This window comes from Mus caroli, unplaced genomic scaffold, assembly GCF_978045245.1.
Source record: "Mus caroli unplaced genomic scaffold, Mus_caroli_1 scaffold_16, whole genome shotgun sequence".
Lineage (NCBI taxonomy): Eukaryota > Metazoa > Chordata > Mammalia > Rodentia > Muridae > Mus > Mus caroli.
Window position 1 is genome coordinate 43623838 of NW_028227271.1, and position 72089 is coordinate 43695926.

The following is a 72089-nucleotide window of genomic DNA, read 5'->3' on the forward strand; positions in this document are numbered from 1 at the left end:
CCAGTGTGTATCTCTCCATCAAAGCACATAGCCCACCCAGCCCCAGTGTGTGTGTCATTTCTTCTTCAATCTCTGCCATCCCAATCAGGTCAATTCCAAAGCTGTGCTGGTCACAGCAACTATGTCAAAAAATAAATCTGTCAAGCCTCTATCAAATAATATTTTTCTGGCAGATGGTAATTAACACAGAAACCCTCAACTGGTCAAGATGCAGAAAACATTTGTCATCCATAAAACAGCCCTGTTCTCAAGGTTCAGGAAACTTTTCCGAGGAGAGAATGGACACATTGTAAAAAGCACAGGCAGTGGGTGAGGTCAAGGAAACAATGTTTGGGGGTATAGTGGGACAGTGATGCATTCGAATTCCCAGTAGTTGAGACAGCATATATAAGACCCACACAAGCTTACACCAGACAATATTCCAGTATGAAGAAGGAAGGCAAGCATGAAGTTCTGCTCTTAGATAAGGAGCTCTTAGAAGCTGATTGCTTCTGGGAGAGGGAGAGTAGGTTTTCTTTAATGTTGAGGCCCTTGGTTCATTTCTTCTTCTTGGATATGTAGAAAAGACTGAGATGTATCCAAGAGTGTGGGGAAGCACAATTTTTACATCGTGGGTCTAAAAACAAAACAGGATACCAAGTTGGGTGTGGCGGATTGGGGAGGAGTTAGGAGAGGTTGAGAAATTGATCTAAATACATTCCATGAAATGTTCAAAGAACTGAAAAAACAAGACAAGACAAAACAAAACAATAAACAATGAAAGAGAAAAAAATGCAAAACCAAGCCAAATAATACAAACTGTGTAAAAAGACTTGAACAAGTGCTCAAACCCATTAACAAAGGTTGTGCAAGCACACACACCCACAGAGTCATATCTTTCCCAAAGTTAATTTTGAAAGGGGCAGGCGGCAGTGGATGCCTAAGAAGCAAAAACGGGATGAATTTACAAGGGGGCTCCTGAATGTGCCAGGCACTTCCTGTTACTCTCATGAGTGAGTTTATTAGTTAAGGCCACATTTTAGGAAGGCAGACACTGAGGTTCTAAGGCTGGGGAGTTTCCTTCTTAAAACAATCACCTGGCAGGGAAAAGCCATAGCTGAATCTCTAGGTCAGCATTTCTTTTCCTCCAGGTGGACATATGTGCCTGCAGGTTTCATGCACCTGTTTGTGTTTAGACTGCTAGGACACTGGTTTCCCTGAATTGTCTGTACTTTGTGCTCTTCAGCTAAGAAATGATTTTCTCCCTATTTTTCCTTCAGATACACCCCCTCCTCACTCTTGAGAATATTGTCTGTCAGACCATGTGGCCTTTCTCACCTGTTTCTTTCTTCTTTCGCCAGTGCAGATGATAAAGTGATCAACATTTTATATCTGACTCAGGTCAGTATTTCTCCTGCCCTAGTTCAGGTAGGACACATGCTTTCTTCCCACATCTGCAATGTGGGAATAGTATTCCTGTTTCATTTGCCACCCTCATCTCCTTCTCTTTTTCCCCACTTGCTCTTTCCTCCTTCCTCCCCCACACTCCAGGCTGAGTCTCCTTTCTCCAGGATCAGCTCAAGGAGAAAACTGAGAAATTAAAATCTAAAAATGGCTTTACATGATGGATGCTGTCAGATGCTGCATCTGCTATCTCCACATGGCAGGCACCCAAATGCTGCCCTGCCACTCGTAGTGGCAGTGGCGGGTTCTTTGGGAGGCAACCCTAGGTCTGTTGCCTTGTTTGAGTATCTCAAGTTCCAGCGTAGGGGGAACTACTCACAGCTGTGACTTCTTATGGCAGAAAGATAGGGAGTAAATGAAACAAAGGAAGAAACATTTGGGACAAAATGCAGGAGAAGCAGGCTCAAATGCCAGAGGATCCTTCTCTATATAGTCACACAGGAGCTATTAGTTTCCAGCAACAAATCTGGAACCGTGTATGACATGCCAACTTGAGAAGCTCGGGAGAGAAGATCAGGGTTTCTCTTGGGGCTGATGTATGTAGGCAGCTGCATTCTGGTGTTTACCAAAACTCCAGATTCCAAAATGGAATGTGGCTATCCAATATTATGTGTGTTGTTATTCACATATAACAGTTATATGTTATTTGTACATAAATAATATATACAGAGAAGTAATTATAATAAATAATTTAGACAAGACGTTACATTGTAACCAGTTCCATTCCAAGGTAGTCGCTAAGGGTAGTCCACGGACAGTCTTGGAGAGCAGCATTTCAGAGCGTAACAACCTCTACTGTGCAATGGAAGCCCCACCAATTCAAGACCACTCTCATGTTGCACTTTAAGACTTTGACTAAATATACATAACAGGTCTAACTCCCAGTGAATGCTTCTGGCCATACATCTTGGAATTCTTAGCCCAGCCAGGCAGGCTGGGGTGTCTACCTTCTGTGGACATCTTCTGTTTTTGATCTTTCATCCATGGTCACAGATGTTCCTAAAGATTCTGTTGTATACGTTAGTTCTATGAGAAGTTCCAGCAGTGTTCTGGTACCAGACAGAACACTAATTCAACACATTTGGAGCTATCTCATCATAGCTCCTGAGGATTTTCCTCCAAACTGTGGTCACTTCATCATCCTGGGGGCCACTAAGTTCATTTTTTGGCTTGTAGAAGAAGAACAATACTCTGCTATGTTCTCTAGGAAACCAGTAATGTTCTAGAAAGAAACCATGGACAAATCCCCAGGCTGTTCCTATACATGCCTGGAGGCAAGGCATGGACTTTGGCCACCTTTTAGCAAGGGCCTTGTTGACATATCTATCTATTATTTCCTCAATTTTCCATACTTGCTCTTCATTGGTTGGAATTTTGGGCTTCTGACAAAATTCTGAGCCATAAACATATTTTGATATAGTTTGCCTTGAGAGATTCGTGTGACAGAATCTTTAAAAAAAATAAATATTTTTGGTTGATTTCAGCCCTGAGTTTGAGTGTTTCCTGCCTTCTCCTCTTGGGTGAGTTTGCTTCTTTTTGCTCTAGAGTTTCAGGGATACTGTTAAGTTGCTAGTATAGGCTTTCCAGTTTCTTTATGAAGGCACTTAGTACTATGAATTTACTTCTTTAAACTGCTTTCCTTGTTTTCTATAACTTTAGGTATGTTGTGCCTTGATTTTCATTGGGTTCTAGAAAGTCTTTAGTTTCTTTCTTTAATTCTTTCCTGACCAAGTTATCATTGAGTAAGTAGAGAGCTGTTCAGTTTCCATGAGTCTGTGGGCTTTCTGTTATTTTTGTTGTTATTGAAGTTCAGCCATAGTCCATGGTGATCTGATCAAATGCCAGGGATTATTTCAATATTCTACTGAGGCTTGTTTTGTGTCTGATTATATGGTCAATTTTAGATAAGCTTCCATGAAGTGCTGACCAAAAGCATATTCTTTTGTTTTGGGGGTGAAATGTTCTGTAGATATATTAAATCCATTTGGTTCATAACTTCTGTCAGTTTCACTGTGTGTCTGTTTAGTTTCTGTTTCTTTTTCTTAAAAGATTATTTTAATATGAGTACACTGTAGCTGTCTTCAGACATACCAGAAGAGGGCATCCAATCCCATTACTGTATGGTTGCTGAGAATTGAACTCAGGACCTGTCTAAGAGTAGTCAGTGCTCTTAACCACCGAGCCATCTCTCTAGCTCCTAGTTTCTGTTTCAATGACCTGTCAGTTGGTGAGAGTGAGGTGTTGAAGTCTCCCACTATTACTTTATGAGGTTTAATAGGTGTTTTGAGCTTAAGTAAAGTTTCTTTTATGAATATGAGTGCCCTTGCATTTGGAGCATAGATGTTTAGAATTGAGATTTCATCTTGGTGGACTTTTGCTTTAATGAGTATGAAGTGTTCTTCCCCATCTCTTTTGACTACTTTTGGCTGAAAGTCTATTTTATTGGTTATTAGAATGACTACTCCAGCTTGTTTCTTGGAACCATTTGCATGGAAAACTTTTTTCCAGGCCTTCACACTGAGGTAGTAACTGTCTTTGTTGCTAAGGTGTGTTTCTTGTATGCAGCAAAACGAAGGATCCTGTTTACATATCCAGTCTGTTAGCCTGTGTCTTTGTATTGGGGAATTGAGTCCATTGATGTTGAGAGATATCAGGGATCAATGATTGTTAGTTACTGTTATTTTGTGGTTGGAAGTGGTATTATGTGTGTATGTGATTCGCCTCTTTTGGGTTTGTTATAAAACAATGAATTTCTTGTGTTTTCTTGGGTGTAGTTACCCTCCTGGTGTTGAAGTTTTCTGTCTAGTATCTTCTGTAGGGCTGGCTTAGTAGAAAGATATTGTTTAAATTTTGTTTTATTATGGAATATCTCCTTATGGTGATTGAAAATTTTGCTGGGTATAGTAGTCCAGGCTAGCAACTCTGATCTCTTGGGGTCTTCATGGCATCTTTCCAGGATCTCCTGATTTTTAGATTTTTTTTTCTTATTTTCCCTTCCCAATTCTCTCTCAAATATCTCTCATATACAATCTTCCCTAGCACATTCTCTCTCTCAAAATCTTGGCTTTTAAAAAATTATTATTGTTAGACAAACATATATGCATGTTCATACACACACACACGTAAATACATAAATATGGCTTGCTATGAACTTAGTGCTACTTGTATGTATATAATTTCAGGGCTGAGTACCTGAAACCAGATAACCAATTAAAAGGTTCTTCCTGAAGGAAGACTATTTCTCCTGCTCCCAGCATTCATTAGTTGCCTTTAATTCTATGTCTTTAGATAGACCTTGAGGACTCCTCCCCTTCCATGTAGCATGCCTGTTGGTATTGTACTTCTTCACGTGATTTAAGGCAGGAATATTGTAGAACTGTGTAAAAAGCTACACAGATGTAGCTTTCCTGCCATTTCTGGAACTCAGCGCAGCCTTGGTCCTCTGGCTTTTAAAATTATTCTATCTCCTTTTCTGTAATGTTTCTTGGGCCTTAGGTGTAGAAGTTGTATTGTAGATGGGATTGTATTGTAGATCATACCACATGATGATTTGTTCTCTGCTTTTGACCAGTTATGGTCTTCTGTAATGGTTTCTGTCTATTGAAAAGAGAGGATTTTCTTTTTTATGAGCAATAAGAGCTACATTTATCTGAGAATATAAAGATAAGTGTTTAGAATGTCGTAAGGGATTGTGCCACTTGAATAAAGTGGAAGTAATAGATTCTTCTCTAAGAGCAATGACTTCTCTAGCTCTGAGTAGTTATCTAGGTTTTTAGTACCAAACCAGATTTCTTTGCCATTGAGTGGGCATTAAGAGAGTTCTTGGTTACTGACACTATATGCCAATACTGTGTCGTTATGGTTTACTGTGCCATGACCATCATGGCATTGCAGTAGGGTAGGACTACTGCTTACTTCCTCCCATCAATGACACTTGTGGTAAATAAAAGTTAGTCTCCAGAGAGCAGACTTCCATGTCATATTCAAATCCTGTCCTATAGGGCTCATGTCCAAAATATATGGTGTCTCCAGCAATAGGGTTTATCTTCAATCTCTGGGAGATAACAAAGGGAAAATCAAGACTCTATATGTTGGTTTGGGGTACTCTTGAGCTCTCCTGACAAATACCTAGAAAGGGGCTTTATCATGCTTGGTATTTTGTTAGTTTATAGCTTTTTGGAGAGCCATTGATAGCCCAAGTGGTACAACTTCATCTAAACTATATGCAGACAGAAACTTACATGTATTATATGTAATTTCAGGTAAATAAATAAATAAATAAATAGAGTCTGGCATGGCCTTTTCAGACATCATTAATTTTATTTTAACTCCTAATGTCTTCTGTATTGATCTTACTTCCTTGTCTCCAACTAAATTGTACCCTGCAAGTTTTACCCATATGCCCCTTCAAATCACTTGTATCCTGCTTGTTCTTTCTCTCTATTACTTCTGCCCTGTACTTTCCTGATTTTTGTGCTTATTTCAGGTTACATATCTGAAAAATAGACACACACACACACACACATTTTAGATTACAGAATCCAAAATGAGAAGGAACATTTAATGTTTATCTTTTTGCATTTGGATGACTTCTTTCAACATAATACTTGCTAGTTCCATCTACTTACCTATAAATTTCATTATTCTTTACAGCTGAATAGTATTCCATAGTGACACCTGTGCTAGGAACAGAACTCTTGACAGCTTTAGTTGTGTGGGGGTGGTTTTGTTTTTTGTTTGTTTGGTTTTTTGGTTTTGTTTTGGTTTTGGTTTTGGTTTTGGTTTTCGAGACAGTTTCTCTGTGTAGTCCTGGCTGTCCTGGAACTCACTTCATAGACCAGGCTGGCCTCGAACTCAGAAATCCGCCTGCCTCTGCCTCCCAAGTGTTGGGATTAAAGGCGTGTGCCACTACCGCCTGGCTAGTTTCGAACTTTTAAAAGTTTAGCTAACTTTCCAGTCCTAATATGAGAAAATCTTGGTCCACAGTGTGTCAATAACAAGGCACATTTCTAAAGACTTACTTCTTTCTCAGTTTACTCCATAGGCCTTCTGTAGCTCCTACCTGTATTCTATTTTTTTCAACCTCCAGAGATTTGTTTCTATCAATATTGGATCTTGCTATTTATTTGGTTTACAGCTTCTGTCCATTCCTCTCTGTGTTCCCCAGGTTACCTCACAAAAATCTATAGAGCCTTGTTTCACCTGTTCTCTCAGTTCTATTTCTGGCCATTGCTGGCTTATCTCTCAAGCTCTTGCTTTATTCTGGACCTGTTTTCCTTTTGCCTACAAAGCAGTGTTCTATTTGCCTTTCAGATTTGCCCTTGGTATAGATTGACTTCCTTTATTTCTATGTTTTCATAATACAGTGTACTTCCTGGTGAGCTCACCTCTAGCTTTGCAGTTTTGGTAGAAAATAAGCTTTTGTTATTTTAGTGTTTTGTTAGTAAAAAGAGATTGTATTACCAAGTTCACTGTATGTTTAGAAGGATGTTGTGTAAAATAAAATTACAGAGCATGGAAAATATGCCTAGTATCACTTACACTCTATTCTCTACACATTTGATGTGATAAATACCAACTTTTTATTTTCCAAATCTGTTCCCATTTTCAAGACATAAGAACCTATGAGCACAACCAACTTTTCTTAGCTACTTGTGTATACTGACTAGAAAGTGAATAGAGAACATGCTCGCTAAAAGCTACTGATAGAATATTGTCAGAGGATTCACATGAGGTCTTAAATTTTCCTTAGAACAGAAGGGAAAGGAATGGAAATAGTCATGGAACAAGACAAGATAATTGCTGATACTGATATTTGTGTTCAGTGGAGGAATGTGATTTCATTAGATCATTCTGTTTTGTATACACATTTAAAATGTTGTCTAATTGAAAAAGTTAACTAGCCAAAAGAAGAAAAATGCTACTAAAAATTGTGAGTTGACTATTCCTCATTTCTTTGATTCCTTTTTTTTTTTGTACTTCATTTTTTTTTTAAGAATTCATCTTTGTCTTCTAATTGTTTAGAAAGAGGAAAAACAAGAATAGGAAATCTGAATTGTGGTTTCCTGCCTCTGAAACCTAATTCTCTCTTCCTAGAGCCTGAAGTCACCCTGCAAGATATGCACAGAAATGGACCTCCTTCACACCACCACTGCCTAGCTTATTTGAAATGAAATGACTATCATTTGTGACTCACTTATAAACTTCTGTTAGGAACTTATAGGTTTGCCCATTTTTCCTCTTTCTTTTCTCATTTGCTCAGTCTCTTAGACAGCTTGGAGCACACCAGTATGAGAATTGATGAGATCATTTCAAAAGCCACCCATTTCCTGATTTGCATTTCTTTGATAGCTGCTAAAGATTTGGCCTCTGGAAGGGTCAATGCAACAAGACAGTGATCTGTCCCTAGTGCTGGCAGCAGGTTGATGTGTCTGGCTATAAGAGACATCAGGTACTTAGTGCTGTCCATCACAAACATGAAAGAACCACCAAACATGTCCAAATAAAGCTCCATCATGTCAAATTTCTCTGCTTCTGTGTAAGTCAGATCATTTCCCATTCAACCAGAAAACAGCAATGAATTATTGTGCACTTAGTAAATGGAAGTATTCACTGGGGATGAGGGGTTGACTGAGTCCATGCTAATGACCTTGTACTGCTTAAGTTCATGCATCATCCTCTCAACAGCTATCTGACAGGAATATGTAATCCCTAAATTGCAGAGAGAGGTGGGAGCTCAGCTAGTATAACATTTATTCTTCTCTTTTAAGTCGATGTTGTGTGACGAGACCAGGTGTGATTTCAGGGCTTGAGTGCTTTCTCTGGATTCTACTGGTGGCATAGATTTCTACAGTTACTGAAGGAAACAAGGACTCTGTCCAGCACAATGGGGAAGGTGGGCAGAAGTTCTAGATCTTTGGTGCAGGAAGGTGGGTATTTCATGTCCACTATCTGAACCCAAACATAAAGGCTGTATTGTTATTTTCACAGTGCCTTCACTCCCATGAGTTCTAGGCACTGTGTTCAGAATGTCATACACTGTAACACTTGCTACTCACAAACCTTGAGAACTGGATGGCACCACAGCCCCTAATTTATCCACAAGGAAACAAACAGAGAGTAAGAGACTTGTAAAAGGTGACATAGTGTCTGGCCAGTGTGCTTGGCCCTGCACATACCTGCAATCTCCAGATGCAACTGCAATAGATTTTACTTCTGCATTATCACTCAGCTGTCTTTTTCTTCCTTTCCTCCCATAGGGAGGAGAATCTGAGTGCATGTAAGGAGTGGGCAATGTCCAGGGTCAATAGATAGAACACAGATTTGCTCCCCAAATGCCTCAACCTATGGACATGTCAAAGCCTTTTGAGGGGTGAGGCTTAGAAACTGACAAGCCATTCCCTCCTGGAACTTTTAATTGAGAGTGTACAGAAAATGTCAACCATAGCTTCCTCCCCTAGGATGACTGCTCCCCTATAAAGAGCCCCTTAATCATCTCTTTCCTTCTTCAGCTTATACAATAACCCACATCTTAATAAACCCACATCTAACAAACCCAATTCAGATGTATAAAATAAATGCTCTGAGTTTCATGGCTCTTTCTACATTTGATATGTATCCATCAGCACACACGTCCTGGTCCATCATAACTTTCTGTGTGTATATCTATCTTTTCTTTATTCCCTGTTAATCCAATTAGGGCACTTCATAAGTCATGTAGACCAGGGCATCTCTGTTTTCACTTTTTTTCTTTCTTCCCTTCTTTCCATTCATTCTGAACCAGGCAAGCACTAGAAATATGAACTTTAGGAAGGATGTGGCAAAGTTTTTACCTACTGAGTGTTCTGGCCTAGGAGAAAGATGCTTCATGGGAAGCTGCTGTGAAACAAGGACCTGTGTGACCTGGGCACAGAGGGGAGAGGTAACCATATCACACCTTCTGATTGCACAGGTATGAGCACACACTTGTCCTGAGGCTGGGTAAACGACACAGTAGGTTAAGTGCTTGCTATGCAAACATGAGGACCCCACTTCCGACTCCCAGTGTTCATTTAAAATCTGGGTGTGGCATCATGCATTTGTAACCCCAGTGGTAGGAGGAAAGGGAGGAAGAAAACAAAAATCTTGGTAGGAGGTTAGTGGCCACCCAGCCTAGTTAAGACTGTGACCTCTGGGTTTAGTGAAAATCACTGTCTTCTGAGAGGTGGAGACTAACAGAGACACCAAATATGGTCCTTGATATGCACATATATACACATATATAAAGAGGGGAGGGGAGGGAGAAAATGGATCAATAGGGACATAGGTAGATAGGTACATAGATGGTAGACAATAGAATAGATATATTGGTAATAGGTAGATAAAAAGATTAATGATGATTGATGATAGATGATATAGATTGACAATCAATAGATGATAGAGAGATGATAGAGAGATGGATAGATAGATGGTAGGCAAATGTAGATAGATAATATAGATATAAGATAGAATATATAGGTATGTGATAGATGATAGATACATAGATGATAATTGTATAGATAGATAGATAGATAGATAGATAGATAGATAGATAGATAGATAGATAGAGATAGAGATAGACAGACAAATAGATGACATATAGAGAACAGCTCTATACTCATTTTTTCCAGATCAGATCAAATAAATGTTTGACCTTCTAAAAGATGCTTGTTCTGAGATCACCCTGGGTGGTTTAGCTGAGACACACACCTATCTTTTTTATTTTCTTTCTTCTCAGTCACCTTTCTTTTTTCTTCCTGGAATGGCTTTAGGAAAAAAATTTCAGGATTCATACCTGAAACTTCAGCCAAACCTGTTAGAAGGAAAATTCAGAGTCTCTGAGCCACCTTGTTCCTACACCTACACCTACACTTACACTCTTCTTAGCTAGGGACATTATTTCCTTCATAAGGAGATCCCTGTGTTTCTTTGGCGTCGTAGCTGCAAACCCCAGAATGCCAGAGACAAGGCTAGCCTTTTCTGTACCTCTGTAAGGAATGTCACTGCCAGCCTCTGGGAATTGTTCTTTTGGGGACAGTATTGCTGCCAATGGAGGCTTCCGTCCCTGTTCTGATGATGACTTTAGATTCCCTTTGTTTTGAAACTGGGCCATTTCCTGTGCCTTTTTCTGCCTTTCTTTAATTCCTATATTTGAATGCAGGAAGCAGTCTCCTTGATCCTTAACAAGTAATCAGTTCCTAGAGAGAAGAAAGTTACTGTCTCTAGGCTTTCTCAACCTGTCCTTTGTTCAGAAGGGAATCTACTGCTTTTATCTTGAGAACAGACTGCAGTTGATGGAGGTTCTGATGTGACTGCTACCCAGATAACCCAGGAACAACGGACCCAACCTTCTTAAAAGTCCCAGAGCGGTGTTCCTACTCCTGGCCCCACCAGTGAACTTGGAGAATGGGTTATGCACTGCTGCCAGAATTTGCTGAGCAACCCTTGAAACCACTCCACTGAATGGCCATCGGCCTGCAGAGCAGCCCCTGCTCTAACAGTCTAGCTTTCAGATAAAAGTATATTTTCTGAGCCATCTCTGACTTAAAGTGGCAGTAAAGGAATAGTTTCACGCAACAGAATTGGCTGGGTGTGGACTTTTATTGATTCTCATAAGCTTGATAAGAGGAGCTCCTCACATTCTAAGGGATTTGCACAGTAGAGGGCTCTAGCTCCTTTTCTAAGTCCCCGTGGGACCTTCACTCCATCTCTGGACTCTGTCTTTACAGGCTTTGCCATGGCTTTGCCCTGGCTTGGCAGCTACTCTCTTCTATTGACCCTTAGCCCTTCCTCCAAGAAATTAAGTCTCCTTTCAGTTCTCCAGATATTTCTGTGACCTTGATTCATGGAGGAATAGTAAGCTGCTCCCTTCCCTTAGATGTCCCTTTTCTTACAGAGATAGCAATGAAATTTTGCTTTCCCATTTTCTTCAGGGTTTGAAAGATGGCTGAGCAGTGGTGGACATGGGTTCTGTTCCCAAGACCCAGGTTTGGCCTCCGGTTCCATGTTAGGCACAACTACCTGTAACTCCAGTTCTAGGAGATGTGATGCCTTTCCTAGTCTCTTCATGTAGGTGATGAACCCATACATACACCCAGGCACACATATGTACTTATAAAATAATGAGTGAATCTTTAAAAGGAGTTTCTTCATTTGGTTTATAGAAAGCTGAGCCTATCAGGAACCTGAGTCAGGTTGCAACCCTCCTCATTCATTCACAAAGGTCCTGTGTGGGATGTCAGATTACTTTTTAAACATGTTACCAGCTCTGTCATCTCTCTGCATAGCTCCAATTTCTTGGCTCCTACAGAAACTTCCTGGCATGTCCCATGCTACCTAAGAGGGAAGAAAGAACATCCCCAAATCAATACTGATATGTGAATTGAGATGAGGAGAACCAGAGACACAGCATCTTTAGATAATGTTCTAATTGGTGTTTCAGCTTGTAGCTTTTTGATGTTTGTGTTACTGGAAATACTGCTGTCTTGTTGACTTTTTGAACTTTTCATTAAACAACAAACATCCTGGCAGAGTTCTACTGGCAAGAGTATACTTCATTATTAATTTTTCTTCTATGGTTCTGAGTGAGTGGGAAGACACCTTCTATGGACCAGTGTCACACAGGCAGTGTCACCCAGGAAGACAGTACATGCTTCTTAGTTGAGGGCCATGCAGTGTAGCTGTACAAGTATTCCTCTGAACATGGAACCCTGCCCAGTGCTTAGCAGATAGATGTTCATGAAGTATAGTCCTGGTGGATTTGTATGTGAGTATCTTACAGTTAATTAATTTTCACTAAGTTCTTAAGGACCTGAAAAATATTAGAACTCAACACTTATAAGATCTTTGGCTATCTTACTTATAAAGCTGGTTGGGATCCTTCTTAGTGAAATCAACTAGCTAATGAGTTATTTAATAAATCAACAAGTGCTTCTCTTGCCTCTGTGGACTGAAAGAAGACCCTGAAAGTGAAGTAGTTTTGTGATACAGTCACACACTTGACCTTTGTAACCAGACATATATTTATGTCATGCTCATTATTGGTGAGACAATGGCTGCAATATAGGACCTACACACATTCATAATCCAGCCTTTCAAGTTTGAGGGCAGCAACCTAAGCAATATAGCTTTAGAATGGACCCCCATGATAGGAACTCTTACAATTGAATAAAACTTGGCTGGAAATGTCTGACAAGTCGAGTAAATTGTAGGTGGTTACTGTGTTAGAAGAATGAGTGAAGAAATGATGAAATCCTTTCGCTCTATCTTTGAAAAAATGGCAAATGCTAGTTGCACAGAATAATGGGTTTCATTCTGACACTTTCATGCATGCATGTAACAATGCACTTTTTCTCCCTCACACACATGGAGACTTTGAAATACTGTGTCCCAGAAAGGACACGGAGAGGAACTGGAGCCTCTGTGAACAGACTCTTTAATCACACTTGACATTCAGCAGTGGTTCACAAGCAGCCTGAGGTTTCATTCCACAAACTCCACCAATTTTATTCCTTTATTTTTGAAGCCCAGTTTGGGAAGTCAGGATTATAATATGACAAGACAGGGAGTGGAAAGGGAACCTTTCATTCACTGTAAGATTTTTTTTTCAAAGTAAAATGTAAAATGTTCTCAAGTTGCTTCTGCAGGTCAGAATAATGTGTGCAGGAGCTGTAAGAGCTTATAGGAGAAGGTCAGGAGCCACAGAGAAGGTGGGAACGATAGCTGCATCGAAAGCAAGCCATAGAAACGGATCAGTGAGCAGGACTGAGCACAGGACTAGAAAACAAACTCCAAGACATTGGACAGTTAGAAGAGGAAGAGAGGGAGGAAGAGGAGTCCCATCCTGCACATGACAGGAACTTGTTCAGAAGATGAACAATATGTGTTAAAAGACCACCCCCTGGGAACACAGCTTCTGCTCCAGTCCAATCACGCAGGACCTGAGACTGCTCTGGTTGGGGAGAGAGAAATCCGGCCTACATAGGGCCACAAGCCTCTTCCGGTCAGAAAAGCACCGGGGCAGCTGGGGCGCAGGGTCGGCTGACACTCGCCAGCTACCCACAACACCCGCCACAGGATCTTAAGACTTCTGGTGAGTGGAGCACAGCTTCTGCTCCAATCCAATTGCACGCGGGACCAGAGACTGCATTAGTTAGGGAAGCAGAAAACCGGCCTGAGTAGGACCACAGGCCTCTTCCGGCTGGACCAGCACCAGGGTACCATCAGCTACCCACGACCCCCGCCGCAGGATTTTGAGACTGCAGGTGAGTGGAACACAGCTTCTGCTTCAATCTTTAAACAGTGACAACGATAACAACTAACCCCAGAGATTACCAGATGGCGAAAGGTAAACTTAATAATCTTACTAACAGAAACCAAGACCACTCACCATCATCAGAATCCAGCACCCCCACTTCGCCCAGTCCAGGGCACCCCAACACACCGGAAAAGCTAGACACGGATCTAAAAGCATATCTCCTGATGATGGTAGAGGACTTCAACAAGGACTTTAATAACACACTTAAAGAAATACAGGAGAACACTGCTAAACAGGTAGAAGACATTAAAGAGGAAGCACAAAAATCCCTTAAAGAATTGCAGGAGAACACTGCTAAAGAGTTACAAATCCTTAAAGAAAAACAGGATAACATAATCAAACAGGTAGAAGTCCTTACAGAAAAACAGGAAAACACATCCAAACAGATGATGGAAATGAACAAAACCATAATAGACCTAAAAAGGATGGTAGACACAATAAAGAAAACCCAAAATGAGGCAACACTGGAGATAGAAACCCTAGGAAAGAAATCTGGAACCATAGATACCAGCATCAGCAACAGAATACAAGAGATGGAAGAGAGAATCTCAGGTGCAGAAGATTCCATAGAGAACATCGGCACAACAATCAAGGAAAATGTAAAATGCAAAAAGATCCTAACTCAAAACATCCAGGAAATACAGGACACAATGAGAAGACCAAACCTACGGATAATAGGAGTGGATGAGAATGAAGATTTTCAACTCAAAGGACCAGCAAACATCTTCAACAAAATTATAGAAGAAAACTTCCCAAATCTAAAGAAAGAGATGCCCATGAACATACAAGAAGCCTACAGAACTCCAAATAGACTGGACCAGAAAAGAAATACCTCCCGACACATAATAATCAGAACAACAAATGCTCTAAATAAAGATAGAATACTAAAAGCAGTAAGAGAAAAAGGCCAAGTAACATATAAAGGCAAGCCTATCAGAATTACACCAGATTTTTCACCAGAGACTATGAAAGCCAGAAGATCCTGGACGGATGTTATACAGACACTAAAAGAACACAAATTCCAGCCCAGGCTACTATACCCAGCCAAACTCTCAATTAACATAGATGGAGAAACCAAAGTATCCCACGACAAAACCAAATTCACACATTATCTCTCCACGAATCCAGCCCTTCAAAGGATAATAACAGAAAAAAACCAATACAAGGACAGGAACCACGCCCTAGAAACAACAAGAAGGTAATCCCTCAACAAACCTAAAAGAAGACAGCCACAAGAACAAAATGCCAACTTTAACAACAAAAATAACAGGAAACAACAATTACTTTTCCTTAATATCTCTTAATATCAATGGACTCAACTCCCTGATAAAAAGACATAGACTAACAAACTGGCTACACAAACAAGACCCAACATTTTGCTGCTTACAGGAAACTCATCTCAGAGAAAAGGATAGACACTACCTCAGAATGAAAGGCTGGAAAACAATTTTCCAAGCAAATGGCATGAAGAAACAAGCTGGAGTAGCCATTCTAATATCTGATAAGATTGACTTCCAACCCAAAGTCATTAAAAAAGACAGGGAGGGACACTTCATACTCATCAAAGGTAAAATCCTCCAAGAGGAACTATCAATCCTGAATATCTATGCTCCAAATACAAAGGCAGCCACATTCATTAAAGAAACTTTAGTAAATCTCAAAGCACACATTGCACCTCATACAATAATAGTGGGAGACTTCAACACACTACTTTCACCAATGGACAGATCATGGAAAGAGAAACTAAACAGGGACACAGAGAAACTAAGAGAAATTATGAATCAAATGGATCTGGCAGATATCTACAGAACATTCTATCCTAAAACAAAAGGATATACCTTCTTCTCAGCACCTCATGGTACCTTCTCCAAAATTGACCACATAATTGGTCACAAAACAGGCCTCAACAGATACAAAAATATTGAAATTGTCCCATGCATCCTATCAGATCACCATGGACTAAGGCTGATCTTCAATAACAAAATAAATAATAGAAAGCCAACCTTCACGTGGAAACTGAACAACACTCTTCTCAATGATACCTTGGTCAAGGAAGGAATAAAGAAAGAAATTAAGGACTTTTTAGAGTTCAATGAAAATGAAGCCACAACATACCCAAACTTATGGGATGCAATGAAAGCATTTCTAAGAGGAAAACTCATAGCTCTGAGTGCCTCCAAAAGGAAACTAGAGAGAGCACACATTAGCAGCTTGACAACACACCTAAAAGCACTAGAACAAAAGGAAGCAAATTCACCCAAGAGGAGTAGATGGCAGGAAATAATCAAACTCAGGGGTGAAATCAACCAAGTGGAAACAAGAAAAACTACTCAAAGAATCAACCAATCAAGGAGCTGGTTCTTTGAGAAAATCAACAAGATAGATAAACCCTTAGCCAGACTCACTAGAGGGCACAGGGAAAGCATCCTAATTAACAAAATCAGAAATGAAAAAGGAGACATAACAACAGATCCTGAAGACATCCAAAACACCATCAGATCCTTCTACCAAAAGCTATACTCAACAAAACTGGAGAACCTGGAAGAAATGGAGAAGTTCCAAGACAGATACCAGGTACCAAAGTTGAATCAAGATCATGTCAATGATCTAAACAGCCCTATATCCCCCAAAGAAATAGAAGCAGTCATTAATAGTCTCCCAACTAAAAAAAGCCCAGGACCAGATGGGTTTAGTGCAGAGTTCTATCAGACCTTCAAAGAAGATCTAATCCCAGTTCTTCACAAACTATTCCACAAAATAGAAACAGAAGGTACTCTACCCAACTCATTCTATGAAGCCACAATTACTCTGATACCTAAACCACAAAAAGACCCAACAAAGATAGAAAACTTCAGACCAATATCCCTTATGAATATTGATGCAAAAATCCTCAATAAAGTTCTTGCTAACCAAATCCAAGAACACATCAAAACAATCATCCATCCTGACCAAGTAGGTTTCATCCCAGGGATGCAGGGATGGTTCAATATACGGAAATCCATCAACGTAACCCAGTATATAAACAAACTCAAAGACAAAAACCACATGGTCATCTCGTTAGATGCGGAAAAAGCATTGACAAGATCCAACACCCATTCATGATAAAAGTCTTGGAAAGATCAGGAATTCAAGGCCCATACCTAAACATGATAAAAGCAATCTACAGCAAACCAGTAGCCAACATCAACGTAAATGGTGAGAAGCTTGAAGCAATCCCTCTAAAATCAGGGACTAGACAAGGCTGTCCACTTTCTCCATACCTATTCAACATTGTACTTGAAGTCCTAGCCAGAGCAATTCGACAACAAAAGGAGATCAAAGGGATACAAATTGGAAAAGATGAAGTCAAAATATCACTTTTTGCAGATGATATGATAGTATATATAAGTGACCCTAAAAATTCCACCAGAGAACTCCTAAGCCTGATAAACAGCTTCAGTGAAGTAGCTGGATATAAAATTAACTCAAACAAATCAATGGCCTTTCTCTACACAAAGAATAAACAGGCTGAGAAAGAAATTAGGGAAACAACACCCTTCTCAATAGTCACAAATAATATAAAATATCTTGGAGTGACTCTAACTAAGGAAGTGAAAGATCTGCATAATAAAAACTTCAAGTCTCTGAAGAAAGAAATTATAGAAGATCTCAGAAGATTGAAAGATCTCCCATGCTCATGGATTGGCAGGATGAACATTGTAAAAATGGCTATCTTGCCAAAAGCAATCAACAGATTCAATGCAATCCCCATCAAAATTCCAAATCAATTCTTCAACGAATTAGAAAGTGCAATCTGGAAATTCATCTGGAATAACAAAAAACCTAGGATAGCAAAAACTCTTCTCAAGGATAAAAGAACCTCTGGTGGAATCACCATGCCGGACCTAAAGCTCTACTACAGAGCAATTGTGATAAAAACTGCATGGTACTGGTATAGTGACAGACAAATAGACCAATGGAATAGAATTGAAGACCCAGAAATGAACCCACACACCTATGGTCACTTGATCTTCGACAAGGGAGCTAAAAACATCCAGTGGAAGAAAGACAGCATTTTCAACAAATGGTGCTGGCACAACTGGTTGTTAACATGTAGAAGAATGCGAATCGATCCATTCCTATCTCCTTGTACTAAGGTCAAGTCTAAGTGGATCAAGGAACTTCACATAAAACCAGAGACACTGAAACTTATAGAGGAGAAAGTGGGGAAAAGCCTTGAAGATATGGGCACAGGGGAAAAATTCCTGAATAGAACAGTAATGGCTTGTGCTGTAAGATCGAAAATTGACAAGTGGGACCTCATGAAACTACAAAGCTTCTGCAAGGCTAAAGACACCATCAATAAGACAAAAAAAACACCAACAGATTGGGAAAGGATCTTCACCTATCCTAAATCAGATAAGCGACAAATATCCAATATATATAAAGAACTCAAGAAGGTGGACTCCAGAAAGTCAAATAACCCCATTAAAAAATGGGGCTCAGAACTGAACAAAGAATTCTCACCTGAGGAATACCGAATGGCAGAGAAACACCTGAAAAAATGTTCAACATCCTTAATCATCAGGGAAATGCAAATCAAAACAACCCTGAGATTCCACCTCACACCAGTCAGAATGGCTAAGATCAAAAATTCAGGTGACAGCAGATGCTGGCGAGGATGTGGAGAAAGAGGAACACTCCTCCATTGTTGGTGGGATTGCAAGCTTGTACAACCACTCTGGAAATCAGTCTGGCGGTTCCTCAGAAAATTGGACATAGTACTACCGGAGGATCCAGCAATACCTCTCCTGGGCATATATCCAGAAGATGTCCCAACCGGTAAAAAGGACACATGCTCCACTATGTTCATAGCAGCCCTATTTATAATAGCCAGAAGTTGGAAAGAACCCAGATGTCCCTCAACAGAGGAATGGATACAGAAATTATGGTACATTTACACAATGGAGTACTACTCAGCTATTAAAAAGAATGAATTTATGAAATTCCTAGCCAAATGGATGGACCTGGAGGGCATCATCTTGAGTGAAATAACACAATCACAAAAGAACTCACACAATATGTATTCACTGATAAGTGGATATTAGCCCAAAACTTAGGATACCCAAGATATGAGATACAATTTGCTAAACGCATGAAACTCAAGAAGAATGAAGACCAAAGTGTGGACACTGTGCACCTTCTTAGAATTGGGAACAAAACACCCAGGGAAGGAGTTACAGAGACAAAGTTCGTAGCTGTGATGAAAGGATGGACCATTTAGAGACTGCTGTATCCAGGGATCCATCCCATAATCAGCTTCTAAACGCTGACACCATTGCATACACTAGCAAGATTTTGCTGAAAGGACCCAAATATAGCTGTCTCTTGTGAGACGATGCCGGGGCCTAGCAAACACAGGAGTGGATGTTCACAGTCAGCTATTGGATGTATCACAGGGCTCCCAATGGAGAAGCTAGAGAAAGTACCCAAGGAGCTAAAGGGATCTGCAACCCTATTGTTGGAACAACATGATGTACTAACCAGAACCCCGGAGCTCTTGTCTCTAGCTGCATATGTATCGAAAGATGGCCTAGTCGGCCATCAATGGAAAGAGAGGCCCATTGGACTTGCAAACTTTATATGCCCCAATATAGGGGAATGCCAGGGCCAAAAGAATGGGAATGGGTGGGTAGGGAAGTGGGGGGCGCTATGGGGGACTTTTGGGATAGCATTGGAAATGTAATTGAGGAAAATATGTAATAAAAATATTAAAAATCAAAAAAAAAGACCACCCCCTGCTGTTGGCATCACCTCTATAAGTATCCTTGCCTCTGGTGAACCCTGACCCAGTCAATGTCCCTTAACTCCTGTAGGTAAGTAGCAAATCAAAGGAATGTGTGCTCTGCTCCAAGTTCTATTGCATGCTATTTTATTACAGAAATACAGTGCTGTGTGTAACACCTAAATTTCTCAACAAGAATTTGTTTTCTTACAGGCATGTAAGGAAAATAAAACAATAATTGGGTATTTCTAATTTTGGTAGTATATTTTATTTACCATGATATGTCTCTGATGTTACTATTACAATTTGTCATTAAGACTTGGGATATAATGTTTTCTTACTAGGTTATGAAATACCATGTGGATTGTTCACTAATAGCACATTCAACTTAGATCAGCCTCGTGACAAGTATTTCTGAATCACATGTAGTGAGTGGCTACTGTGTCACTGGGACTCTGTTCATGCCCTACACTTCCTTGACACTTGATTTCTTCTTATATTAGCTGAGAGTCAGATCTAGAGGATCTCTCTATTACCTTTACTGAATTCTGGAGTAATCAGGGTGTTTATGGAAGAGAAGATCTTACCACAAACAGAGAAGAGAAAAAATGTACCCAGGTCCATCAAATGTAGCTGGTGGGTTTGGATGCTACATATCTTATGCTTTGGTGACTTTAACCTCAGCCAAGAACTCACACTCTCAGCATGATTGAAGATGTTGGTAGAAATGGGACCAACAAAAAGGAGTGTGCCTATACTAATTTAGGCACCAAAAAGTTTTGTGCTAAAATTCTTTTCAGAGTTTTGAGATTGGTTGCTAGACAGCTACTCCTGTGCTGTCCTGTCTAATAATGCACACCAAAAAGTGTCCACTGCACTCCTTGATCCCAGTTACTTCTGGATTTCTCACTGGTGTGGAACTCAGTTCACTAGACTCCCTGCTTCGTAGACTGGCTCTGCCTGCCACCATGTTGCTGATGCTGCTGTCCCTATCCAGTCCTCTGCACAGAATCCAGAACCGTGACTGGGAGTGTGGAAACTCCTTTAGCCTGTGCCACTGTATAGGAATCCTTGCTCCTTTCTGCGTAGACTTGCTTTAAATTTTTAAAGCCATATTAATTACTTTTGTGAACTATGACCGCAATGTCAGAGAGAGGAATTGGTTATTTGGATTCCAGGTTTCAAAGAATTCATTCCATTATGGTGGAGAGGTGATGACAGAGCAACTGACATCATGGAGAAGAAATAGGAAGAAAGATGCAAGAAGAAAGAAGAAGACTGGATCAGGAGTAGTCTTCATAGGCATACCCCAGAAGACATACTTGCTCATCTCAACTCCACTACTTACATAGTCTACAACTTTCCCAAATAGTACAAGTCCTTTACACATGACTCTGTAAGAGATTTAAAATAAAAAATTTCCACCATGGAGACCTGATTTCCAATCCCTAAAATACTAATCCCAGTGATCTTATATTGAGATAGGAGACAAAGACAGGAGAATCTAGAAGCAAGATGATTAGCTGGCCTGAATACACAGCAATGAGCAAGAGAGCTGTCTCAAAAAAGATAGAAAATGGGAACTGACATCCAAGACTGTGCTCTGACTTTCATGCATTTGTGGAATAGAGTACTTGGACACAAGAACATAAACATAACTAGATTTTTTTAAATTCATTCATGTCTGATGCTTGGTCCTAGCACACTGTTCTCTGCTTGTCTAACCCAAGCTTCTCCCCCCAGAGAGAGTTAAAAATTTCAAAATTTTGAATAATCTAGTGTCTAAAGTTTCCTTATCTTTTTGGCACCCATGTGTATATTCCAATATAACATAGATTCATTTTTGCCTTTTAAAGCATCAACCATATTATTTACATTGTTAGCAAGAATCTACCTGGCTCATTCCTTGCTGTGTGACTTAAGGATGTGGTTACCTATTTCTGTTCTACTCCGTTCTCTTATTTTGTAGGGTAACCTTCAAGTTTATTCCTTTCTGAATACTTGATCTGCTTCCAGTGACTTCAGTCTCAGAGTCTTTGCATCTGCCAAGGCATGCCTCTCATCCTGGCTGATACTTCGTGAACTTTTACTACAACCAGATTTTCAGATGTACAAATTTGAGAGAGTTTAGTGACTCCCTGAACCTTCCCTTGGTTGCACCTATGTCTCCAACTAGCCATCCCCCAGGAGTTTAGGACTGGTCTCAGAGATCTTAGGTTTTCAACAACAGGATTTTTCTCCAAGTCTAAAAACTCTTTGTAAGACTATAATCTAACATACCCATCATATCATCCCTAGAATGAAAAGATTTCCTTATTTGAGCTTTAAAAAAATTAACTTGTTTGAATGAAGATCAAAATAAGAGTAATGCATTCAAAGCATAAATGCAATGAGATTGTATTTCTCTTGGATAATTTAAATCTATAAATTCCTACTCTCTTTGTGACATCTTTTTTTGTTCCTTATTCTTTGTAGCTCATAATTTTAACTTTTCTTCATTTTCACAAAGTATTTGCTCACCGTGCATATTAAAGGATATGATTCTTTGATGCGTGTATACATTACTTAATTTTGAAACTGGGAAGAGCCTATCTCCTCCAGGAGATTCACTATGGTGACATTTTGAATGCTTCTGCTGTTCTTCATTTGTATGGTATGTTGTCCTTCCACTCTGCAGATTCCTTGCTGGGCAGAAGCCTTATAACTTGGGATGATCTCACTGGCCCTAATTTTGCTTTTGTTTCTGATGCTTTGGGAATCCTCTCCAGGAGTCCTTATCCATGCCCTGAACCCTGTTCTCTTCAAGTAGCTCCAATAGGTAATATCTTCTACTAAGATTTTTAAACTATTTGAGTTGATTTTTATAACACCCCAGCTTCTTTCTTCTACACATGGAGATCCAATTTGTACAGCATCATTTATTGAGCAGAATCTTCCTTCTGTGATGTGTGTTCTTAGGACCTCCTTACAGAAGCCAATTTTTCAATCTCTACACTTCCTTGAAGGTTGGATTTTTATATTTAATACATTCAGTTCTATGCATTAGCTTCAAGTGAAAATTGGGTTCAGAGAATTATTTTTCAGATTTACTTCATTCTTGTCAAGAACTCCTCAGAAGTTGTGTTTTGCACTTCCATGAGCACGTCCGAGTTATGTGAGAAGTCAGCAGCCAGTGATAATCACTGTCAAGAACAACACATACTCTGACAGAGAATTCATCATTTTAAATGGCCACTTCTAATCCTGCCACTCATCCATTTATATTCTCAAATACATCCTCTGAGAAACGTCCTTTACAATCATTGAGTTCTTGAAGAAAGTATGTCCAGAAAAGAATATTTCCTCCTCTTCTTCTCCTTCTCCTCCTCCTCCTATGCCTCCTCCTCCTTCTCCATGTGAGAACTCTATAACACCTTCCAATGGACAGAGAAGAGCTTTTATTTTTTGCTGTTAGTAACAGTTCATTTAAATAAGAAGTGCCCTTGATGTGCTCACATGTTGGATGTTTGCCCCTCACCTGGTATTATCAGCTGGGAGGCTGGGAAACTTTGGAAGACTAGCTAGAGGAAGGTGTCACAGAAGAGTCTTTCACTGTTCTCTCACTCTCTCTGTCTCCATATCTCTGTGTCTGTCTTAATCTCTCTCTGCTATCTATCTATCTATCTATCTATCTATCTATCTATCTATCTATCTATCTATCTATCTATATCTATCATCTATCTATCATCTATCTCTATTTTCTTCCCTCCCTTCCTTCCCTCCCCCATGTCTCTTATCTCCTAATGTTTCACTCTCTCTCTCCTTCCTTTCTTCCTTCCTTCCTTCCTTCCTTCCTTCCTTCCTTCCTTCCTTCCTTCCTTCTCTTTGTCCCACTGATTTTTTTTCCTCTCTCCCCTTTCCTCTTTTCCTCTCCTCCCTCTTTCTCCTGTTCACCATTAGGGAAGAAATCTCTTCTGCTACATACTTTTGCCATGACAACCTTTTATATAAAGCACTTAGAGATGAGCAATCATTGACTGAATCCTCCAAAGACAAACCACAGTAAGTTCTTCCACCTTTTTCCTTAGTTTGCTCAGAGATTGGATCACAGCACAGCAAAAACAGCACATAGAATAACCTTATGATCTCACAGAGGAAACAATATTTGTCGTGTTTTAATTTATTCTGGTTATTTTATGATCCCTAGATTATCTGATTCTTGACTAGTAAGAGTCTCTTAAATTAACTTCTGAGCCACGACTTTCAATCTAGACTTAGTGAACCTTGCAGTTCATTTGATTTCTGTCTTGACAGAATATCATTTTGTCACATCATGCATAAGTATTTCAGAGAAACTCAGGTTCCTTTTGAAAGTGGAAGATCACAATCTAAGGTAAAGACGATTATTGGCACTGACCTTGTTATTGTTCTCCTAATTTTTGTGAACAAATGCAGAAGATAAAGAAACATGGTCAAGCAGACAAGTAGATGCTCATGCCCCATCATTAGGATGGCACAGATTTCCTCAGCATCTTTAAACTTTCATCTCTTCTCATCTTCAAGAATGTAAACTCTAGATTTTCTGGTGACATTGATACACTTATTCATTTCCTTTGATATATAGTTCATATATTGTGGAGTCAGAATAACAATGGACATTATAGTCATGCCATCAGACATGATTATTAAAATCTTTTTAAAAGTTTTTGAAGCTTATTATGTCCTTAGATAGATATTAGTAATGGTGTTTTTATTAACTTACTTTCTTGAAGATAATCAAAATGTTCCCTTTCATATAGTAATAGGACTGAGTCATTAGAACATTTAGGCCAACTGTTTTATTTTATTTTGATTTCTAGTGATTTTTCAAAGTGTGGAACTATTAAAGGACCTTAATATCAGACAATAAGATAGAGACTATCCAGTTCTTAAATACAAAATGGAGAGACATGTACATAAATTCTCTTCATTTTCATAGATGGATCATAGTGTTTTTAACCATTAATCTTTTAAAGGGTACCTGGGTTATTCTAGTTTGATTGGAGTTTAAAAAATATTTTATGTATTCATGTTCAGGTGTGTGTGTGTATGTGTGTATGTGTGATCATATTTATTCTTAATTGTTGAGTATAATGCCAGTGTATATATATATTTTTTTTTAATTATTTTTTAGATTCTAATATAATTATATCACTTCCTCCTTCCCTTCATTCCCTTCTAACTCACCTTGCTCTTTCAAATTCATGGCCTTCTTTTAATTAATTGTTGCTACATGCATATATATATATATATATATATATATATATACATATATACATATATACATATATATATGTGTGTGTTTGTGTGTATGTGTGTGTGTGTGTACATATATGTGTGTATACACATATATATATATATACATATAAACACACACACACACATATATATATATATATACACATACATACATACAGACAGACAGATAGACAGACAGACAGACATATTCCAAAATGCGTAAATACAACCTGCTCAGTCTGTTTTATGTTACTTGTTTGTATATGTTTAAAAGGCTGAGCATTTGCTATTGGATAATGAATTGATGTGTTCTTCCCTGCAGAAGACTATTTTTCATACTCTCAGCCATCCTCAGTTGTCTGCAGTTCTTTGTGTAGGGTTGATGCCTTCTGGGCTTCCCAACCTGCATCTATTGTAGAAATTTTGTCCAAAGTAGTTGTAAAATTTCATATTCCTGTGAGTAGCAAATGTATAAAGCTGTAGATTTTCTGTGTATGTTCCATCATTTACTGTTACTATCTTTGTTTATACTGAGATAAGGGTCTCACTATATAGCCCTGGCTGGCCTTGAACTCAGACCCACATGCCTCTGCCACCCAAGTGCTTGGGATTAAAGGTGTGCCCTTTAGGTTAAGTTGTGCATTCATGGTGGTATAAAGTAGTATTACATATTATTAGGATTAATAATGTTGAGCATTTTCATATGTTGATTGGATACTCTTAAAAACTTTCATTTTAGCTTCTGTGCCCAGTATTATCATCTATTGCAGATTCATTTCTGCACATGATTTGATACAGAGCCTAAGGTTTTTTTCATGTTTTCTGAGCTGTATGTTCAGAAGTTTGTAATATAGGATAGCTTGTTTAAATGTATAGAAAGGGAAACACTCTAAATATCTACCAAGAGAATAATTGAAGAACATATAGGGAGTACTCTATGAATAGACTTTTAAACAGGAGTACAGAAGAAAAAAAAAAAAGCCAGACATACAACAGCACAGACAAATCTCAAACATGTTGTCTTGACCAGAAGAAGCTAGGTGAAAAGAAGCACCACTAACTTACCTACTTTCTTTTTTTTTTTTTTTTTTTTTTTTTTTTTTTTTTTTTTTTTTTTGGTTTTTCGAGACAGGGTTTCTCTGTACAGCCCTGGCTGTCCTGGAACTCACTTTGTAGACCAGGCTGGCCTCGAACTCAGAAATCCGCCTGCCTCTGCCTCCCGAGTGCTGGGATTAAAGGCGTGCGCCACCACGCCCGGCACCTACTTTCTTCCTCTGTCCCTCTGTCCCTCTGTCCCTCCGTCCCTCCCTCCTTTCTCTTTCTTTCTTTTTCTTTCTTTCTTTCTTTTTTTCTTTCTTTCTTTCTTTCTTTCTTTTTTTCTTTCTTTCTTTCTTTCTTTCTTTCTTTCTTTCTTTCTTTTTTCCTTTCTTTCTTTCTTTCTTTCTTTCTTTCTTTCTCTCTCTCTCTCTCTCTCTCTCTCTCTCTTTCTTTTGTCTGTCTTTATGTTTTATTCTTTGACAATTTCATATATTCATATAATAATATATTTGAGGCTTTCTCGTCCCTCATTGCCTTTTCTCAACCCCTTCCACTTCCCACCCCTTCTTATTAGCAACAATGCTCCTCCTACTGGGTATGTTTTTATTTCATTTCTTTTTTTATTATTGAAAATAGATTCTTTTCTCATGAAATGTATACTATAAAATCAGTTTCCCCTCCCTCCACCCCTCCCACTGCCCCTCCCCTCTGGATCCACTCCCTTTCTGTTTCTCATTAGAAAAGAAATTATTCTAAGAGATAACAAGGAAACAAGATGAAATAAAATATAAGATGAAGCAAAAACTTTCATGTTGAAGATGGATGTGGCAACCCAAGAGGAGGAAAGGAGTCCCAAGAGCAGACACAAGAGTCAGAGATCCATTTGTTCTTATAGTCAGCATTCCCATAAAAAGAAAACTAAACTAATGGTATATATATATATATATAGGCATACACACACACACACACACACACACACACACACATATATGCAGAGGACCTGGTACAGAATCATGTATATCCTATGCTCATTGCTTCAGTTTCTCTGAATTCATGTGTACCTTTCTTAATTGATTCAGAGGGCTGTGTTCTCCTGGTGTCTCTACTCCCCCACCTCACTCTTAGAATCTTTCTGCCTCCTCATACCTGGGGTTCCCAAGCTCTGAGGAGAAGAAGATGATAGAGGCCTCCAATTAAGACTCTCTCTGCATAATATATGATTGTGAATCTTTTCACCTATTCCTATCTGCTGCTGGAGGATTGATCTATGAGTATAGACAAATATCACTAGGAATCACTTTATTTTGGTTTGTTTGTTTTGTTTTGTCTGTTATTATTATTATTATTTTGTTTTTATCAGTAGTTTTTAGTTTTACAGTAGATCTCTGGGCTACTAAGTCTCTGATTCTTGGGTGCTAAAGCAGTGTCGAATATGGGTGCCTTCTTGTGGAGTTGGTCTTAAGTCAAATCAGACATTTGGTCTGTGCCACCATTGCTGTAGCATATTTTACAAACAGAACAGACTTTAGGTCAAAGGTTTTGGAGCTGGGTTGATGTCTACTTCTCTTTCATTAAATACCTTTCTGCACCAAAAAGACTAGAACATAAGGGTGAAGGCTCCATGTAGGCACCAGCTAGACTTCTCCAAGTTCAATGATCTGGGTGGATCTGTCCTTGGTAATGGGCCCCAATGTCTATTTGTGAGGAGCAACTCTCTATCCTAGCATCAGCCAGGGGTGTTTGAAGATCTCGATGGGATCCCCCTCAGCCAACAACTCAACATACTACACTGTAGTCATGGCACGGGGAGTTGTCTGGCTACCCAAATGGCCAACTCAGACTCCATTCTCCCAATTACCAGGAGTCCTCACTAGAATTCCAAGAAGTTTTCACTATACTAGGTTTCCACACTACTCCCCAAATGCCCTCAATTACTGCTGTTTCTCTCTACACTTTATCCATTCCCTCCTTGACCCACTACACCCTTAAAACCTATTCTATTTCCTCTTCCCTGGGAAATCCATGCATTCCTCCATAGACTTCCCCTCTTTACCAAATCTATCTGGGTATATGAATTGTAGCTTGGTTATCATATTTTTAAAAGCTAATATCCACTTAGAGGCAAATACATGCCATATTTGTTTTACTGGGTATGGGTAATATCTTACAGGAAGAATTTTATTTTCTAGTTCCATTTGCTTATGGATTTCATGATGTCATTTTTAAGGCATCTGAATAATATTCCATTGTCTAAATATACTACATTTTATTTATCCATTCTTCTGTTGAGTGACATCTGAGTTGTTTCTAGTATCAGACTATTATGAATAAAGCCGCAACGATCATGCTTGAGGAAGAGTCCTTGTGATAGGATGGAGTGTCTTTGGGTATATGCCTATGAGTAGAATAGCTGGATATTGAGGTAGATTGATTCCCAGTTTTCTGAGTAACCACCATATTGATTTCCATAAAGGATGAATATGTTTATACTTCCACTTGCAATGGAGGAGTGTTCCTCTTGTTCTACATCCTCACCAGCATGAACTGTCACCTGTGTTATTTATTTTAGCCATTCTGATAGGAATAAAATAGAATCTCAAGGTTCTTTTGATTTGCATTTCCCTGAAGGCTTGCTGAACACGTCTTTAAATAATTCTCAGCCATTTGAGATTATTGAGAACTCTGTTTAGATCTGTACTCTAGTTCTAAATTGGGTTATTTTGTTTGTGGATTTCTGGTTTCTTGAGTTCTTTATATATCTTCAGCCCTCTGTCCAATGTGGAGGTAGTGAAAAATCTCCTTTTTCCCACCATGGGCTGCTTTTTGCCCTATTGACAGACTTCTTTGTTTTATAGAAGTTTTCCATTTCATGAGATCCCATTTAGCAATTATTAATCTTAGTGTCTGTGGAATTGGTGTTTTGTTTAGGAAATTGTCTTCTATGCTAGTATCTTCAAGACTATACCCCATTTTCTCTTCTATCACGTTCAATGTATCTGGTTTTATATTGAGGTCCTTGATTCACTTGGATTTGAGTTTTCTGCAGGGTAATAAACATGGATCTAAGCCGAGTGTGGTGGTGCACGCTTTTGATCCCAGTAGAGGCAGAGGCAAGCAGATTTCTGAGTTCGAGGCCAGCCTGGTCTACAAAGTGAGTTCCAGGACAGCCAGGGCTATACAGAGAAACCCTGTCTCGAAAAAAACCAAAACCAAAACAAAACAAAACAAAAAACAAACAAACATGGATCTATTTACATTCTTCTACATACAAACATCCAGTTAGACAAGCACATTTGTTGAAGATGCTGTCTTTTTTTTTTTTAGTGATTTTCTGGTTTTTCTATAAAAAATCAGATGTCCATGTTTTGGGGTTTATATCTGGGTCTTCAGTTTGATTCAGTTGATCAATGTGTCTGTTTTTATGCCAATACCATGCTGTTTTTATTACTATAGTTCTGTAGTACAACTTGAAATTAGGAATCATGGTACCGCCAACAATTCTTTTCATGTTCAGGATTGTTTTGGCTATGCTAGGTTTTTTATTTATCCATATGAAGTTGAAAGTTGTCATTAGATTGATTACTTTAACTATGTTAATTCTACTAATCCATAAACTTCAGAGGTTTTCCCATCTTCTGATATTTTCTTCAATTTTTCCTTTGAAGACTTGATGTTTTTATCATACAAGTTTTTTACTTAGTTGGTTAGAGTTACTCTGTAGCAGAAAATATTAAATAATTCAGTCCTCACTATCTTAGGCATGGTAGCAGCTGGCCTTGTTCTCATCTCATGCAGACTCTCTGACCCAGCTCACCAAGTTCCCATAGCGGGTCACTGCCACACCAGCCCCATACTTTCAATTCCCCATGGCTCACTGGGGTGCCCCATCATCTCATCATACCTTTTCTCTGGAACTCAGTCAAGTCACCACGTGAAGGAAAACACACAATCTTAGTTTAGAATCAAAGGCAGTACAATATTGGGCACAGCAACTAGCATCCTAATAGTAAGACCTTCTAAGTTAAATCCACTACCTGAACCAGGGTCCCCACTACATACATTTTGCTCCATCATCCTTCCCATATAAATTCCCCCTCTTCTCCTGCCTCTGCCCTCCCTCTGTCCAACCTGGAAATCCCATCTATTCACCCAGTGATTGGTTTTCTTGAAATCTTTATTCATTAGAAGGGTCACATTAAGTCCTGAGTATATGATCCACTCCTTGTCCCAGGCAGCCCCTCTTGGGGAAATGGAATTAACATCAAAATACAAACAACACCAGGGCTATCCACAATACTACCCCAAGAATTATTTAGACTTTTTGTGAAAGGTATTATTTCCCTGATTTCTTTTTCAGTCCAATTTTCATTTGCATATGGGGAAACTATTGATTCTTTTGAATTAATCTTTTATTCAGCCACTTCACTGAGAGTGTTTATCAGCTGTAGGAGTTGCATGATGGAATTTTTAGAATCATTTATGTAACCTGTGATATCAGGTGCAAATAAAGATACTTTGGCTTCTTCCTTCCCAATTTGTACCCCCCCCCCCGATCTCCTTTTGTTGTCTTATGATTTTAGCTAGAACCTATAGAGGAAGTGAAAAATATAAGGGATCTTTTTGTTCCATGGATTAAAGTAAATTTAATACAAATAAGATTAATGCATGGTGAAAAGCCCATGGCTTAGGAGGTAATAAGCCCTTTGTGGAGGTAGAGGGAATGTATTAAGTATTATTGCTGTTTTCCTATGTGGAAATGATGTCAATGAGCTTTCTAAATGTCCATTTTTACTAAGAATAGTGCTGCTCTTACCCATGATCAGAGAAGCTTCTATATGCTTTGTGTGATGGTTAATGCAGAGACTTATACCCTGATCACATGCTGAGAAAAGATGACCGTTGAGTTCTCAGCCTCAGAAAATGTTGTCATCACGTACCCAAGGAATATCAAAGGTATAGAATGGCAAGACGTGCTAGGAAATGCTGTCTTCTAAAAACAACAGGACCATTGTACTCATGAACTCATTGTGAGGTGCTTACATGTAGAAGACCTCCACAAGGTAGGGCAATCCTAACTAAACTGAGTGTAGCACACACATGCACATGTGTACATGCATGCACACAGAAAGAGCTAGAGAGAAGGAGAGGGAGAGAGAGATGAGACACCTGCCAGAGAGCCAATCAGGCTTCCTACAGATCTTCTCAGCTCTCTCCTTTCACCTACACCCAATTCCTCAATCTTGCCCCCAGCACCAAGTCCAAGCATTTCATAATATATACATTGCATCTTCAAAATATCTAATGAAAGATTATTGAATAACAGAAACAAATACTAAACATAGCCTGGGCTACTACAAGTGAGGGAAATCTTTCCTAAATATCTCAGAAACCCAAGTTCATACTGCAGCCACCTATCTTCATAAGAATGAAAAAGAAATAGTTCATTTTCCTTCAGAATCTTCATTGAATTGAAGAAGTTTTGTTACTTACGTAGACACACTGTCTTGGATAATTTACACGTAAGAAACCTCTAATAGTTGAGAACATGTACTATGTTTATAGAGTTACATAAATTTTCAGATGGAAAACATAAATGCTCATGCATCACTTTGGAGTCCTAGAACAAAGCCAGAGAAGACTATGTAATTAAACCATAAAAGATTAATGTGTGTTCTTAGACTTAGTCATTTTTTTCTAATTAAATTGAAATGCATAATTCTAAAACCTCAGCCAGAATTGCATGGTGACAATGGAATACTTGTGACCATAAATTCACAGCTACTTTGAGACTTCTCCAGAACAATCCATTTGAGCTTTTCAGACTGTGACAGAGGGTGTATAATCCACCAGCATGGATTCTACCCAGACCAGTCAGCAGAATTGTAAGTAGTTCTATTTCATGTTGCCAGGTGCTCCCTGCACCCGACTACTGAAGCCCAGACCTACTTAAGAATTTATTACCCTGGACACTCTTTGCATTTCTATCAGGATTCACAGAGCTACCAGGAAACAGCATGGTGCTGTCCCTTGGTGTTGGAAGGAGGCACAGTTACAAAGAACTTGTCTAACAACCTTCTTCAACTCCATAAGCAAGAGTCAGCAATGACATATCCCCATTGTTTTAGGGGGAATAAGTTATTATACTAAGACAGAATTGGGGATTCTTTGTTAGTGGGGAAGAACTGTACAGTGCCTCTATTTCAGTGTCAGGAATTGCCTTTGGTGTAGTCACTTAGGACATCACTGCCTCTGGAAAGGAGTGTCACTTCTAATTGGCAAGTGTGGGAACAGAGTGAGCCTGACACCAGCCTCATTTGAAGCCCTGCCACTGGCACAACTGACCAGCTTCTTTCTGTAAGATAACCTGCACCTTGGAAGAAATTTTTGATTCATACAAGAAAATGTTAGCAAATTAACTTGCTTAGTCTTAACTCACATTTTTAATGGACACATGCCTATCATTCAACTGGATCAATATCTATGATTGAATGGAAACATTTCTCATTTGAAAACACTATAAACTTTGATCTATGAGTTTGGAATTTCTAGTTTTTAGTGTGACCAGTCTCTTTTTTGTGAGAACATCCACTACCTTGAATATAGCTGACTACTGAACAGATAGAAAAAGAAGGTCACCTCATACTGTTGGTGGTCTGAGATTTTAGCATTATCCTGCTTGTATTATGAAGGACTTATAATTTAAGTAGTGAACTAATTTCTCATTATATTACTTGAGTATAATTTTATTATATAGTAATCATTAATAACTTCTATTAATAAGGCTCCATAACATCAAATCTTACTACTTTTACTGTTTATTTCCATATTTTCCTATATTATGGGACATCTTCTATGACTATCTTCATATATAGCTAGATTAATATATCTGAATGAAAAATGCAGTACTTACTGCTAGATAGGTTTCCAAATGCCACTATCTCATTGATGAAAGAATATACTGAGAGGAGGGGAAATAGTCTTATCCAGGGAAGAGCACACCAAACTGGTTATCTGATACTAAATGCTCAATTCTGAACACATACATACATGTAACATTATAGACTTAGCATGTTATATTTAGGAACGTATATAGTATCTCGCTTTCTCTTTATATATATACATATATATATGTGTGTGTGTATGTATATATATATATATATATATACATTTATATGTATATATATACAAGTAAAGAAAAAGAGACTATAAATTTTAGAGTATAAGGGAGAGATTGAAGGGAGGAAAGTGGAAGTGATATAATTATATTATAATTGGAAATTTAAAAAATTAGAAGGGGACAAAAATATGAATACAAGCAAGAATACCCAGAAGCAAAGAGAAAGAAATAGCACCTCTATGACCATGGGGTTGCCATGTGTAGACTAATATTTTGAAAAGGATGAATAACCTTGATCATGGGTGTTTTCAGCAATACTGCAGGATTGTTTTAGAATTTTTTCAAGAACTAAACGGTATGTCAGTATTAGTAAGATTCAATGAAGTTTTATTAACTTCAAGGCAATCTTTCATTAAACATGCCATTGCCTCAGCTAACAGATTATGATATTGAAAATGCATGGCTTGGTAGATATAGTTAGCAAACCTATAATGCCAACACATGGAAAGGGAAGCAGGAGGATCAGGCCAGCCTGGGCACTAATGAAAATATCTGGTTAGCCAGCATAGATGGGACCACTGGGTGTCTAGATGCTCCCATACTGAACAATGTAGTTGCCGATTTTTGTTTCCATGTTTTTGAAAGTGAGATGAAAGTCATCCTGAACTACATAGCAAGAGATAACTTAGAAAATAAAACAAGCCGGGCATGGTGGCGCACGCCTTTAATTCCAGCACTCGGGAGGACAGCCAGGGCTATCAGAGAAACCCTGTCTCGAAAAACCAAAAAAAAAAAAAAAAAAAAAAAAAAAGAAAATAAAACAAAATAGAAAATACTCGATAGAAGAAAGAGAGAAAGAAAGTAGAAAGGCAAAGAACTTCATCCAGAAAGAGGCAACCTGGCAATCTGGTGGCATGACTTGAGCTCTAATACTGATTTGGCAGAAAGAATGAAAGAAAAAGAATACATAATTACTAGTAAGGGGTATGAGGTAAGCCTTGGACACTCTTGCAGTAGGTCTTCTGGCAGGAAGTAAATGGTCAACTTCAAAAACATTGGACAGGAAATTCCTGCCCTCAACAGATACCTGAGTGCTGGCCTCTAAAGACCTTTCCTAGCCTGAAACACCACGATGGTGTGTTTTGTGTTCTGTTTTGGCTTTTTTTTTTGTTTGTTTTGGTTTTGGTTTGTGGTTGATATTGAACCTTGGGACTCTCACATGATAGAAAGGTGCTTTAGTACTGAGCTACACCTCCAGAGCTCTGAAGTTTGTGATTATTTAGCAAGAAAGTACATTTACATTATCTTAAATGCACTAATTAAAATATCTGGTTAGCCCACATAGATGAGACCACTGGGTGTCCAGACTCTCCCACACTGAACAATGTAATCAGTGAGCCTCTCTCCAGCACTGCAAGCTTCTGTTTCTTTTCTCTAAATATATTGTACTCCCCCTTGAGCCCACCTGCATAGTGAAAACTACAGGGAAATATTCCAGAAACCTTTGTTTTTCTTCTTTTGCACATGTCTGTAGAATTTTTGCCAATGTCTATTGCATAATACTAAATTCTGGTTTATAGACAATAAATGAAATGAGATCCCCAACATAGTGCTGTGTGCCCAGAGTTAAGTCCCCAAAGAGAAGAAATTTCCTGGAACAACATTGGGTCTTTGGATGACCCTGTGAAGCTATATGGCTATATTTCTACATTAAGCAAAGTTCATCTTAAAATGATCCGTATGCCCTCAGGTAGTGAGTTTTACTGTGGACATATATCTCTTCCTAAGGCAGTGAAACATCTGGATCCTTCCTGAACTGATGCAACCAACATCTTCTGTCCCTCTTTCTAAGCCAGTCTGTCCAGCCACAGACTCTTTTTTTTTTTTTTAATTCTTTTTTTTTTTATTACATATTTTCCTCAATTACATTTCCAATGCTATCCCAAAAGTCCCCCATAGCGCCCCCCACTTCCCTACCCACCCATTCCCATTCTTTTGGCCCTGGCATTCCCCTATATTGGGGCATATAAAGTTTGCAAGTCCAATGGGCCTCTCTTTCCATTGATGGCCGACTAGGCCATCTTTCCATACATATGCAGCTAGAGACAAGAGCTCCGGGGTTCTGGTTAGTACATCATGTTGTTCCAACAATAGGGTTGCAGATCCCTTTAGCTCCTTGGGTACTTTCTCTAGCTTCTCCATTGGGAGCCCTGTGATACATCCAATAGCTGACTGTGAACATCCATTCCTGTGTTTGCTAGGCCCCGGCATCATCTCACAAGAGACAGCTATATTTGGGTCCTTTCAGCAAAATCTTGCTAGTGTATGCAATGGTCTCAGCATTTAGAAGCTGGTTATGGGATGGATCCCTGGATACGGCAGTCTCTAAATGGTCCATCCTTTCATCACAGCTACGAACTTTGTCTCTGTAACTCCTTCCCTGGGTGTTTTGTTCCCAATTCTAAGAAGGGGCACAGTGTCCACACTTTGGTCTTCATTATTCTTGAGTTTCATGCGTTTAGCAAATTGTATCTCATATCTTGGGTATCCTAAGTTTTGGGCTAATATCCACTTATCAGTGAATACATATTGTGTGAGTTCTTTTGTGATTGTGTTACTTCACTCAAGATGATGCCCTCCAGGTCCATCCATTTGGCTAGGAATTTCATAAATTCATTCTTTTTAATAGCTGAGTAGTACTCCATTGTGTAAATGTACCATAATTTCTGTATCCATTCCTCTGTTGAGGGACATCTGGGTTCTTTCCAGCTTCTGGCTATTATAAATAGGGCTGCTATGAACATAGTGGAGCATGTGTCCTTTTTACCGGTTGGGACATCTTCTGGATATATGCCCAGGAGAGGTATTGCTGGATCCTCCGGTAGTACTATGTCCAATTTTCTGAGGAACCGCCAGACTGATTTCCAGAGTGGTTGTACAAGCTTGCAATCCCACCAACAATGGAGGAGTGTTCCTCTTTCTCCACATCCTCGCCAGCATCTGCTGTCACCTGAATTTTTGATCTTAGCCATTCTGACTGGTGTGAGGTGGAATCTCAGGGTTGTTTTGATTTGCATTTCCCTGATGATTGAGGATGTTGAACATTTTTTCAGGTGCTTCTCTGCCATTCGGTATTCCTCAGGTGAGAATTCTTTGTTCAGTTCTGAGCCCCATTTTTTAATGGGGTTATTTGACTTTCTGGAGTCCACCTTCTTGAGTTCTTTATATATATTGGATATTAGTCCCTTATCTGATTTAGGATAGGTGAAGATCCTTTCCCAATCTGTTGGTGGTTTTTTTGTCTTATTGATGGTGTCTTTAGCCTTGCAGAAGCTTTGGAGTTTCATGAGGTCCCACTTGTCAATTCTCGATCTTACAGCACAAGCCATTACTGTTCTATTCAGGAATTTTTCCCCTGTGCCCATATCTTCAAGGCTTTTCCCCACTTTCTCCTCTATAAGTTTCAGTGTCTCTGGTTTTATGTGAAGTTCCTTGATCCACTTAGACTTGACCTTAGTACAAGGAGATAGGAATGGATTGATTCGCATTCTTCTACATGTTAACAACCAGTTGTGCCAGCACCATTTGTTGAAAATGCTGTCTTTCTTCCACTGGATGTTTTTAGCTCCCTTGTCGAAGATCAAGTGACCGTAGGTGTGTGGGTTCATTTCTGGGTCTTCAATTCTATTCCATTCCAGCCACAGACTCTTGAGTGTGACTTTTTAAACTTACCCATTCTAAAAGCTGTTCCCTTTCTCCTCTGGTGGCTTTTCCTCACTCATGGGTGTTTGGAAGAGAGAAACAGCATTTTCTCAAAATGGACACTGCTTTTTATGAAAGCCATCTTCAAGACTATCCCTCAAGAAGGCTATTTCTGGACTGCCAGAGCAGGTGAGGGAGCTATCTTGTGTCCCAGGTCTCTCGGAGACCAGTCTGCGCAGGTCAACTCACAGACTACGGAGGGTGAGCAGGCCTACTGTAGAAGCAACACAACTTCTGGGACAGACCCCGTTTAGGGCTCCAGACATCTGGGCACCTTCCCCACCAGAGGAGAGGTGTCCACCTCTTAGGGATCTGACACCAGAGCAAGTGAGAGATCCATCTTGTGTCCCAGATCCCACAGAGACCAGTCTGTGCAGGTGAGCATGCAGACTGCAGAGGCAACACATCTTCTCTGACAGGCCCTATTTCGGGCCTGCATCTTCAGCCAGGAGGCAGGTCTGAACTCCAATCTCTGTGCACCTTCCCTGCAAGAGGAGAGCTTGCCTGCAGAGAGTACTCTGACCACTGAGACTCAGGAGAGAGCTGGACTCCCAGGGCTGCTGACAGAGACTAATAGAATCACAGGAGGAACAAGCTCCAACCAGAGACAACTATAACAACTAATGCCAGATATTACCAGATGGCTAAAAGGGAAATGTAAGAATCTTACTAACAGAAACAAAGACCACTCACCATCATAAGAACCTAGCACTCTCACCTCAGCCAGTCCTGGATTCCCCAAAACACCTGAAAAGCAAGACTCAGATTTAAAATCATATCTCATGTTGCTGGTAGAGGACTTTAAGAAGGGCATTAATAACTTACTTAAAGAAATACAGGAGAACACTGCTAAAGAGGTAGAAGTCCTTAAAGAATTACAGGAAAACACAACCAAACAGGTGATGGAATTGAACAAAGTAACATATAAAGGCAGGCCGATTAGAATTACACCAGACTTCTCACCAGAGACTATAAAACCCAGAAGATCCTGGACAGATGTTGTACAGACCCTAAGAGAACACAAATGCCAGCCCAGGCTACTATACCCATCTTGGATGCAAGATATAAAAAGGGAAGTAGAAACAATAAAGAAAACACAAAGTGAGACAACTCTGGCAATAGAAATCCTAGGAAAGAAATCAGTAACCATGAACGCGAGCATCAACAACAGAATACAAGAGATGGAAGAGAGAATCTTAGGTGCAAAAGATTCCATAGAGAAAGTGGACACAACAATCAAAGAAAATGCAAAATGCAAAAAGATCCTAACTCAAAACATCCAGGAAATACAGGACACAATGAGAAGACTAAACCTATGGATAATAGGAATAGATGAGAATGAAGATTTTGAACTTAAAGGGCCAGCAAATATCTTCAACAAAATTAAACAAGAAAACTTCCCAAACCTAAAGAGATGCCCATGAACATACAAGAAGCCTACAGAACTCCAAATAGACTGGACCAGAAAAGAAATTCCTCCCGACAAATAATAATCAGAACAACAAATGTAGTAAATAAAGATAGAATATTAAAAGCAGTAAGGGAAAAAGGTCAAGTAGCATATAAAGGCAGGCCGATTAGAATTACACCAGACTTCTCACCAGAGACTATAAAACCCAGAAGATCCTGGACAGATGTTGTACAGACCCTAAGAGAACACAAATGCCAGCCCAGGCTACTATACCCAGCCCAACTCTCAATTACCATAGATGGAGAAACCAAACTATTCCATGATGAAACCAAATTCACACAATATCTTTCCATGAATCCAGCCCTTCAAAGGATAATAAAGGGAAAACACCAACACAAGGACAGAAAGTACACCATAGGAAAAGCAAGAAAGTAATCCTTCAACAAACCTAAAAGAAGACAGCCACAAGAACAGAATCCCAATTTTAACAACAAAAATAACAGGAAGCAACAATTACTTTTCTTTAATTTCTCTCAACAACAATGGACTCAATTTCCAAATAAAAAGACATAGACTAATACACAGGCTACACAAACAGGACCCAACAATTTGCTGCTTTACAGGAAAGCCATCTCAGGGAAAAAGACAGATACTACCTCAGAGTGAAAGGCTGGAAAACAATTTTCCAAGAAAATGGTCCAAAGAATCAAGCTGGAGCAGCCATTTTAATATCAAATAAAATTGACTTTCAACCCAAAGTTATCGAAAAAGACAAGGAGGGGCACTTCATACTCGTCAAAGGTAAAATCTACCAAGATGAACATGCAATTCTGAATATCTATGCTCCAAATGCAACAGCAGCCACATTCATTAAAGACACTTTAGTAAAGCTCAAAGCACACATTGCACCTCACACAATATTAGTGGGAGACTTCAACACCCCACTCTCACCAATGGACAAATTCTGGAAACAGAAACTAAACAGAAACACATGGACACTAACAGAAGTTATGAAACAAATGGATTTATTTGATATCTACAGAACATTTTATCCTAAAACAAAAGTATATACCTTTTCCTCAGCACCACATGGTACCTTTTCCAAAATTGACCATAAATTGGTCACAAAACATGCCTCCACAGATATAAAGACATTGAAATTATCCCATGCATCCTATCTGATCACCACAGACTAAGGCTGATCTTCAATAACAGCATAAATAATAGAAAGCCAACATTCACGTGGAAACTGAACAACACTCTACTCAATGATTCCTTGGTCAAGGATGAAATAAAGAGTTCTATCAGACCTTCAAAGAAGACCTAGTTCCAACTTTCCTCAAACTATTCCACAAAATAGAAACAAAAGGTACTCTACCCAATTCATTCTATGAAGCCACAATTACTCTGATACCTAAATCACACAAAGATTCAACAAAGAGTACTTCAGACCAATTTCCCTCATGAATATCGATGCAAAAATTCTCAATAAAATCCTTAAAACTGAATCCAAGAACACATCAAAATGATCATCCATCATGATCAAGTATGCTTCATCCCAGAGATGCAGGGATGGTTTAATATATGGAAATCCATCAATGTAATCCACTATATAAACAAACTCAAAGACAAAAACCACATGATCATCTTGTTAGATGCTGAGAAAGCATTTGACAAAATCCAAAACCCCTTCATGATAAAAGTCATGGAAAGATCAGGAATTCAAGGCCCATACCTAGACATAATAAAAGCAATCTACAGCAAACCAGTAGCCAACATCAAACTAAAAGGAGAGAAACTCGAAGCAATCCCACTAAAATCAGGGACTAGACAAGGCTGCCCACTTTCTCCCTACCTATTCAATACAGTACTTGAAGTCCTAGCCAGAGCAATTCGACAACAAAAAGAGATCAAGGGGATACAAATTGGAAAGGAAGAAGTCAAAATATCACTTTTTGCAGATGATATGATAGTATATATATGTGGCCCTAAAAATTCCACCAGAGAATTCCTAAAAGTGATAAACAGCTTCAGTGCAGTAGCTGGATATAAAATTAACTCAAACAAATCAATGGCCTTTCCCTACACAAAGGATAAACGGGCTGAGAAAGAAATTAGGGAAACAACTTCAAAATAGTTACAAATAATATAAAATACCTTGGTGTGACTCTAACTAAGGAAATGAAAGATCTGTATCACGATAACTTCAAGTCTCTGAAGAAAGAAAATGAAGAAAATCTGAGGAGATGGAAAGATCTCCCATGCTCATGTATTGGCAGGATTAATATAGTCAAAATGGCTATCCTGCCGAAAGCAATCTACAGATCCAATGCAATCCTCATCAAAATTCCAACTCAATTCTTCACTGAGTTAGAAAGGGCAATTTGCAAATTCATCTGGAATAACAGAAAACCTAGGATAGCAAAAACTGTTCTCAACAATAAAAGAACCTCTGGTAGAATCACCATGCCTGACCTAAAGCTGTACTACAGAGCAATTGTGATAAAAACTGCATGGTACTGGTACAATGACAGACAGGTAGATCAATGGAATAGAACTGAAGACCCAGAAATGCATCCACACATCTATGGTCACTTGATCTTTGACAAGGGAGCTAAACCATCCAGTGGAAAAAAGACAGCATTTTCAACAAATGGTGCTGGCACAACTGGTGGTTATCATGTAGAAGAATGCAAATTGATACATTCTTATCTCCTTAAACAAAGCTCAAGTCTAAGTGGATAAAAGACCTCCACATAAAACCAGAGACACTGAAACTTATAGAGGAGAAAGTAGGGGAAAGCCTCGAAGATATGGGCATAGGGAAAAATTCCTAAACAGAACAGGAATGGCTTATGCTGTAAGATCGAGAATTGTCAAATGGGACCTCATAAAATTACAAAGCTTCTGCAAGGCAAAAGACACTCAATATGTCTCAAAAGGCCACCAACAGATTGGGAAAGGATTTTTACCAATCCTAAATCTGATAGGGGAATAAAATCCAATATATACAAAGAGCTCAAGAAGATGGACTCCAGAAAATCAAATAACCCCATTAAATTTGGGGTACAGAGCTAAACAAAGAATTCTCAACTGAGGAATACCGAATGGCTGAGAAGCACTTAAAAATGTTCAATATCCTTAATCATCAGGGAAATGCAAATCAAAACAACCTTGAGATTCCACCTCACACCAGTCAGAATGGCTAAGATCAAAAATTCAGGTGACAGCAGATGCTGGCGAGGATGTGGAGAAAGAGGAACACTCCTCCATTGCTGGTGGAATTGCAAGCTTGTACAATCACTCTGGAAGTCAGTCTAGTGGTTCCTCAGAAAACTAGACATAGTACTACCGGAAGATCCAGCAATACCTCTCCTGGGCTTATACCCAGAAGATGATCCAACTGGTAAGAAGGACACATGCTCCACTATGTTCATAGCAGCCTTATTCATAGATAGCTAGAAGCTGGAAAGAAGCCAGATGTCCCTCAACAGAGGAATGGATACAGAAAAATGTGGTACATTTACACAATGGAGTACTACTCAGCTATTAAAAAGAATGAATTTATGAAATTCCTAGGCAAATGGATGGATCTGGAGGATATCATCCTGAGTGAGGTAACCCAATTACAAAAGAAGTCACTTGATATGCACTCACTGATAAGTGGATATTAGCCCAAAAACTTAGAATACCCAAGATATAAGATACAATTTGCAAAACACTAGAAAATCAAGAAGGAAGACCAATGTGTGATTACTTCATTCCTCTTTAGAATAGGGAACAAAATACCCATAAAAGGAGTTACAGAGACAAAGTTTGGAGCTAAGATGAAAGGATGAACTATCCAGAGACTGCACCACCGGGTGATCCATCCCATAATCAGCCACCAAACACTGACACTATTGCATATGCCAGCAAGATTTTGCTGAAGGGACCCTAATTTAGCTGTCTCATATGAGGCTATGACAGTGCCTGGCAAATACAGAAGTGGATGCTCACAGTCATCTATAGGATGGAACACAGGGCCCCGAATGGAGGAGCTAGAGTAAGTACCCAAGGAGCTGAAGGGGTCTGCAACCCTATAGGTGGAACAACAATATGAACTAACCAGTACCCCCAGAGCTCGTGTCTCTAGCTGCATATGTAGCAGAAGATGCCCATCATTGAGAAGAGAGTCCCGTAGGTCTTGCAAACTACGATTGCCCCAGTCCAGGGGAATTCCAGGGCCAAGAGGTGGGAGTGGGTGAGTAGGAGAGCAGGACGGCGGTGGGGGGAGAGCAGGTATAGGGAACTTTCAGGATAGCATTTGAAATGGAAATAAAGAAAATATCTAATAAAAATTTTTAAAAAGAGGCTATTTTTAATTTTCGTGTTTCTAAGAAACAGGAAAAGTATGCTGGGCATGATGGTGCATGCCTTTAATCCCAGCACTCAGGAGACAGAGGCAGAGGCAGGTGGATTTCTGAGTTCGAGGCCAGCCTGGTTTACAAAGTGAATTCAGGACAGCCAGGGCTATACAGAGAAACCCTGTCTCGAAAAACAAAAAACAAAAAAAAAAAACCAAAAAATAAACAAAAAGAAACAGGAAAAGTTGTGATTTTTGAATTAGAAACAAAAGCAGACGACTTGCACTGGAGTTCACTCATAAAACTTCTGCAAAGAGCAATAAATGTGGAAGCCCTTTGTCTAGATGAGTAGATTTGGGGCTGTCAGAGAAACATTTGTTATTGACGTGCTGGGAGATGTGTGCATGGAGTGTGGGCAGAAATAGCCTTAATGCTCCTTGTCAATAAGCTGCTGCTGCGGGCATTCTGATAATAAGAACTGTGCTGGAAACAGGACTGCAACCCTAGCTGTAGGAATGTACTGGAATGGGCTCTTCAAAGAGAGCTCTCTGCTATGCTACACTGAAGGAGGCTATTAAACCTAGGTCCCTTGGTGGTCAGAAGTTAAAACTTACTTGCTCGTAAGTTAGTGGGTGATCAGAAACACCGATACAGCTGGGAGCAGAAAAGGCACATAATCAATCCAAATGGTACTGACTGTTTGCAAGACTCTCAGGGTGGTTCAGTGGACTTTAAAGTCGGAGAGACCACCAGTGTCAACAGCAATGCATCTGAAACATTTGGGTCATGTGATCTTGGGAAATGATTTTGGCTCAGCTAGTCTTAATTTCCTTTTCTCTGAAAGAGAGAGATCATGTGTTCTCATTTGTTTCTTATAAGCATTAACTTTCATGCTTAACGGGGCTAGTATTAAATAAATCCTTGTTCTCTCTCTCTCTCTCTCTCTCTCTCTGTGTGTGTGTGTGTGTGTGTGTGTGTGTGTGTGTGTGTGCGCACGCTCATGTGTGGAGTCTGCATGTCTGCAAACTTGTAAGTACATACTGATGAATAGGCATGCCCATGCAGAGGAGAATGTTAGGTGTCCTGCTGTTCTTATGACTTTAAGACAGCCTCCCAGTGAGTCTAAAGCTTACAATTTTCAGCTAGATTGGCTGTCCAGAGGACTCCAGAAGCCCCTCCTCCATCTCGGTCCTCTCTCTAGGCTCCAGCATTGGGGTTACAAGTGCTTAAGGTGACATTCAGCTTTTATGTGAGTACTGAGAATCTGCATCCATACCTTTATATTTACCTAGCAAGTGCTTCTTACTAAGTAAGCCGCCCCCCAAGTCCAGATCTGGCTGGTCAAATGTAAGCTAGTATTCAAGGTTGTTGAAGCCAATTTAACCAGTGATGAGTGCGATGGTTTGAATGAGGAGTATCTCCCATAGACTCCTATACTTTAAAACTTGGTCCCCCATCAGTGACACTCTTTGGGGAGGATATGAAACTTATGAGAAGTGGAGCCTTGTTGGAGAATATGCCTCACTGGGGTAGGCTTTAAAGGTATGTAACCTGACCTTGCTTCCTATTCATCCCATGCCCAACCCTTCTTCCTACATGTTGATGAAGTAGGAAGGCTCCTACTTCATCAACAGCAGCATCAGGCTCCTCATAACCTGTCTTTCCTGCTATGATTACACTCTATCCCTCTGAAATTGCAAGCTGTACATAGACTCTTTTCTCCTCTAAGTTGCCTTTGTCTGTGCTATTTTATCACAGCAACAGAGAAGACACTAACAATGGGTGTGTCATTCAGTATCACCAACCTCAGGAAAGCACTGCTGTAAGTATCACTTTTCAGGCAGACAATAGACCAAGGTGATGAAGTCCCATGTCTATTGAGCAAAATTAAAGAGGCACTGGATCTTATGCTAGTGCAACGTTAACATCTAAGATTATCTCCTTGAATATTCTGTCATAAGCACCTCATTACTTCACCCTAAATCTAGTGTTGCTCTAAACGAAAGTGCAAAGAGATCACTGAAAAGAAGGGAGGCAGCAATTCATTAAATGAGGCTTGAAGTGAAAGGGACATTAGATCCATCTATATACTACTTCATTATAGAGGAGAAAACTAGGGTCCACAGAACACAAAGATATTATCCACACTATGAAGATGGGTGAGGATTGTGGGGAGGCCATCCTGTTCCTAGTAGGAGGCTGGTATACAAAATAAAAGGTTCCCATGTGGTCCTGGACTTTACTCCATTAGGAAATGAATGCCATTTGGGTATAGGCATCTACCTTATTGAATAGCTTGAGCTTAGGGAAAGACTTGGTAAGGGCAAAGACAAAGAAGGAAAGGAAGATACCAGGTTAAGTTTTAAGTGAAGAGATGAACACACTGTGCAGAGATGTCTGCATTCCATTCTCATTGTACTGAGTAGAAGGGGGAGAGATTTAGCTGAAAAAAAATGAGCAAGAGGACAGACAGGAATTTTGTTCTCTCTCTCTCTCTCTCTCTCTCTCTCTCCCTCTCTCCTTTTCTCCCTGACTTTTTCCTCTTTGAGGTAGACACTATATAAATATGTAATTGTTGATGAGGCTGAGCTGACCTCAAATTCAGCAGTCTCCTGCCTCAGCATCCCAGTTATCTGGATGTCAAACATATGTTATTATCCCTGCTAAATGTCAGTTAGACATATCTTGCTTGCATGCAACAAAAGATCAAACAAATGATCACAAATCAACAGTAATTTCTCCTTTAATAAACTTCCAAGGCCAGAACGACCCATGGCTTCAAGTTCAACTGACTTCTTCTAGTCTCAGCTGTCCTTGTCACTTACTTATGCTTTTCTTCATTTTTTCTTTGGAATGAGTTTACAAGATAGTGGCCAGCCATGCCAGACCAACATATTGAGTTCAAGTCAAAAGATATAAGAGAGTGTGTTCTAAACATTCCTACAAGAATATCATACTGCATTTTATTATTTCTGAATGGGTGTCCTGTCTATGTAGAACCTTTTACAGTGGTCAAAACAACTTAAGACATTTTGATTGGCTAGGGCTAGGCCACATATCTTCTGTGTAGGACAGAAATTGTCTAAAATATCAACTTCAGCTAAAATAAGAATGGAAGCTTCAGGCATTCCTGTTCTGACAACAAAACATGGTGAATGGCTAGGAGACAAAACTGTAGTAGGCACCACAGGCTCTTGAGTCTGATGTTATTCATAAGATCCAAAATAGATAGTATAAAACAAACCTCTAGGGATATGTTCATGAGAGTATTGAACTAAAACTTCAGTAATACTGCAGGATTATGCATGATCAAGGTATAGAAGAGTCACTATAATGCAGCAACTATGCACAGCAGTGTAATTGAATCACAATACAAGCTTAAAGGCAAAAAGAAAGAAAGAAGAAAAAGGAATTTTCTCATAGTTTTGCCGAGTATGAAAGCACAGGGATATAACATAAATGCTGATACATGCCTGCTGTAAGATCATCTCAGTTTGGTTTTTGGAACATGTTTTAAATTAACTGTCCAGGTAGCCCATTGAACTTGAATCATGAGATGGAATTCAATAAGCATTTCCTGAGAGCTTCATTGCACTTTACTGAATAGAGGTGGAAGAGAAGCTGAAACAGGAGAAGACCCTCAAACACAGATGTGAGACAGAACAGCAAAGCCACTTGATGGGAAAGTTGGGCTGGAGGTAGTGCCTCTCCATACACCTTGTCAGAGCAGACATACCAGGTTTCCAGTGTTCTGCAGAGATACATCAGCAGCAGGATGAAGGAACTACAGATGCGTTCACGAAAGGAGGGAAAAATGCAACAGAACAAGAACTTTTTTTTTTTGATGTTACATCTGAGGACACATAGATGGAAAAAAGGGACAAGCTTTAGAGAAAATAGTTAGAAAAGGCGGACCATCAACACCTAGGACTTGGTGCATGTTTAGGACAAATGACTCCACCTGCTCTGATGCAGCTCAGGTGGTTGGTGAGGTGAGACTAGTCACACTGAGTTTTCAAGTGTGGATCACAAGCCACCAGCAGTAAGCCACCCGCTTATAAAAAATGAAAAATTTGAGCTCATCCTAACAGAATCAGCATCATAGCAAGGGCCCCATGTAACTGTGATGCACACTAAAGCTTATAAGGCACTAGAGAGCCATGGAAGGCTTTGAGAGTCTGTAGAATGTCCTTAAAGTAGACAAGGTCTTTCCCATCACCTGAGCAAGTGGCATGGGTAAAATTATCAACAGACTCTGGCTTCCACCTTCAAGTTCTCATCCTAACAAAGCCAAAAATCAGCTTCATTGCATCCCATCCTGAATTTGTGTCATCTCTGTACCTGCACAGATAGCTTTCATGTGGGAACCGTGGAACAGAAGGAGTGCCGCTATACAATAGAGTGTCTTTGGAATAGAATGAGAGCTGTGTCTGTCTATCCTTTGTTATCTTCTCTTTTCTTCTGTATATTTCTCCAGGTAGTCTTCGTTCTTTCCTCATTACATATGCAGAGAAATTACCTTCTTGTGTTCTAGGGATCTGTGGAGGCTAAGAACCAGGTGAAAATAATAACTGGTTTTTTTTTTTTGTTTGTTTGTTTGTTTTTAAATCTCAAATTGATCTTTTGTTTTGTTTTGTTTTTTTGAGACAGGGTTTCTCTGTATAGCCCTGGCTGTCTTGGACCTCACTCTGTTGACCAGGATATCCTCGAAATCAGAAGTGCCTCTGCCTCCCAAGTGCTGGGATTAAAGGCGTGCACCACCACTGCTCGGTTCAAATTGGTCTTTAATTCACTTCAACTGTTTAATTTCAGAGATCAGACTAACAGTAGTTAAAACAAAATTTCTCGACTTGGAATTTGAAAAGTTACAAATTTTACATTGTTGTGTCTCATTCGTGAGCCCAGAAGACCATCAAGGATCTGACTCTGATGCAATTGCACTTCAGTCTCTTTATTTAAGCTTAGCTTGGGTCACACCATCATCTCTGATGCAGCAGGATGGGAGGGTGGAGTCCTGAGCTCTCATCAGGACAAGATTTTATAGGAAGTGGCAAGCAAATGAGGAGGTTTCTAGCCTGGCACACATCTGATTGGGGGTCTATTATGGAATTTTGTTGCCCTTTAAAATAATGATCTCATGCTGGGAGCCAAACCATAAACTTAACTTCTGTTCTCATTCTGATTGGTGGTTGTTAGGTAGTAAAGTTCCAGGTGCAGGCTTGTAACCTGGTCACACAGGTTTGTTGAGAGTAACCTGGAAACTGGTGCTAGAGAGTTCAGCCTTAGGCCAGGTTCTCTAAAATGGAGTCTGAACCCAAGATCTGGTCTCTCAACACCAGTATTGTCTACAGTACATGTATGCATGCTGTTCCTCTATTCTGGGACAACCACCACCTTTCTAGAGCCCTTTTATACATGGGCAGTCAAATGCCTCACATTTTTTTTTTACAACAGTCAAATTATGCCAATAATTTTGTAGAAGTTTTGTTGTTTCTGATGTTTTGTTTTGTTGTTTTTTTAATCAGCTCATTTATAGAGAATACAATGTAACCAAATTGCATCTATGAATTTGATTATTTCAGAGTCCCTGCATAGTGTCAAACATGGCTGCAAAGATCTTTTTCTTAGCTTTAGAAAACCTTCTATACCTTCATTCTTTCTTTGTTAAAATAGCCCAGAGCTGTGTCTGTAAGTTGCCAACTATGAGTCAATTACTCATCTACCAGGAAACAGATATACCCACTTGGCTCTGAATAATTGAATTCTCTAATTTGTATCCAGATGTCACTACATGGAATCTGCCTGTGATGAAGAAGTGCACACAATGATCAATATCTTAATGCATAGCATTACTTTCAATGCCTGGTTTCCTATGCTTAGCATAAGCAGCTATACTATTATCTTGTGCTTAGTAGGAGCTCACTAAGTCCTATGGGAATGCAGACATAAAGCAGGCATCAATAAGGTGTGCTTTCCATTCACTGTAGTCAGTTCTCTCCTATGAATGACCTATATTGATTCCAGTCCCTATAGCTATTATGTGACTGGGTTTTAAGTGCCTTTAAACTTAAATAATGACACTCTACAGGAATATGCAAATGTATTTCATCTGCTGAGCCTAATGCTGATAATGGGATAATTAATTAAGTCATGCAAACTATCCTTGCCACTAATTCAATGTAATAGACTTGAGCTGAGGACCCAGCTTGAATTCATTTCCAGCATTTCTCTTTTAAAGCTGGAATTTTCCAGTATTAAATATAGAGATTTCTAAGCCAAATGAGAGGAGCATAGCTGAGATTATGAAGAGGACTGGACTCAGAAGGAAGACACTCCCAGGAGGTAGAGGCATTATGGATAAAAGGAATATTCATGCTCAGCCAAGCCAAAATGGGGAAGGGGCTCAGAGGTTCACAACCCGGTGAGCATGGCAATGGGAACCCCTCGGAGTCCTACTTCACCCCTGTGTTATTGTCTATGAATCTCCAAATGAAACTTTTTACCTTATACATATTATTTTAATTAATCAGAATTTTAATTAAGCCTTTATTCTAGAAGAAATCAAAACACTGTCTTTGAATTTCTTTAAAGAATTCTTTTGTTTTCTTTTTATTTTGGTTTTAGTATGTACCTATTTTAATTTACATGTATGAGTTTTTTTTTCTCACATAGCACCTCAAATGCATTTATAGGCTTGAGGCCCAAGGCAGTCAAAACAGGGTATTAGATCACCTAGAACTAGAGTTGTGAATGATGGTGAGCAGCCATGAGAGTGCTGGCAATTGAACCTGGGTCCTCTTAAGGAACAAGTACTTTTAATCACCAAACTGTCTCTTCAGCCCCAGACTAGGTTTCTATACATATTCATTCAATTTATACAATCGAAGAACTCTTTTTCATTATTTATAGAGTGCTATTATAATGGTTGCAATCATTAGTGTGTGTGAAAGTCATACCTATGGTAAAACAATGCTAATATTTGTCCCCAAAAGGGAATGTTCTAGGATTTGACCTCAGAAATCTAAAGCCTTTCTCCATTTCTTGGGAAAGGTATGTGTTATATATTTGCTTTATTCATCCACAAAATATCAATAATTGAATTATTTATAGTGTGCAGTTATTCTTTTAGAAATGGTTGAGAAAATGTAAGTAAAGAGACAAGACTGGAGCCAAAGGAGTCATTATGTAACTGACAACATCACAAATTCTAATTATTGTTATAATTTTGTGACTTTGGCCATATTGCAATAGATGTAGACCTAGAGGAACCTCAAGAACAATATTTAACACTAATTGACTGTCTTCTATATTGTAGGTGCTATTCTAAGAACTGAAAGTAAATTCAATTTAATCTTCCCAACTGCAAAACAAGGAGACACTGTGATTTGCTCATTAGAGATGAGACTATGGCTATAAGAGAAGTTGTATAATTTGTGACACACTGCAGGCAGGTTAATTTAAACTGACCACAGTGAGATTTGCAAAGACTTGTTACCAGTAATGTGCAAGTATGGCTCCAACCAGATAATGATACAGATAGATAGATAGATAGATAGATAGATAGATAGATAGATAGATGTGTGTGTGTGTGTGTGTGTGTGTGTGTACTTAAATTTCAAGAAGTAAGAAGAAGTAAAGAAAGCCCATGGATTGTGAAAACAATCTCAGCTTATCTATAATTGTGCTGCATTAAATTCACCAAGATATTACTGTGCCTTGCAAGTTACTATGCACTTGAGTTGCATGGTATGGTCTTTAACCTATTATGTAATCTCACTGAGCCTCAGAGTCTTTTTCCCTAAAATTGAAGAAGCTATTGATTAAAATTACCTCACTGTCTGACCAATATTATCTCTAACACCTTCTTATTTAACTGGTCTGACAGGGTCTAGGCACAGGAACTTGCTTTTTAATTCGCTAGTATGACTGTAATATGGAATGTGCAATGACAACCATCAGTTGAGCATTACAGCACATATCAACCCCCGGCAAGTTTGTTCTTAATTATTACATATGAATATGACTTTATTGCCCAGGAAACAAGAAACGCAGATGAAAATACTGCACAAGTGTGACATAGGAATGGAGAAAAGGGTGCTTTGTGGGTTTAGAAGGAAACATGCATTAGGTGTTCATTACACATTGTATAATACTGTTTCTGAAGTGTTTTTTTAGATAAGTGCTAAGCTTCTTCAAACAATAGAATGTAAAGTGGCTTAATTAAAAATACAAGCTCATTGGTTTATTAAAACAAAGAGTCTGAAGGGCATATAGCTTTACGCACAGTAGAACCCCGGGGGAACATATCTGAATCTTCACTATCTTCTCCCAGTTTCTATTTCCACTAGCTTTCTTTCATGAAAGGCATTTCTCCTTCTGCTGTTGGGTTAGTACCTGTTGTATCTGCTAGGCTCAGAGACCCCTTATTCTGGCATGGAGCCCAAAATCTCATGGACTGTAAGCAGAGGAAACTCCTCCCAAAGGGAATCAGAGACCAACTATGAAAGGCATTTTGATGATTAATCCAGCATGATGGATGGTAATATATAGACTGTGATCAACTGGATCTTTCCCCCAGCCTTGAGTTGGCTAAACAAACCTCCTCAGAAACTGGAGCCAGGAGTCTGACTTTGTTACATTTACATCTTCCTGCCAAAGAACTGAGAACTGCCTGCCCACTGAGCTGCTCAAGAGCCTGCTTTGCAACTCAATCCAGCTGAAACTAGCAACAGGACCCAGCTGAAGCAGAGGGATGGGTCCTTGGGTTTTCCCATATATACTTAGTTAAAGATTGGGCCTTAATCAGAGAACTTTGTCTTGGCTCGTTCAATGCCTTTCCCATCCAATCCCAACTTTCCTTTCAGGAACCCAGTAACCTGTGGCTGCTAGCGACTACAATTGACCTTGCAACTTTCGGGAAACAACACCCTATTTTATGTGCCTTTCTTCTGGAGAATCCAAGTCCATGGTTGCGCACTGCGAAAACAGTTGTTCCCTGTCATATAATCCACTTTCCTTTGGTGACTTTCAGTGTATGACTCTTTAGCATCCAAACAATAGGTCATCCTGATAGTCATTTTTGGATGCATAGAAAAGCCACCAACACCAAGCATCTCCATCCCAAATGTCAACAGTACCAGTTGTAGTAACTTCCAAACAGTTCCGTGTACCTTCATTCTCTTCCCTTCCCCCAAATCCTCCCCATTATCTGGAAATTGAAGTGATTTTTGTAAGTACAAATCCAACTCGACAAGCCTCCTACTTAACTGCCTTGAAACTCCTCTTGATGACAAAAAACATTCAAACTCCCCATTATGACTCAAGGCCACTGAAAGTGTGGCTCCCACTAGTCTTTTAAGTCTCCCTTTTACTGCACATCCCTGTATGCAATGCGCGCACTTAACCACACCAAATGTTCTCTCCTTGTGCACTCCCAAGGCACTCAGGGCTCTTTCTCTTTTGTATCCTTATGAAGGGTCACTACCTGTGTTGCTATTTTCTGTTCCTTCTTTTTACTCCCTCTCCTCTAAAGGTTTTCTTTTTAAGACTCTAATTTTTTTTTTTGAGAGTCATTTTAGTCATTTCCACTTCTGTTCTCTGGTTTTTCCTTTATTCACTCAACCAATCATTGGATACTTACTGAAACATCGCCTTGAGCCAGGCAGGCTCTATTCAAGAAGTGATGAGAAAGGCAGTATGGGTCTGTCTTCTATGGCACTTAGAGGTATTCAAGGTAGCTGGATGGGCGATTGTGTGGCAGGGAAGGGATGCTCAGAGTGTCAGACTTGGCTACAGGACTGTCTGAGAAAGCCCACTAAAGGAAGTAACTTTTAAGTTGAACCACAGACATGATAGGTGCCATTAAAGCAGCTGGTCAAGTACACACAGGACTGGCAGCAGCCCGACAGCCTACTTCCGCTTCAAAGCCCAGTGGGAAATGACTGTGTTCCTCCCATCTCTTCAAGAGAGATGACTCATCTATTTGGGTCTGGAAGCACTGTTCAGTTCTGTTATAATATTTATTACCATTTTCCTTACATTATACATTCCTGGTAAGCGTGATCATTGACATCATGGTCAATATTTAAATTGAAGATTGCCAAGCCTTGTGAAAGACTCTTAGGTAGGGTTGCTTATCTCAGAAAGGCAGCTTAAAGGTTATGGGTGCACTTTTATTCCTTCCCAGGAAAGCAGCTCAACAAGAGCCATAAATATTTCCTTAGAAGGTAGGTATTTTTAGCATATGGCATTAGAACGGGACACAGCATATATGCCAAGGTTCGGGCATTAATTGGAGTGAAGACCTGTCTACAGATAATTCATTATATTCATCTATGGATTTTTACTGAGCACCCACTATATACTGATTACCAATATTCAGTAGTGCCTTAGAGACAATTTTGCATCCAGCCTGTGTTGGCAGTGAGTGCCACTGAAAGATCCATCCAGTTCTAAACCATGATGGGTCTAAGAAGGAATCTGACAAAAGGATTAACCAGTGTGAGTTGAGAAGCAGGAAGTGACATCAGAGGTGAGGGCTCTGATAAATGCATGTATTTATTTGCTGAATGGAAGAAACAAAAGAGAGCAGAGAGAGAATATACCAGTGTGAATTAGAAAGACTTAAAGGGTCAGTGTGTTTCTGAGCAAGAGAGTGGGTGTGTGTGTGGTATGAGGCAAAGCTGAGAAGGTGGGATTGATGATATACAGAATCCTTTAAGCCCTATTGAGAATTTCTTATGATTAATATGAGGAACAGTGGGGAATACATTGGATACCTTTAAGTAGAAAGCGACACAATTGGATTTGGAATTTGATGTATCACTGTGACCACATTGTGTGAGGAAACAAAATATGTACTAGTAACAGAGCCCAGAAACTTGCCAAAGACTGGAATATGTGTCAGAGACCAAAGCGTGGAACACTGGCTTAATTAGCTGTGAGTCACTCTGTGTGATCCGAGAAGTAATAGACTCAAAGCCTTTCAACTGAGAAAGTATCTGAGTCTTGGTAGGAGTAGAAATTAAAAGCAAATAGAAGAACTATTTAGCGTGGATTCACTTTTCTCTATTATACTCAGTGAGAGAGCCGAAGCACCTATCTTACAAGGAGGACATGAAAAAAAAATGGACTCAGATCTCACCCTGTGGTTTTAATATCCATCTGCTAAATCCTCAGGGGACCTCCAGTGGTGTGCCTATTAACAGCGTTCTCAACACAAGCATGGACTGTGGAATTCAGGATTCACTTCATGCAACTGTAGCCCAGGATAGCACAATCACCAAGCTCAAAGACTGCTCCAATGCCTCAAACCACATTAACAGACAAACCATGACAACAGCTGGAAGCTTGTCACTTAAAAGAGCCCATTAGAGGGAAACACAGAAGACCTCTGAGGGGGGGAAGCCAGAGGAATGTGCTTCTTCTGACTTCATGTCAGAGATACAGCAGGGGAGCCTAAAGATTGCACTCGTCAAATGATTGTGGCTGAACTCATCAGGAAGCAAGAGCATGGCCTCAAAAAATCAGATGCAGGGTGTCCAAAAAAGGGTAATAGAAAAAGACCTTGAAAATGGCCTGGGGAGCAAGCAGGGATGAATGACCAGGCTCCATTTGTGGCCCAGCTGGGAGCAGAGATAGGATCTCAGTCATCCTATCCTGATCTCATGCTCCATTTCAGTTCATTTAAATTAACATCAAATTGAAAACCATGGGGCATCCAAAGGAAACCAACGCTGCTAATGTATCTATGGCTTTTTTTTTTTGACCCTGAGAAAGCAGAGTGAGGGCTCACAGGTGACGTAAGAGGCAAACTGCCTGTATCTTATGGGCATACTCACACTATATAGTGAGTGGTATAAGAGTTAAGAATAATAAATACATGTCATTAAACATGCATCAGTAGATGTTAAAATACAAAAGCATGTGCACTTTTATATAAATCTCAATGGCAATTCATAGAATATATGCATAGTTTATATATATATATATATATATATATATATATATACATATGAGTGTGTGTATGTCTAGATATAGATAGATAATAGATAATTCATGTATGTATGTGTGTGTATGTACACACACACATACATATACGAGCATGCATGTGCAAAACTATGCTAGGATGAAAACACATGATCTGCAATTTAGTAGGCTTAGGGTCATTTTAAATGAGGATGATTTGGACTTAAGAGACACCAGGGACAGAGATGGCTTCAGGCTTTGACTTACATGTACACATGCAATCATGTACACACACACACACACACACACACACACACACACACACACACTGTTCAGAGTTCTGCTATATTGTTTTTAAGTAAAACTTGCATTTTAGAAACTGTATATCAGGATTGCTACAGATAGTCAAAGTGATTTCTAGAAAATACTATATTGAAAGTAGGTGAAGGAAACCAAAGAGAAATGTGTATCAAAAAACAAAATGGCTGTGGAGTGCTGAGCAATTGTGGCTGCTTCTGGGTATGCCTAGAAGTTCAGGGGAAGAAAAGCATAGATCAAAACATGAGCACTCTTGTCTATAAAGCTAAGACAAGTAGTTTTAGTCCCTAATGAAAGGATAGTGTTGAAAGATTTTATACTAGGTAATCAGTGGCAGATTTGTGTCCTGGGAACAGTGGGCTAGAAACAAAGTGGCATTTGTAGGGCTGTTCCCAGAGATAATAAGCCAGTAAATAGACTAACAAAATCTCTAACATGAGGCATCAGAATCCCCCTTTTGACTGTTGTTAAAGTTTGTCCAAGAGACTTCTAAAACATTATAGGCTGTGGTGTTGCCTTTGGTTGCCTTTCAGAGGTGGAAGATAAGTCAACCTTCTGTTGAAGACACCAAGCACTTTGGATACAGGACCCGGACAGAGGACCTAAGATGGATCTGACTTGAAAACCTCCTCCCTGAAGATTAGCTTTCCTGGTACACTACACTGAGGAGCCATGAAAGCTTCCAAGGGAAAGAAGCAACTAATAGTACCACCCAGCTATAACACCTATGAATTATAACAATTACTAGCATGGAACAATTATCTTATGGTGCATACCTTGGTCATAATCAACAGCTCTCTAATAGAACATGCTGCCATCTAGAGAAGAGGAAGCACATGCCCAGTGCTGGAAATCTAGCCAACTACTTTGTGTTAATGAAATCGTGTATCTTGGTAGAGAACCTACAACCAGCAATTTACTAATCTAACATGAATCCTCGCTATACACTAAATGTTATCTTTATACACAGAGACAAGCAAACATTTTACCTCTCGACAAAGAAATTTTGCAATAGATAGAGATCATTACAGAAAATCATAGCCAATCTAAATAGAGAGAGCAAGTGGTTGAACAGTGCCCAGCCCCCACTGAGACAAGTACAATAAAACTGCTACACATAAGACGCAGGAACCATTTTAGAAGAGGTAGAAAGGTAGTAAGAGATGGAGGAACATGATGATTGCTTGGCGATTGCATCTTCTAGAAGTGTCCAAGAAGCTGCATCATGAAGCCTCATACTAACATGAAAGGGAGAGAGCTCATGGAGCCTTACTAAGAAACAAAGAACCCCAGGAAATTAAAGAATGCCAGAACCAAGAGTAGTTTCCGCCAGGTAAGAGCCTCCCAATTGGTCATCCATTATTTGACAGTACTTAAATCATGTAAATACAGGAGACATACAAGCTGAGCAGTTTGTAAATACATATTTAAGAATACAAATATGCACAAATGTAACAAGAATTAAATAAAAAGAGGCCGTGAATTTGAGATAGAGGGTAAAAGGAGTACATGGGAAGGGTTGGAGAGAATAAAGGAAAGGGGGAAATAACATAACTGTATTTTAATTTCAAAAACATTAAGATTTAAAAGCACTACATCTTAAAGACAAGGAAAGTATTTTGCAAATATTTTGATCTACTTTGCAGAAGCCATGAGCTGGTCAGAATATGTAGAGAGGGATAGAATCTCTTCATATCACACCAAACCTTGCACTGTTTCTATCTTGTGCATGTGGACAGCCTCAGCCAAATTCCTGGATACTTAAAGACAGCTTTTACATCTGATATGCATGGTGATGCTAGTGGGGATTGAATTTAGCATCTTGCAAATGCAAACACTTCAGCAAAGGACTACTTCCCCGGCCCATATTCAGTGTTTGTCAAGAGCCTGTCAATGGTTTGTTACTTGTGTCATTTGCTTGAGACTTGGTAGATTTTAACAGGCACCTGGATAGGATTTGAGTTTGTCAGTCAGTAGAAGTCCAGAAGTCCTCTCCAGCAGTAAAGATTGAACGACTAAATTACCAACAAGATGGACCAGGGGATGGGGGTTAGAAAATGGTGCCAATGACTTCAATAACAATAAAATGAAGATATATCAACTACACAGAACCAAATTTATATAAATGTAAGATTGGTGGTAACTTGGAAATGAAAGTTTATAGTAATCAGAGGCTGATTTCATCTTCCTGGATATTGTGAAGGCTAATTTCAATTTGACCTTGCCTTGGGATACCAAGATATTCAGTTATTATTATTTCTAGGTACATTTGTAGTTGTATTTTTGATCTATGAACATTTGAAAAGAGTAGACATAGGGGAAAAGAGAGCTTTCTCTGATGAAAGTAGGCCCCTAAAGTCTCAACTAGAATAAATGTTAGCTTCACTTGCACAGAATCTCAATGAGAGACTGTCTACATTGAGTGGTCCTTTTCTATATCTGTGGAGCATTGCTCACTAAGTGATGCAGGAAGACTCAACCAAGTGCAGGTGGCAAAATTCCCCAAGCAGATGGTCCTGAACTGTGAAAGAATGGGGTAATCAAGTTGAGCTCAAGCAAGTGAGTATGTATGAATTCATTTCTCCCTGCTATTGACTGTGGCTGTGATGTGACTGGCTGTTTGAAGTTTCTGCCTCTCTTTCCCCATAAGCATGGACTACAGCCTGGAATTGCAAGCCAAATAAACTTGTTCTCCCCTCTTCCTTTGACAAAAAATTTTATCACGACAACAAAAATAAAAGTAGGACAAAAATATATGTAATAGATCCTTTTTTCTCCCTGTAATTGTGTTGAAACATTGCTCTTTTCCTATTTTCATGTATCAAAATTAGAACACAAACTGCATCATGAGTTCTTCTGATTCCCCAAAAGTGGATACTCCAACTCAGATTACACAATAACTCTTCAGAGGCTTCAACTCCTTTGAGAATTTCAAATCTAAGACTGTCCAGAATTCAGAAATGTGTGGAGAAATCCCTCCCCATGTCCAGCATAATATACACAATATACTGTTTCTCTGGAGAACCCATACTCTATTGATATTATGGTAGTGACATACAAGTTAGAGCTCACAGCGAGTTGATGAAGTCATCACTGGCAGTTCATACATGTATTCAGAGTTTTTTCCCCAAATTTGTTAACATGAACCATAAATGGTGTAGTTTGGCTCTCCAATACTAGAAATCCATATTCCTCATTTCAAAAAATAAAAAGTTTTTTTTTTAAGGAAATGGAAATTGATTTAAATGTGTTGCCTTTGGTTGGAAAGTTGTAGCCGACACTTTTATTCACTACAACATGATCCCTCTTTAGGAACATAAAATGCATTTCTTCAGTTGTTGGGAGTGATGTAAATGAATGGTCATTTACATGTACATTACATCAGTACATCTTAAGGATTGTGTTGGCTGAAAACTGTTGTGTTGTCTAGTGTTAGTAGTATTTCAGGCATAGCCTTTATTCAGTAGTTACAACAGGGGTGTAAAGATATGAGATACCCCAGATGATCTGGGACCATCAGTCACTGGTTAGTCTTGTAATTAGAGAACATTTACACATAGCACTCAGCTAGAGTTTCCACAATGAGGAACCACATTAGTGGCTTCCATTACATCCTAGAAGTTTGCTGTTATCTTCATTTTTCTTCTATTACTTATTATATACCTTCTTTCTTTGACTTAAGTTATTTCTCTTTCACTTGTTTTAATAAATTTGACCAAGATATGCTACCATGTAGTTTTCTTTTCTTTGTGTTCTTTTTGCTTAAGGTAACCTAAGATCCTGGGACCAGACCAGGAAGCTTACAGTATTCTTTGTTGTTTGAAGGCTTTCAAACATACAAGAATCTGTGTCTTCTAACTCATGTTCCCTTTTTTCCCCCTAGTACCAAATATACATGTGTTAGATTTCATGAGGAAGTTCTCTATCTCACAATTATTCTTTTGCCTTTTCATCTCTTCATCTTTCCAAGTTTCATTCTGGGTCTTCACAACACTTTTGCCTACACTGTTCTTTTCTGCCATATTGATTATGCTATAATTCTCAGTGAATGCATTTTCTATATCAGCATTACAATGTTTATTCCTTCCAGTTCATTTTTGGGGAAGGCAAACATGTATGGAGTCCTGAAGTTAATGCCTGGGATTGTCTTCCTTGATCATTCTCAGGTTTATTTATTTGTCTCTTGCTGGACTGGATGAGCAACAGTCTGGGCTAGTCAGTCACTCTGACCAGCTTGCTCCAGGAGATGCGTGTCTTTGCCTTCTGAGTGTTGGGATTAATGGCAGTTAGCATGCCTGCCCAGCTTTATCATAGATTCTGGGGATGACAATACCTAGCCTCATGCTTGCATTGCAAATCTATTCTGTGAGCCATCTCCCTAGCCCTATCTGAACTCCTCAAAACTTACTCTGTGTACACTTGATTCCTTTCTGGTAGTTTTTGTTCTCTTCTTCTGGAGTGTTCACTTTCCCTGTGCCACTGCAAACCTTCATGGTAATGGCATCTGTGACAGCACAGCCTCATTTCCTCCCCTTACCTCCTTGGCTCTGATGATGGTAGTGGCTTCTTGCTCTTCTAAATCTCCTAGCTCCTCTCTGTGGAAGGTATGGTTGAGTGTTGTGTATAGGTTCTCTAATTACAACAGTATCCGATGGTTGGTGGTCCCAGCCATTTAGCAGAATTAAGACCAGTACTTTTCTCTTCATAGGTCCGATACCCATAAGACCCACAGAGGCTTTAACTCCTTATCCTTGCTGTATTCTTCACACATCACTCTACATTACATCTCTTGAACACCAATCATTTTGATATGTTTTAAGGAGGCTCTAAATGGACTAGAAACATCTCATTTGGCTTTTTAGCCATCTTAATACATTAAAAACCAGGTCTCCATATTAAGTCCCATCTATTGAAATAACTAGTACAGCCCATTTTTGTGCTCTGAATAGACTCTGATGAACGTAAAACTCTAATGTAAAACGTAGATATTTCAGGCATAATAATACCTGGATAGGATCTGCTTATCAGATAGGGCTCTGTTCCTTATCTCTGCTTCAAACAAAGGAGTACTACTTCTCCATTTTGCTGTGGGCTACAACACTGATATTGTAAATACGACTGAGCAGATGTCTGTTCATTGTTCTCTCTAGGCATTCTTACACTGCCTGTTAGTAGATGGGGACTGATATTTGTCCAGCATACCCTAATAGTATCTTATGGTCACTAGCAAGGAGGGTTGAGAATGATGCTCAGAGAATTTTTGGAAACTACAAATACAGGCTTTAGGCTTAAAATTTGCCTTGGTTCTCATCCCATGCTACAAAAATAGCACAGGATTTATTTGGCATCATGGGGTCCAGCACTATTTATAAACAACTCATACTGAGTCTGAGACATGAAAGATGTGTCCCACTGGCTAGACAGGGGTAGGGGGTTGACTTGATTGTCTTTTTATTCTCTTTCTCCCTGGAAATCCAATTGATCAGAAATAATTTCAAAGCTGCCTGTTTTAGGCAGGTGAGGGTTCTCAAACCGTACTACTAGCATAATCCTTTATTTTAACCTGATTATTTATGCCTTCATTTATTTTGCTTCTTTATAAAATAAAATGAGCTTTGCTAAGAAAACTAAGTTAGGTCTAGATGTTAAAACCTGACCACAGTGCTAGGGGACAGAGATCTGAAGTTCCAAGGTGTCTGGAAAGATGTCTGTGTAGGGAGTACGATCATTTTCTCAGTTCTGTGTGTTACATTTAAAATGTTAACATATATAGATTCTTCACAGCATTATACAAATTATTTCTTCTCCCCCAACTATGGCTTCTGACTACAATTTGCAGTTCAGTCTTATCATATGTTTGCTAACCAAACCCAAACCTCCATTTGAATTTTTTAAAGTAAAATGATAACATCAGACATCTTTCTTTATTCCAAGGAACTCCTGTAAGTGTAAGGTTCTAGACTAACTAGCATGGAACTGCACTGCTAATGGAGAGCGCGTCCCTAGTTAAACCATCTTTAGACAAAAGTGCATGTTGTGAAAAAGGAAGCAAGTATGAGCTCTTCCATGAAGCATCTCTGGATTCAGGGTCCAGGCACACTGGGTTATCAGTTTTGGCATAGGTTTTCAGACTTATACAAAAGTCCATCTCCCAGTAAGCACATGGATAAATAATTCCATTCTGCTCTTAGATGATCTTTGGTCACTTGAGTAGATTGTATTTTCTCATCTGTGCAAGAGAAATAATGATATCTAATTTATTATCTTGCTATGATTGTTATGAGTCTAAAAGACCTTGTTAAGGTGCAATATCGAGGTATTGTTTCATTATGAACAATAGAGAAAATTTTTGCTAATTAAAGAGCCAGGAATTGAAAGAAATGGTAAAAATAAAGGGCATTCTTCTAGGAGTAAAGTGAGCAGCCACGATGAGAAAAAAAAAAATGAGCTTCTAAATAAAATTTTATGCAACCATATAAATGTTTACCTGAATGTCTTTCTGGAGCAGTGTGTTGATATCACTATAAGATGGACAATGGGTAATTTGATTCTTCAAGGAGCTGTCACACACAGACACAAAATCTGCTATTTATAGTGTTTGAGATTTCCAGCATGAAAAGTTATTCTGTTTTCTAAAACAGAAGTGTGAAAAATAACTAGCACCCATGAAATGTCTCTTGTCTGTTAGATATTTATTTCTTAACCATTAGCTACTTTAATCTAGATAAGTATTTTATTACACAAGGCTTCATATTGTTACTGATATACAGAATAGACAGTAGAAGACAAAACGTTTAAGTCGTTTGCCCAAGGACATGACCAGAGCCAGTAAGTGATGGATTTGGTACTTACTGCCAGACAGATCTAACTTGAAATCCTATGCTCTTTCTCTCACAGACCTCTGCTTTGAGGTTAAGACACCAACCACATTAGGAGTCCTTTGTTAAAGTGGGAAAAGAAGCTTTTGTTGACTTCCCACCAATCACTCATGAGCACAAAGCATGTGAAAATTCCTGGTCCTCAAGAGGGTCTCCATTGCTGTCCTAAAACCACATCTTAGTCTGCTGATGCTGATGTCACATAGTGGACAAAGAATGAAATTGGCTTTGTTTTCCTGCTTTCTTGGTGTGGTGGTTTGAATGAAAATACTCCCCATAGGCTCATATGTTTGAATGCTTAGTCCCCATGTAGGCTTAGAAAAAATTAGGAGGTGTGGCTTTGTTGAAGTTGTGGGCATTAAGGTTTCAAAAACCCATGACAGGCCAAGTCAAGTCTCTCTCTCTCTCTTTCTCTCCTCTCAGCCTGCAACAGGCAGATCAGAAGTGAGCTCTCAGCTGGATGGAGCTATGGCTCCAGTATCATGCCAGCATGCCTGTCACCATGCTCCCTAGAATGTTCTCACGATGCTTGTCAGGGACCAACCATCTGGAACTATATGCAAGGTCCCAATTAAATACCTTCCTTTATAAGTGGCTCTGGTCATGGTGTGTTTTCACAACAATAGGACAGCAACTAAGACACTTGAAGTGTTCTTTTCCTTTTTCCATGGGTCAGCTTGATTATAGTGTACTGTCTTTTCAGTAAGCTACCTATCATCCAGTGGGGATGTATGAACTACAGTCAAGGAAGATAATATGCTGAAATGGACTGAAAATGACATCAGAAAGAGGAGCTGTGACTGAGGAAGGATTGTCCCTGACACCTCTTCAACTTCCGGGTCTAAAGAAGGGTAAGGTCCTCAGACTGTGGGTTTTTTTTTTTTTTTTAATAAAAAGTAAAATTTTGAGCTGAACTTATTGAATAAATTGTCTAGCTGTCAGAGGATGTAGTAGCAAAAATGAGTTCTTTGTTGAGTGATTTGTATTTATGATAATATGCAAGCAAGAGGATTTCATTCACTAGTGGTGTAAAGGTGACAATGACACATTGTTGAGAGTTTGAAGAGAAGATAATCACTATTGCAATCTATAGTCTGATAAGAGTCTACAGGAATAAAGAATAAGGTTCTTTTAAAATTTTTTGATTCTTTCTGAATTTCACACCACGCACCTCAATACCACTCATCACCCTACCCCTTGATGTGTGCCCTCCAACTTTGTGATCCCCACTCCAAAGAAAGTGTTTGCTTTCAGACCCAAGTACAAGGCCCTTAGGTGCATATTTTACACATCAAAGCAGACTTCACCTACAGGTTCTCCCAGCATCCTGCCTGGCATACCATGTACCATGCCCCCAGCCCAGGGGCTGGGCTTCCCTTCCCCAGAGGCTCCTTCCTATATAATCCAAACATATTTTTGGCTCCTTTTCCTTTTCCTTTTCTTCTCTCTCTTCACAAGTGCCCTTTCTCTTTCCCCTTCCATGGTGATTCCTCTAGTCTCAATCCATGAGGCCAGTGCCTAAGAGCAGCTTCCCAATAAACCTACCTTAAATCTAATCTAATTTGGCCTGAATTCACCAGCAGAGAAATAATGCATCAGAAATCAATAAAAAAATAAAAATAAAAATAAAAATAAAAATGAACAACAACAACAAAAATCATCTCACCATGAAAGCTGTGGTGTGTCATTGTGTGTTACACAGTGTACCCTCTTGCCCAAACACTGGGTCCTCACTTTGATTCTGCAGCTTTGATACTGCAGGACTGGCTTCTCGTGCTCCAGCAGTTTAGAGATGGGGTAAATGTTGGGGTCTGGGCTTCAGTGGTAGCTGAGTTGCATAGTCTGCCAGCTTTCCTGCTTTGTCCAGGTATGTCACAGGGCCAGTTCTTCTTCCTGCCTACAGCAGCCTGCAAGGGGTGGTACTCCCAAGCTCATCACCCCCAAGCCAGCTCATTCATGCCTTGCCACCACCGCCACCACCACTACCACGAGGGCCAGTTCTACTGTGTTTTAACTGATGAGGGGCAGAGCTAACTTTGTGCTGCCCTTTGATATCAACATAGACTCAGGAAGTAGCCCAGACTGAAAACTCTCTCATGACCTTTGGTGGTAACATCAGCCATGGAACTTGACACAGACCCCTTCTGCTGAAGATCAAAATCAGACATGGCCCTTAGTGGCAGCATGAATGGGGACATCACCATGGTCTCAGGTGACAGAACAGGCTACTCCCATCAAGCTGTTCCTCATCACCCTCCTGTCTCCAGTTCAAGCTCTCTTCAGTGTTTAAACCATTCAGCTTCTCTTCCTCTCCCATCTCTCCACTACACACTTGCTCATCATAGTGGCACCTGCCCACTCAAACTGTGTGGGCCTTTTGTGGCTCCTACCTGACCATGCTGCATGTGAGCTGGTGGGCCTCTCAAAGTTATAATTTTTAGAACACAAAATCACATAAGGAAGCACATGTTTGATAGACTGGTCTAGAGAGCCTTGGATCCCAAACTGTGGTCCATCCACCTGCAGCATCAGCTTCGCCTGAGAGCTTGCACAGTACAAACTCTCAGGCCCATCCCAGACTTTCTGAGTCAGTCTCCAGTTTGTCAAGATCCTTGGCTAATTTTCATGTAAATTAAGACGTGGTAGGACCTGATTTGTAGGATTTTTTTTTTTCTGTGTCTGGCTATTCTTGAGGAACTTCTACTATAGCCCTGAGTGACTGCTTCCAAAGTAACACTCAGTTTCTCATAGGAGCACTGTGGCTTTTAACCAACCATAGACATCTGGAAAAAAAATCGTTCTACCAAATCAGGAGTTTGATGTAATTCTGGATTCCAAGACTTCACTCAGTCCCAAGAAATAACCTAGGAAATGTGCTTGAACGATGCCTAGCTTTCTGTTGAAAATCCCTAGAAATCTTTCTGATTGTTTCAATGCTTCTCATAATTTTCCCATGTTGTGCTCTTGATTCTGAGTATCCTGTGTTTATTAAATTGTTGATAACACAAATAAAAAAATAGCGTGCAGAGGCCCCCTTTCCACTCATTTAAGTTCCATGAGGTTGAATCTCAGCATCTTGTCCTTAGAGTCTAGCATGCTACCAGGCAGATAATTGGAGACATTAGAGCATGAAGATGAAGTGAATGAATGAATGAATGGGTGCTAAGGAGGTTGATTTGGAGATGGGGAATATTTATGTAGATGATAATGATGTTAAAAGCAGTTTTTATGTTGATAAGATGAAATTATGACAAGAATGACTTAGATATATGAAAATATGTGGACTATTCTTAGTATTAATTTTGTGTTAACATATGCCTTATTAGGGTAATGGCCTAAACAGTTAGAAACTGCAAATTCATTATAATATAAGTAAACTTGAAAAAGTATACTTCTGTTGGACAGAAGAAAAAGAGCAGCAACTTAGTTTGGGCTAATACAGAATTCTGCTTCATGTACATCAAACTGTCAAACTGTTCTGACCTTTATCTTTCTTCTGCTGTTAGCTTCTGTTCTTGCCCCTTGTTGGTGTCTGAAGTCTAACTGACTGACAGGTGTGGCAAATCCCACTGCACTGGCCTTTTCTAAAGAGGATTGATGACAGTGTAAGAACAGGCATTAACCTTAACCATGGCTTATTAACCTGGACCTTCAGGCTGCAGGCCCAAGAGCCTGCCTTCTTTATGTTCAGTAAGTGAGATCCTGTGGGAATTAACATTTTCAGTAGAGGCCTGAGTCAACAAAGGGGAAAAGAGATGATTTCTCTTGAAAGTGAAAGTGCCCTTATGGATTCTATAGAAAGGAAGGGGCAATAACAAATTATGCTTTTGTACAAATACACTACTTTTTAAACAAAATTATTTGAGGGATGGACTCAAATAAATAATAATAATTAGTAATGAGTTTAAGCAACCTTAGAAATTACACTTTAAAATAGATTAATAATTAGTATGTTCTGATGAGTTGAGAGTTAGACTTGAAGTTTAGTGTCCAATCCCTTCTCTTCTTTTTTTTATTAGATTTTTTATTAGATATTTTCTTTATTTACATTTCAAATGTTATTCCCATTCTGGTTTTCCCTCTGAAAAAAACCCTTATCCCATTCCCTCTTCCCCTCACCAACCCACCCACCCCTACTTCCCTGTCCTGGAATTCCCCTATACTGGGGCATCGAGTCTTCTCAGGACCAAGGGCCTCTCCTCCCATTGATGTCCAACAAGGCCATCCTCTGCTACATATGCAGCTGGAGCCATGGGTCCCTCCATATGTCACTCTATGGAGCAGAGACTGAAGGAAAGACCATTCAGAAACTGTCCCACCTGGGGATCCATCCCATAGACAGTCACCAAACCCAGACACTATTGTGGATGCCAACAAGTGCTTGCTGACAGAGCCTGACACTGCTGTCTCCTGAGAGGCTCTGCCAGTGCCTGACAAATACAAAGGTGGATGCTCTCTGCCAACCTTCTCTCCCTCTTAAACACCTCAATTCACTTCATGCCTTCTAAGTAGTTGACTCTCATGCTTTCTTTTAGCCTTCTGCTATTAAGATACAGTTACAAACTCCCTATTTAGGAACAACAAGGTCTCTTGCAATGCCTCTAAGAAAGTTCAATAGTTTGGAAGTGACATAATTTGCATGTATGCATTTGCGTGTACCTGTAGGCCTGTACACAGGTGCTCATGTGCTCATATGTGTATATGTATAAGGGCATTGGTGTGCCCATGTATTTGGAGGAGGTCAGAAAATAATCTCTGGCTTAGTTTTTTCCAAGTGCCATTCATGGTTTTTGTTTGTTCTCTTATTGGTTTTTAGCAAGGTCTGGAACTCATCAAGTAGGCTAGGCTTGTTGACTGACGAGCTTCAGGCACCTGCCTGTGTCTAATCCCCAGTGCTGAGATTAGAAGTGTGTGCGACCACATTCAGGTATGGACTTTTGTTTTGTTTTGTTTTGTTTCATAGATTCTATAGACTGAATACATGGACTGACTGTGTTTGTAAAGGCAACCATTTTACAAACTGAGCTAGCTCCTTAATCCCTGAAATATCATTTCCAGACACAATGAAGTCCTCTAATTGCAAATATTTTGTTATATTATTTTTAGTGTACATATTTTTATATGAGAACACATTGCTATTTTAAGAAAGTAACAACCCATCCATTGGCCCTTTGAATTTGAGCATGAGAACAAAGTAAAAGTATGTGAGTATCCTACCAGAAAGATAATAATGGGGATCCTGACTCTACAGAAGACATGGCATTCAAACAGCTTGAGAGGAGCTAAAGTAATCACAAGGAAGGGAGTTAGGTGCAGAATGTTGGTCTAACTGGATCCCAGGGGACAGTTTACTTGGACAAGTGGCAGGAATGTGTACTTTAATCAAGAATGGGATTTCACCTAATAGATAGAGGTCAACTGGGAGATTATTTAAATGAACCTCACATTCTGACCTCTGACAAATCTGTAGCAGAAATCTGGTGGGGAAAAAAATAGTAAAATGAAGTGAAACTATGCTTAACATTTGACATCCTTTTCTCATTGGTGATGCTGGTGATGAGACTGGCAGGACCAGAGAGGGAGAGAATAACTGCCTTTTCCTTCTAAGTAAATACTGGAACCCCTGCATGCTGTTAAATTTGCTTCTTGCAGCTTCTAGAGGCATGCATATGACACAGGCATAAGTAGCAGCTACACTTTCCTAAATTTGAAGTAGCTCTGAGCTTGACTAAAGAGGAGTCCCTGCCCTAAGTGGTAACTCAGCATTGTGGCCATGGTCAGGAAGGTCAATGAACACCACTTATTGCTCTACACTGCCACCGAAATTACTAGAAAGGGAAACAGAATCACAGACTAAAGAGGAAAACCAACAGAATTGTCTGGTAAAGGTGCTTGGGAGGCTGAAGACTTTCTGAGTACGGCAGGCTAGGGGAGGTCAAGGAAAAGCTTGACATTCTTTTTCCACATGTTGTCTCAGAGTAGTAGTTATTCCTCATCTACAACATCCAGGCCATTGAACTCAGTAGGGTCCAGGTGAAGGAGGATAAGCAAGGCTTTGATGGGGCAAAGAACTGACACCTGAGCTCATTTGAACAGTATGATCACAACACACACTCAGCGAATGTGTGTGTACACAGTACACATGTGCACGCACACACATTAATATACATGCATGTGCACACACACATATTCACGTACATGCATGCACGCACATACACCGACATTCTCATATATGCATGCACACACACATTCACCTACATGCACACACCATATATACATGAACACACACATGCATGAACACACACTTACTCATGCGCCCATTCACACACATACACACATACATACACACTCATGAAAGCACAGTTACAGAAGAAAGAAGACAGATGGTTCCAACAAATAAAATAAACATGAAGAAGCAAGAGATGATTTAAAGCCAGGATGCAAATGTTAGGACCCTCAGAACAACATGGAAATACCAGTTATGGTGATTACAAGCAAGAAAAAGCTGAAGAAGACAGACATGGGAATATATGCTTGTAACATCATGGTAATTACGGGGCATAGACAAGAAGAATATTTATTCTCAGCCAGTTTGAGCTACAACATGAGACTTGCCCTCAAAAACAAACAAAACTTGGAAAGTGAATCAGTAAGTGAAAATCAGGCCAAAAAACCTCTCCCAGGAACTGGAGAAATGAGCATGAAGAGAACTGGAGTTTGGTTCCCAGTCCCTGATGTTGGCATCTCACACTCACCTGGCACCTCTCTTCCAGGGATGTCTTACACCCACTCTGAACCCTACAGGCACTAAACGCATGTGCACAGGTCATCATTCCAATAAGGTGCTACGTGCTGATGACTCTGGGTTGGAACTGAAATAGCTATTACAGAAAAAGCATTTGTTTCTAATGTGTGTATGGGGCATGCCTTCAAGGCTTAAAGCAAGCAAGCCAAACATTTTGCTAAACAAGGTAGAAAAAAAGAAGAACAAACAAACAAACAAACAAACAAACAACAAAAAAGCCAGGGGAAGAAAACAAGAAGGAGAAAAATAATAAAAATTCAAAAGTCAAAAGCTCTATCTAATTCTAGACATGTCTTCTAGTACTCTGTCCCTCCATTCCTCCCCTTATGGTGTGTGGCTTGTTTGGTATAGATATCCCTTGGGGGTTTGCTTTTTGGGGGTGGGGGGAATGGTGAAGAAATGGATCTGGGAGGGAGTGAAGGGGAGGGGGAGGGACTGGGAGGAGTGAAGGGAGGGGAAATGTATCAGTCAGAGTGTAATGTCTGAGAGAAGACTAAAAGAAAAAGAAAAAGGGAAATAAAAAAGCTGATTCTTTGTAAAGTTTAGAAGACTCCAGCCAACACTAGTCAAGGAGAAAATGAACTGCAAATGAAATATTGACTAAAAATTGACAAAAGTAATCAGGTGTGGTGACTCATGCCTAGAATCCCATCTCTGCAAAGGCAGTCACAGAAAGATCAACACGAGTTCAAAACCAGCCTAGTCTCCTGCGGTGCACAATAATCAGTCTAAGGTTCCATGTTCCTGTGTTGTTGGTGCTGTTTCATCAAAGTACACACAGCCCACTAGTTCTCAGACTTTCAGCATGTGTTCCTGGTGTCTGTCCTTTCTTCTTGAACAGGCCCAGAGACACATATAGAAAGCTGCAGGCACACAGGAGGAGGAAGCTATTTTTGATGTCCAATCAACTCCCTTAAACCCCATTTTGTGAGAGGCCAGGGGTTAAACTCCAGTTCTAAGAAGAAAATCACAAAGTCCACTTGAGCAAACATCCTATGGCAACCTACCCCCCTTAGCAACAGTCAGTCAGACTACAATAGCAGGGTCAAGGTACATCTAGATAGCTTAAGACATTATGCAGAGAACAGATAACTTAATCAGCCATTCTGTTCATCAAGTGGTTTTATCCCCATGTTCTGTTTCTGCAGATTAAGCCAGAAATGCAGTTTAAAAAATATTAACATGCTGCCCCATATTGACATTCCCCAAGTTTACTGTAATCACAATGAAATCCCTGAACTCCTAGACTCTGGGCTCTCACTCTGACCCTCTGTAATGGGTCATATATTTACACTGGAATTGGTTCCTTGGTAGTCTTTTGGGATCTCTGGAACTTGGGCATAACACTGTCACTATTTGCACTCACATCAGAGGAAGGCTTGACCAAGGCTGGTTTCACCCAAGAAAGGCTTTGCTAGTTCCCATGGTCTGAAGGGCTGGATTTTGTCAATTATATAAGCTTCTTCAAGACTTCATCTGCTCATCCACATTCACTCAAGGCTTCCTCTATTCCTCAACATTTTGAAGTCTGTGAGGCAAGTGGACCATGCCACCAGACAGAATTGGTAAGGTTGAGTGAGCTCAGCTCTCATAAATCTCAGAATTAAGAACAGTAGGAGTGGGGCCACTCCCTGCCTGCCACTACATGCTCTGAAACATGTAAACATGATACCCCACTGAGAGAACCAATGGCAATCAGTAATTAGCACAAAAATAACTGAAGTTCTACATGGTAGATAGGCCTCAACTGTTCAACCAATGAGCTTCCCTTCCTGGGCATTTCTTCCTGCAGAAGGTATTTAATGTCTCGTTCATCCTGAGTAAGGTGTATGTGTTCACATTCACCAACAAATAAAAGAATTTGAATAGGCACAGAATATCTCTGTGGGAGAAGACTTTCATTGTAAAGAACCACCCCTAAATTTCCAGAATGCTTTCTCTCTTTCAGCCCCTTTATATTCTTGCCACTCACTCAGAATCAAACCTGGTTCTACCCCACCCCAGTCTCTGCCCTCCCCTTCCTGCCTGGTACATGGATACCCTGAGGGGAATAGCGGACTGGGGACCCCCCGTTCTCAGCTCCCATTGAAACATCAGTAGTACCTGGGTACACAGGAGACTGGGAAGCATAGCAATTGTTCCAGGCTCCACTGTTTCCCACCAGGGAAAACACAGACTGGGGGCCCCCATTACAGATTATATTCTGGCACCCCAACAGTGAGGTGGGCATGCAACCTGCCAGGGAGTCTTTCCTAGCACTCAAATAAAAGAGAATCAGAGAAGGGTTTAATCTAAAAGGAAAATCTCCAAAATCTAGGATTACTGAATAGAAAATATTAGCAACAGACAAACTATTAGAGTAAATAGTTTAGAAAGTTTAGGAAATCAGTTGACATCAGGTTCATTCACTAAACTATCCTTTGCACATACAATATGAATAATGAATGAATGAATGAATGACCAATGTGTACTCCATGCATCTCCTCGTGTGTGTGTGTGTGTATATATATATATACACACGCATACATATACATATATATGTATGTATATGTGTACGCATATATATATATATACACATATATATATATACATATACGTATATGGCCTATATATATATATATATGCCAATACGGCTGGTTCTATGTCTTATAACTTTGCTTGTAACCTCCTTCAAATCGCCCCTTACCTCTCAATACTAGCAAACACTTCTGGCATTTCTTTTCTTCGTTTTTTTTTTTTTTTTTTTTTTTTGGTTTTTAGAGATAGGGTTTCTCTGTGTAGATCTGGCTGTCCTGGAACTCACTCTGTAGATCAGGCTGGCCTCGAACTCAGAAATCCGCCTGCCTCTGCCTCCCGAGTGCTGGGATTAAAGGCGTGCACTACCACTGACCGGCTTAGTTCTGGCATTTCTTATAAGCCTGAAACAGCAGAGCGTGTTCAAACTTTTTCTAATGTTTCTTCTCCCACAGTCTCCATCTGAGTCTTCTTGGTATCATTCTCCACCTTTGACCATTCTGATCTCATCTTTACAAATTAAAGTTCTGTCCATTCTTAAAGGTATATATGACTAGATTTTACTTTTCTCTTCCTCGGTAGACTAGAAACAATTTTTGATCTTTATTTTCTCTAATAGGACTGCACTAAAAGATGGATAACCAGATGACTAATACAAGTACAGACTTGGGCTGGAGAGATAACTTAGCAGTTAATTTGTTCTATCACAGTGGTTCTCAACCTGTGGTTTGCAATCCCTGAAGACCATTGGAAAGCACCAATATTTACATTATGATTCATAACAGTAGCAGAATCACAGTTATGACATAGCAACAAAAATAATTTTATGGTTGGGGTCACCACAGCATGAGGAACTATATTAAAAGGTCATAGCATTAGGAAGGCTGAGTCTTCTGTAAGAAGACTCAGCTTCAAATCCCAGCACCTATAGCCATCTGTATCTCTAGTTTAAGGGAATGTTGCAGCCTTCCTCCAACTTCCTTGGGTAGTAACCATACACATGGAGTATATACATTTATGCAGGCAAAACATTCATACATATAAAATAAAATGAATAAACCTTCAAAAAATTTCAAAAGAAGTTTGGACTTGAAGAAAGATATAGAACTCCAGCATTGTTACATTTACAGTTGGGT